The sequence below is a fragment of the Trachypithecus francoisi genome, unplaced genomic scaffold, assembly GCF_009764315.1.
Source record: "Trachypithecus francoisi isolate TF-2019V2 unplaced genomic scaffold, Tfra_2.0 Lachesis_group5, whole genome shotgun sequence".
NCBI lineage: Eukaryota > Metazoa > Chordata > Mammalia > Primates > Cercopithecidae > Trachypithecus > Trachypithecus francoisi.
Genome location: NW_022681470.1, coordinates 90,162,351 through 90,233,912, shown reverse-complemented (window position 1 = coordinate 90,233,912; position 71,562 = coordinate 90,162,351). Strand labels below are relative to the sequence as shown.

Genomic DNA, 71,562 nt, shown 5'->3' with positions numbered 1-71,562 from the left:
GACAAACAGTTATCCAATTAGAAAACTATAGACTTCCAAGTTAGGATACCCAGGGTTTGAATCTCAGCTGTGTATGATGTTGGACACCTAAAGGAACCTAAATGATCTCAGAGATTCAGATTACTTATCTGATTTTAAAAATCCACAGAAGTGGCCAGGTGTGGTAGTTCACACTTGCAATTCTAGCACTTTGGGAGGCCGAGGGGGGCGGATCACGAGGTTAGGAGTTCGAGACCAGACTGGCCAACACAGTGAAACCCCGTCTCTACTAAAAATACAAAAAATTAGCCAGGCGTGGTGGTGGGCACCTGTAATCCCAGCTGCTCGGGAGGCCGAGGCAGGAGAATCACTTGAACCCGGGAGACAGAGGTTGCAGTGAGCCAAGACCACGCCATTGCGCTCCAGCCCAGGTGAAAGTGCGAGGCTCTGTCTCAAAAAAGAAAAAAAAAAAAATCACAGAAGTAATAAAATCTATCTTGTAAAGTCATTATAAGAAATAAGTGTGATAAAGAAAGAGAAAATCTTTAGTAGACTAGTGCCTGACAGTCTTTATTTTTAGAAAGAATAGTTAATGCTTGGGTTTTTTCCCCTTTACCCCATTCATTCCTCAACTGACTCCACTCTAGCAACTGCTAAATGTCCTCACTAAAGTCACTAATGGCTTGCTGCTAATTGTCAAATCGAATAGTTTCACTTCACCTTTCTGCAGTCACCACATCTTCACCCTTAGAAATGCTGACTCCTCTTGCTTCTGGGGCATGCCACTGTCTTCTCATTTACCTCCTATCCCTCGGCCCCTCCTTCTCAATGTTTTTCACCAGCTCCTCCTCTTCCTTCTTAAATATCAGTGTTCCAAAGAGTGACACTTACCAGACTGCAAGCCACAAGGTTAGCAGTACTTTTATATTATTAAACAGCAGAGAAAAGACATGATAGAATAGGATATGACAGAAGAGAAAAGAAAATAGCTGAGGGTATCACCCTCTAAGAAGACCATGTATTGTTTCATGAAATTTTTGTATCAGCTGCATATGAATGTATAATTATAGGCATATGAGTTGTGGTCAAAAACACTGCCATAAAGTGTACCTTGGTGCTCTTCTTTATATTTTCTCCATGGGTAATTGTAAATGGCATATGTACTACATGTATTACCAGCTATGAGCTGAAAACTCTTAAATCTGTACCTTAAAATCAGACATACCATGTGAAATCCAGATTGGGATACTCAGTTGCCTTTAGATTGCCATTCCTATGTGACTCACAATGATCTCAACTGCAAAATGTACAAATAAGAACTTATATTTCCCCATAAATCTGTTCTTCATAATCCACCAGTTTATTCATTTATTTTTTTTTGAGATGGAATCTCGCTCTGTTACCCAGGCTGGAGTGCAGTGGTGCAATCTCAGCTCACTGCAACCTCTGCCTCCTGGGCTAAGCAATTCTTCTGCCTCAGCCTCCCTAGTAGCTGGGATTTCAGGCACCTGCCACGATGCCCAGCTAATTTTTGTATTTTAGTAGAGACAGGGTTTCACTACTAGGCAAGTCTTGAACTCCTGACCTCAGGTGATCTGCCCACCTCAGCCTCCCAAAGTGCTGGGATTACAGGGGTGAGTCACAATACTCGGCCTAATCCACTAGTTTAATTAATGGTTACCATCACCCACCTACTCATTTATTACTTTATTTATTTGCTCCATAAATCCATAAATACCTACTGTACAATAAGAAATGTGCTGAGTATTGGAGATAAAAAGATAATGATGATATCATGTCTATTCTTAATAAAAATCACAGTCAAAAATAGAAAAATAAAGTCATGAAACAAAGTTGCCCAACTCTAGAAATCATATGTCTGGCAGGCTACAAAAACAAAAATGGGCAAATGAATCCAGTCTGCAGAGTCTAGGAATGTTTTCTAGAGCTGCAGACCTAAGCTGAGGTTCAAAGTAAGAACAGCTGTAAACAGAGCAAAAGAAGAGGTTAGGGATGGGGAGAGAGATTGTGTGTGTGTGTGTGTGTGTGTGTGTGTGTGTGTATGTGTGCGCACGCATGCGTGTGTGTGTGTGTGTTGGGGGAGCCGAGGAGATAAGAGAGGAAAGCATGAGTAAAAATACAGCAAAAACCATCCTGTCTGCATAAGAAACTACAGGAAATGAGAGACATTGCTGAAGTCCAAAATCCCAGGCAGGAAGTGACAAGGCATGTGGAAACAAAAATCAGAACATGCAGATCAACATATGTCATGTTAAAGGCCAATTGTAATCCTGTAGGAGATGCAGAGGCAGTGAAGGGTTTCAAGTAAGGGAGAACGATGATTTGATTTGCATTTTAGAAAGATCACTCTGGCTGCAGCAGATAATTTCAAGAGTGCACAGTGAAGAGGCTTTTGCAGTAGTCAAGTTAAGATATAATGGAGATCGGAACCACAGTAATAGAATTGGCTACATAACAGTAAATTGAAAGAAGGTTGATTTGATACAAGCAGTTTTGGGGAGACAAAACTGGCCATCCAGTCTCTTAAGCCAGAAATGCGGAATGAGTCAAGGCTCCTCCCCTTAAAACTTTATCTTCCAAGTTTAATCAGCTACTAAGGTCTATCCACTCTGTCTCTTTAATAGCTCTCAAACATATGCCTCGATTTCTATTCTCACTGCTCTTGGCTTAGTTCAGATAGTTCATCCTCTGTAGCCAGGACTATTTGTTTGTTTATTTATTTACTTATTTTTTTTTATTATACTTTAAGTTCTAGGGTACATGTGCGCAACGTGCAGGTTTGTTAAATATGTATTCATGTGCCATGGTGGTTTGCTGCACCCATCAACTTGTCATTTATATTAGGTATTTCTCCTAATGCTATTCCTTCCCCAGCTCCCCACCCCCGACAGGCCCCACTGTGTGATGTTCCTCGCCCTGTGTTCAAGTGTTCTTATTGCTCAGTTCCCACCTATGAATGAGAACATGTGGTGTTTGGTTTTCTGTCCTTGTGATAGTTTGCTGAGAATTATGGTTTCCAGCTTCATCCATGTCCCTGCAAAGGACATGAACTCATTCTTTTTTTTTTTTTTTTTTTTTTGAGACGGAGTCTGGCTCTATAGCCCGGGCTGGAGTGCAGTGGCCGGATCTCAGCTCACTGCAAGCTCCGCCTCCCGGGTTTACGCCATTCTCCTGCCGCAGCCTCCCGAGTAACTGGGACTACAGGCGCCTGCCACATCGCCCGGCTAGTTTTTTTGTATTTTTTTAGTAGAGACGGGGTTTCACCGTGTTAGCCAGGATGGTCTCGATCTCCTGACCTCGTGATCCACCCGTCTCGGCCTCCCAAAGTGCTGGGATTACAGGCTTGAGCCACCGCGCCCGGCCATGAACTCCTTCTTTTTATGGCTGCATAGTATTCTATGCTGTATATGTGCCACATTTTCTCAATTCAGTCTATCATTGATGGACATTTGGGTTGGTTCCAAGTCTTTGCTATTGTGAATAGTGCCATAACAAACATACATGCGCATATGCCTTTATAGCAGCATGATATATAATCCTTTGGGTATATATCCAGTAATGGCATCGCTGGGTCAAAAGGTATTACTAGTTCTAGATCCTCGAGGAATCACCACATAGTCTTCCACAATGGTTGAACTAATTTACATTCCCACCAACAGTGTAAAAGCGTTCCTATCTCTCCACATCCTCTCCAGCATCTGTTGTTTCCTGACTTTTTAATGATCGCCATTCTAACTGGCGTAAGATGGTATCTCATTGTGGTTTTGATTTGCATTTCTCTGATGACCAGTGAGGATGAGCATTTTTTCATGTGTCTGTTGGCTGTATAAATGTCTTCTTTTGAGAAGTGTCTGTTCATATCCTTTGCCCACTTTTTGATGGGGTTGTTTTTTTCTTGTAAATTTGAGTTCTTTGTAGATTCTGGATATTAGCCCTTTGTCAGATGGGTAGATTGCAAAAATTTTCTCCCATTCTGTAGGCTGTCTGTTCACTCTGATGGTAGTTTCTTTTGCCATGCAGAAGCTCTTTAGCTCAATTAGATCCCATCTGTGTATTTTGGCTTTTGTTGTCATTGCTTTTGGTGTTTTAGTCATGAAGTCCTTGCCCATGCCTATGTCCTGAATGGTATTACCTAGGTTTTCTTTCTAGGGTTTTTATGATTTTAGGTCTAACATTTGAGTCTTTTAATCCATCTTCAATTAATTTTTGTAAAAGGTGTAAGGAAAGGATCCAGTTTCAGCTTTCTACATATGGTTAGCCAGTTTTCCCAACACCATTTATTAAACAGGGAATTTTTTCCCCACTTCTTGTTTTTGTCTAGTTTGTCAAAGATCAGATGGTTGTAGATGTATGGTGTTATTTCTGAGGCCTCCATTCTGTTCCATTGGTCTATATATCGGATTTGGTACCAGTACCATGCTGTTTTGGTTACTGTAGCCTTGTAATATAGTCTGAAGTCAGGTAGCCTGATGCCTCCAGTTTTGTTCTTTTTGCTTAGGATTGTCTTGGCAATACGGGCTCTGTTTTGGTTCCATATGAACTTTAAAGTAGTTTTCTCCGAATCTGTGAAGAAAGTCATTAGTAGCTTGATGGGTAGCTTCCTATCCATGAGCATGGAAAGTTTTTCCATTTGTTTGTGTGCTCTTTTATTCCCTTGAGCAGTGCTTTGTAGTTCTCCTTGAAGAGGTCCTTCACATCTCTTGAAAGGTGGATTCCTAGGTATTTTATTCTCTTTGTAGCAATTGTGAATGGGAGTTCACTCATGTTTTGGCTCTCTGTTTGTTACTGGTGTAGAGGAATGCCTGTGATTTTTGCACATCGATTTTGTATCCTGAGACTTTGCTGAAGTTGCTTATCAGCTTCAGGAGTTTTTGGGCTGAGACAATGGGATTTTCTAAATATATAATCCTGTCATCTGCAAACAGGGGCAATCTGACTTCCTCTTTTCCTAATCGAATACCCTTTATTTCTTTCTCTTGCCTGACTGCCCTGGCCAGAACTTCCAACACAATGTTGAATAGGAGTGGTGAGAGAGGGCATCCTTGTCTTGTGCCGGTTTTCAAAGGGAATGCTTCCAGTTTTTGTCCATTCAGTATGATACTGGCTGTGTGTCTGTCATAAATAGCTCTTATTATTTTGAGATACCTTCCATCAACACCTAGTTTATTGAGAGTTTTTAGCTTGAAGGGTGTTGAATTTTGTCGAAGGCCTTCTCTGTATCTATTGAGATAATCATCTGGTTTTTGTCATTAGATCTGTTCATGTGATGGATTACGTTTATTGATTTGCATATGTTGAACCAGCCTTGCATCCCAGGATGAAGCTGACTTGGTCATGGTGGATAAGCTTTTAGATGTGCTGCTGGATTCTGTTTGCCAGTATTTTATTGAGGATTTTCGCATCAATGTTCATCAGGAATATTGGTCTAAAATTCTCTTTTTTGTTGTGTTTCTGCCAGGCCTTTGGTATCAGGATGATGCAGCCAGGACCATTTGATGTTTTAATAATCCCTCACTTGTCTACCTGTAACCATCCCTGCTCCCTTTCTGCCAATCAGCCACACCACCAACAGTGCAATTATTTTTCCTGAAGGCAAAACCCCTTAAAATTCTCTCTTGTCTAGAGAAGAGCCTAGAAGTCATTTGTGATCTGATTCCTGTCCATCTTTTCAACATCAGTTACTATTATCCGCCAGCCTCCCCTCTCAGCTTATGTTTTACAGTAAGTACTTAGAGTTCCCAAAATGAAAAATAAAAAGGTTCCTTTTCCATACTAATATGACTAGGTATGCTGCAACGGATTCTCTTTTTGGAATGCCTTTCTCATGTCCCCACCCTCACATCTGTCTGGAAGACTGTTCCTCCTCCTAGAAGACTCAGTATCAATCACCTCATTTTCTATAATATCTTCCCTGACATCCACCACAACCCCAAGCAGACTGGATCACACCCACCTTCATACCATTACTGCACCCTATGCATATGGCTATCGGAGGACTGAGCACTCTGTAATGTACCCAATTTTGTGCATCTCTCTTCCTACCAGGGAGAGAGCAACTTGAGTTCTTTTTACCCTTGATAGTCTGGGCAGTGCCTGGCACATGGTAGTTGTTCAATGTATGTTTACCGAAGAAAAACCACTAGAACAGGTCTTTGTCTTCCTAGCCACATATCATCCTATAATACCACAGTTCTTGATTTTTGTAGTGGAAATGTTAGATGGGAACTCTTAAAATGAGACTGAGAACTTTAGGCTTCTTCTGCTGCTCTACTTCAAAGCGGTAGAACATTCAGCTTTCTCCAGAGCTCCAGTTTTCATATCCAGTCTATTGAATATTTCCTACTGGATGGGTTGCCCTCAGCTTAAACTCAATGTAATTTAACAAAATTGTTATGAATTGATTATGTCTCCCTCTAATTTATATGCTAACACTCTAATCCCTCATGTATTTAGATGTGAGAAGTGATTTGGTCATGAAGGTGGAACCATAATAGATGGAATTAGTGTCATTATAAGAAGAGACACAGGGAAACAATCTCTTTTTCCACCATGTGAAGACACGTTGAGAAGGTGGCTGTCTGCAAAACAGGAGGAGGACACTCAACAGGAATCAAATCCACCAGTACCTTTATCTTGGACTTCCCAGTCTCCAGAATTGTGAGAAACCAAAGTTTGTTGTTTAAGCCACATAATTTATGGTATTCTGTTTTAGCAGCCTGATGTAAGACACTCATCCTCCTTCATTCCAAAATACTACACCCCACAAAAAAGTTTCTCCTAATTCCACTATTTCTTTTCATGGTTCAGCATTTTCCAAGTCACTCAAAAGCCAAAACTGAGAGCTGCCTCAGCCTTCTCCCTCTGTCTTGCTTCCCATAACCAACACCAAATGTAGCACCTCTTTTCCATTCCCAATTCTACTGCCCTTGCTCAGGACTCTTACTTTGGTCCTGGATTTCTATAATCATCTTTTAACCCATATTCTTAGAATAAGCTTTTAATTTAAAAAAATTAATCATTCAATACATAAGCACACCATTATTATAAAAATATGAAGTATATAATATGGATAATTATAGTCCCCCTTGTAACTTAAGTCTCAGTCCTAGCCCAGAAAATAATTTTCCAATTTTAATATGCATCTGAACAATAGAAACACTCAAGTGCCTACTATGTGCCAGGCACTATTTAAAGCACTTTAAATAGATTAATTTATTTAATTCTCACATCATATAACCCTAGGGGTCATGTAAAATTATGATTAATTTATTTAATTCTCACATCATACAACCCTAGGGGTCAAATAAAATTATCTCTATTTTCCATACAATGAAAAAAAAATACTGAGGGGATTAAGTATCTTGCCTGAAGTCACACAGCCAGTAAGTAACTATTCATTTACTTAAACACATATTTATATGCATATAAGATTTAACATATATATGTATATGTTTTAGACTTTTTTTCCCATTTTACACAAAAGGGATAACTGTATGTGTATTTTCTTTGTATTTTCACTTAACAACATACCTTCTGTATCTTTCCATGTTGGTAGGTATAAATTTACCTCATTCTTTTTAACTGCAACATGTTATTGCAAAGTATGATATAGCGTAATTTATTTATCCAATTTACTATTGATGAATATTTATGTTGTCTTCAATTTTTCACTACTGGAAAAAAATGATGGGATGCACATCTCTGCACATAAATCAGAGCACTCATGTGTGAACAGATCTATAACATAATTTGTAGAAATAGCACTGCTGGTATTTCCATTTTTAATTCCGATACATTCTGCCAAAATATCTCCAAAAAGGCTGTGCCAATTTACATCCTCACTAACAATATATAAAGGTGCCTATTTCCCTAAGCACTTGCCAACACTGAGTATTATCCATCATTTTAATTTTTAACAATCTGATGGGTTCTTTGATGCCTTTTAACAGTCTAGGATCTCTTTGGTGCTGTAACTTGTATTTCTCAAAATCCAAATGCCGTTGATCATCTTTCAGATGTTTATTAGACAACTGTATTTTTTTCTGAGAATTCCTACTCATATCCTTTGCCCAATTTTCTCTTGGACTGTTTGTCTTTTTCATGTTTATTTGCTGACTATTTTGCATGTTAGCAATTTTGATACTTTGGTATGTATGCTGCAAATAAATTTTTCACAGTCTGTGACTTACTTTTACATTTTGTCTATGGGTCTGCAATTATATCAGTTTTTAAAATCATGCAGTAAATCTTATCAATCCTTTCCTTTATCGATTCTAGGTGTTGTGTCTTGCTTAGGAAGGTCTTCCCTACTCTAAGATTAAGTATATTTTTCGACAGTTTTTACAAAAATTTTTAGTGTTGCTTGGTTTATAAAATTTAGCACGAGTCCACCTGAAATATATTGTTGTATATGGCATAAGGAAAGGCTAAACCTATCCCATACCAACTGACAAATAAACAACCAATTATTCTAATGTCTTTAAACAGTACAACCCTCTAGTCACTGATTAGAAGTGTAGTATATAATGGAGGTAGCACTCTTCATACACTAAATTTCCAAGTTGGTTTGTAACTACACTCTCTCTTCTGCTCCATGGTTCTATTTATGTATTCCTATGCCAAGATTTCATGTTTTAATTGCTATAATTTTAAAGTCGCTTAGGATAGCTAGAAAATCATCCTCCCCCTTAGCCCTATGTGTTTAAAAAATTATGGCTATTTACTCTTGACTTTATCTTCCAAGGGAATGTTAGAATAGGCTAGTCAAGTTCCATAAAATATCTTATTGGAATTTAGCATAGTATGGCATCAAATTTATAAATTAAAAATTACCATCTTTACCACACTGAATCTTAGAATTAATCTTTAAATACCAATTCAATAACATAACATCCTGCTACAATTTTTTTCCAACTGACATTGGGATAAAGATAAAGCTCTTCAGTGTCTAGTTTTCAAATCCCACCTCCCAAATTTGGTTTAAACTAGCCATTTCATCAAATTGATTTCCCTTATTTTTCATCCACAAAGTTTTTCAAACTAGTATACTGACTATATCCTAAATAATTCTTCATTCCCTGTGCTAGAGATGCTATGCAATTAGGAAAGGGATAAAGCAGTTACATTCTTTGTCTACACATCCTCACTTTGAAGTGCTAACATTCTGGGTCTATCCAAGATCCATCATTACCCTTTAACAAGGCAAGAATAGGTATACTTTTCCTTATTAACTTAAACAGATTTGAGTTTGCAGGGGGAAAAAAATAGAGCTTTTCTATGATTAAATAATCTATGACAAAACAGTCATCCCTCAGTATCTGCTGGGGATTGGCTGTAGGATGCCCACACCCCTGCCATAGGATACCAAAATCTGCACATACTCAAGATCTACAATTGACCCTGTGAAAACAGCGGAACTAGCAGAACCAGAAAACTGGCATATAGAAAAAGTTTACCCTCCATATCTGCAGATTGCCCATCCGGAGACTATTGTTTGGTTGCAGATATGGAGCCTGCAGATACAGAGGGCAAACTGTATTTATTGAAAAAAAAAATCAGCGTGTAAGTGGATCTCCACACAGTTCCAATCCGTGTTGTTCAAGAGTCAACTGTACATCGTTTTTTTGTCATTCATGTGAAAGAGAACTTGGTGTTGAGCAAGGAAACAGATAATGGGATCTGAAACTTGAGGAGGCCTCACTGGGTCCAAACTCTCAACATGCAGGAAAGAATTCATGCAGTCTTTGACAGATGGGTAAATATTAGAACGAAGTGAGAAAAGGTTAGAAGAACTGAGATAACACTACCTGAGAAGAGAAGACTAAAATTAAACTGAAAAATGTTTCAGGTATGTGTTAAAACTTGGAGGTGAAAGAAGTCTGGGAGAGGCTGCATTACAGCAAAGCCACCACACTGAGGGAGCAGAGGATCAGGAATGACAAAGGGTCAGGGTGGCCACACGAGGGTAGTAGAGAGCAGGTTAACAGAGAGACCTTGGCAAAAGTGAAAAAAAGTTATTGGAACTGAAAATCTAGATCCAAGCAGTGCTTTATACTCGGACAGTGAACACAGGGCAAGATTCTATGGTACACTCAGAGAAACAGAGGAACATCTCCCTGCTCTAAGGTGAAGAGGTCACAGGGAAAGGTAGCTAACAAACATGTATTGAGTTCTATGTTAGGAGTTTTACATAAATGTCCTCATTTGATAATCTTTACAAGCCTACAAGATAGACAATAACAATGTCTGATGTTTAACAAATGAAAAGACTGATCTCAAATGACATAAGTGGCACAGCTGGTATTTAAGCCCAGATGAGTCCACTTTCTAAATCCATGCTTTCTCACTCTTCTGCACTCTTCTGCCTTTCCAATGAGTCAGAAATGTCTCCTTGGAGCTGGGCCCAGAACCTGGTTAACTTTCTCAGAGCAGCACACACAGTCATTCCTAGGCTTTCATAGTCCACATGAAAACAAGCTACGGCCTTTTGTGAACATAGCGAGAAAACTAAATGTATCCGCATCCATTCTTGGCTTAGCCACAGGAATAGCAGCAGCAGTCACCAGCCTCACAGGTACGGGCACACAGGCACAGCCATCCACAAGGGAGCCCTGGGACTGGAAACTGGTGGCAAACCTCAACAGATGTCACCTTGCTAGGGAGTACTACTTCCAGTGATAGCAAGCTCTGGGATTTTAAGGTTTAAAAAGATATTAAGACCAAAATTCACCACAAGAAACAGATTAAAATAATCTGAAAAGAAACAGACTAAAAACAAAAAATAGTAAAAAACATACAAGAGGGCATGGAATAGCATATCATAGCATATCATGTTCAACTCATGACCATCAGCCATAGCCTCACTCACCTACTGGACCTGTTCTGAACACAACTATCTAAGTGAAAAGGATCAGAGAAAAAGTACTAAAATGACAAAAGAACTGGCAGAAGGTTAAGAATTAGGACATTTCACCTTATGTAGAGGAGGTTAAGGGGCAATTTAATAACAGTCTTAAATCCTCTAGAGGGACATTATATAGAGGCTCATAAAAAGAAAGAGATGTCTTCTTTTATAAACCAGAGGAAAAAGTCTTAAATGCCAGTGGGAGGTTTACTTTGCACTGAAAACAAAAGTTCTTACTTGTAAAAATCAAAGTGTAAAATCAACGAATGTGATCGCTCTTCTCCAAATCAACCAGCATTTAATAAGCACCTATTATGTGCTAGGTACTGATATGTGCAATAGCCCCTAAGTACTGGCAACTTGACTTTGATCAAAGTTGACAGTGGAATTTACATTTACTGGGAGAAGGAATAAAGACAATAATAAACAAAAGATAAATTATTAGGAAAATAGCAGAAAATGACAAGTGATTGCAAGGGAATGAGACGGCCTCTCTGAGGAAGTTAATTTAGGCTGAGATGTGAAAGCAGAAGTGGCTTAGCATGAAGCAGGCAGGAGTGTTCCGGTTCAGAAGGAAGAGCCAGTGCAAAGGCATAGAATGGGAATGGGCTTGGTATGGTGGAGATAATAAAAAAAAAAAAAATTAAAAAAAAGAAAGAGAGAAAAAAAAAAAACAAACGGATACTGTGGCTATGGGGTTACATGGGGTTAGACAGATAGGCAAAGGCCAGATTACACGGGATCTTACAAACAAAGTCAGCAATTGCCGGAGAGGAAGACTCAAGAAAATTATTTGTTGAAAGATTCAGTGATACTTTTTGGTTTTACACCTTAACACAACTGTGTTCTGATGAGCTACTTACACATATGGTTCCCTCAGGAGTTAATAAGCTCTGGTCAGTAGACCCCCAGGCTATGGTGGGTTACTTCTCAGGATTGTCAGGGCATAGGAATCACCTGGGAGCACCTGTTAGCACTATGGTCAGGAATCTTTACTATTAAACTAGAACCAGAATATCCTAAGTATCTGTATGATTTGTAACAGGTGGCTCCAGGTAACTGTTTGGATCAGGCACAGATGGGTATGCTGGTTTGCTGGCATGACCAAGAATTTTAGAGACATACCTAAATTAAGATCTCAGCTCCACCAGTTAAGGTGTGACTTGTAGGAAGTTACAAAATTCCTGAGCCTCCTTTTCCTCATCTGTAAAATGAGAATAATACTACCTACTAGTCATAGGGTTGTGCATAAGACTAAATGATAGAGCATAAGCAAGGTGCTAAGTGCACAGTAGGCACTCCATTAATGCTGAATAAATAAATACATGCATGAACATATGAAACCTATGAGTAAATAAAAAACTAAATACATTCACATTCACTCTTTGTAATGCTTGTTGTTTTGAGCCTGCAATGTTCCTTACCGCCAGAGAGAGCCCAAGATCTCACAGAATGAAGGTAGGATCCTGGATAAGAGAAAAAAACCTCCACATTCTGTCTTCTACTTAGCCTTTCTTCTTCTCTTTCCTCCCATTCAATTGGCCTAGCTATTCTGACTCACCACCCCCTACCCCTTTCCCACCTCTACCCTCCCCTGAAACAGAAAAACAAAACAAAACAAAAAAAACTCACTTGGCTTTCCTCCCCCTCCAATCTGCCCTGGAGATGACCCCCAGCTGGTTGCCAGGGAGATGGTCTGGGTAACAGGTGCTACTGAGGGAAGGCTGTTTCTGTCAGGAACTGCTTAGGGTGACCAACCATCCCAGTTTGCTCAGGACTTTCCCGATGTTAGCACTGAAAGTCCTGAAAAACGACTCAGTCCCTGACAAACTGGGACAGGGCTCATAATCCTCTGCGCTTTACTCTACAAAACCTTATGTCGCTGCACAGAGTTGTCAGCATCTGTGTGCCTTACAGCATTGTCCACACTGCGTATTGGTGTCTGGGTCCTGTAACTGCGTTCTGTGTGCTATCTCTACCTTACCCATAGGAGCTAAGACAGGACCACACTCACTGGATCTTATTTAATGTCATGGTACTGGATTTGGGTCTCCAGAAGGGTCAGGCTTCTGTATCAAATGATGTGTATCCCACCAATCCATCCATCCACTACTGCCAGAGTTATCGCTCTAAAATGTAAATCTGGCACTGACATTTCCCTGCTTAAAATCCTTCCATGACTCCTTGTCTGCAGAATAAAGAGCAATCTCTAGCATAAACTCCTTTCAAAATTTAGCTGCAACTAACCATGCTGCTTCCTGTTTTACTGTTTTTGCATATGCCATACCCTCTTTTGTAATGTCTTTCATTCCTTAAACCTGCCCCACATCTAGTCTTAAGGAGTCTTTGCCTCCTCTCTTCTCTCACTGTGTCTTATACAAAATTTTACTGTAGCACTTATCACATGATGTAGCGATTATGTGTTTGCAAGCCTATCTTCTCTACTGGACTATGAGTTCCTTGAAGGTAGATTTCATGACTTACTCATCTTTGTATTCTCAAGTGACTAGCACCAGACGCTGACATTTTGTTGTAGCATTTTTTAACATCCACTTCTATTTTATGATTCTGAAAAGAAAACCATGACTGTCAGATTGGTCTTAATTACCAAGTATTTTGCATCCCCAAATACTATCCTAGCCCCAACCCTTGCATTATCCTTCACACCTAAAACGAGTCTCAAAAATGGGGTGGTAATTGGGAATAAGGGTAAGACCACCCACTGAATGTTTTATTTTATATATTTTTAAAAGCTAGGAGCTTATAAGTCAAAAGAACAAAGCTGGAGGCATCACGCTACCTGACTTCAAACTATACTACAAGGCTACAGTAACCAAAACAGCATGGTACTGGTACCAAAACAGAGATATAGACCAATGGAATAGAACAGAGTCCTCAGAAATAATACCACACATCTACAGCCATCTGATCTTTGACAAACCTGAGAAAAACAAGAAATGGGGAAAGGATTCCCTATTTAATAAATGGTGCTGGGAAAACTGGCTAGCCATAAGTAGAAAGCTGAAACTGGATCCTCTCTTTACTCCTCATATGAAAATTAATTCAAGATGGATTAGAGACTTAAATGTTAGACCTAATGCCATAAAAACCCTAGAAGAAAACCTAGGTAATACCATTCAGGACATAGGCATAGGCAAGGACTTCATGTCTAAAACACCAAAAGCAACGGCAACAAGAGCCAAAATTGACAAATGGGATCTAATTAAACTAAAGAGCTTCTGCACAGCAAAAGAAACTACCATCAGAGTGAATAGGCAACCTACAGAATGGGAGAAAATTTTTGCAATCTACTCATCTGACAAAGGGCTAATATCCAGAACCTACAAAGAACTCAAACAATTTTACAAGAAAAAAACAAACAACCCCATCAAAAAGTGGGCAAAGGATATGAACAGACATTTCTCAAAAGAAGACATTCATACAGTCAACAGACACATGAAAAAATGCTCATCATCACTGGCCATCAGAGAAATGCAAATCAAAACCACAATGAGATACCATCTCACACCAGTTAGAATGGCAATCATTAAAAAGTCAGGAAACAACAGATGCTGGAGAGGATGTGGAGAAATAGGGACACTTTTACACTGTTGGTGGGATTGTAAACTAGTTCAACCATTATGGAAAACAGTATGGCAATTCCTCAAGGATCTAGAACTAGAAGTACCATATGACCCAGCCATCCCATTACTGGGTATATACCCAAAGGATTATAAATCATGCTGCTATAAAGACACATGCACACGTATGTTTATTGCAGCACTATTCACAATAGCAAAGTCTTGGAATCAACCCAAATGTCCATCTGTGACAGACTGGATTAAGAAAACGTGGCACATATACACCATGGAACACTATGCAGCCATAAAAAAGGATGAGTTTGTGTCCTTTGTAGGGACAGGGATGCAGCTGGAAACCATCATTCTTAGCAAACTATCACAAGAACAGAAAACCAAACACTGCATGTTCTCACTCACAGGTGGGAACTGAACAATGAGATCACTTGGACTCGGGAAGGGGAACATCACACACTGGGGCCTATCATGGGGAGGGGGTAGGGGGAGGGATTGCATTGGGAGTTATACCTGATGTAAATGATGAGTTGATGGGTGCTGATGAGTTGATGGGTACAGCACACCAACATGGCACAAGTATACATATGTAACAAACCTGCACGTTATGCACATGTACCCTAGAACTTAAAGTATAATAATAATAAAAAAAAAAAAAAGCTAGGAGCTTATAATTTTTTTTAATAGGCTGCAACAAAACATCCAGGTCAAAACAATTTCAACTAGCACTATGCAGGCACACAGACACACAAAAAATAAAATGAAATAAATCACCAGGTGTGTTGGCTCATGCCTGTAATCCCAGCACTTTGGGAGGCCGAGGCAGGTGGATCACCTGATGTCAGGAGTTCGAGACCAGCCTGACCAACATGGTGAAACCCCCTCTCTACTAAAAATACAAAAATTCGCCCTGCATGGTGGCCTCCATGTGTAATCTCAGCTACTTGGGAGGCTGAGGCAGGAGAATCTCTTGAACCTATGGGGGCAGAGGTTGCAGTGAGTCGAGATTGCACCATTGCACTCCAGCCTGGGCAACAGAGTGAGACTCCATCTCAAAAATGATAATAATAATAAATAGATTTTTAATAAATAAATAGTAAATAATAAAATAAAACAATAAATGAATGAATAAATTGATGATCAAGAAGTTCTGTTCTGGACATAATAACTTTTTGTGTTCTTATACACAAACACATCTGTTTCCCAGGCATGATACAAAATTATAAGACTCTTGCTTGATTTTGTTCATACTAACAAATACATCAGAATGACACTGCTCAGAAACTTCCTAGAACTCCTATTTGGTAACTGCCTTAAGAAGCAACAAATAAGAGGCCGGGCGCGGTGGCTCAAGCCTGTAATCCCAGCACTTTGGGAGGCCGAGACAGGCGGATCACGAGGTCAGGAGATCGAGACCATCCTGGCTAACACGGTGAAACCCCGTCTCTACCAAAAAAATACAAAAACTAGCCGGGCGAGGTGGCGGCGCCTGTAGTCCCAGCTACTCGGAAGGCTGAGGCAGGAGAATGGCGGGAACCCGGGAGCCGGAGCTTGCAGTGAGCTGAGATACAGCCACTGCACTCCAGCCGGGGCATCAGAGCGAGACTCCGTCTCAAAAAAAAAAAAAAAGAAGAAGCAACAAATAAGTCAGCTTATAAGTCATTTACTATTACTTTATAGCTAAGTCTTGTTTCTTATATTACACAACATGAACCACCAACTTATCCATAAGGCTTGAATCTTAAAGATGTCTGGCTATTTTTTAAATTAAAAGCCGAACTCAAAGGATAAACATTCTCCACAACTGAAGTTATGCAAAGGGCTGTGGCAGGTTCTAAAGTCAATTCCAAAAGTTACAAAACGTACTTCAAGTAAGTGGATGAAAATATTTGTATATTAGGATCAGTTACTTTATTTTGGGCATATTATATCAGTGTGATCACATGCACACGTAGCTGCAGGGGGTATGCCAATGAAGTCTAGTTATATGCACGTATGTGCTTCTGGGAATAAAATGATTTGTCAAGCCTATGTATTTATAGACATATCATTTGGGATTACCTCAGAATTAACTAAGAATCTATACATTTTCAGTTTCTACACAAAGCACTTGGATAAATGAGATTCACGAAATATCATTCCTGCCCTCAAAGAGCACAGGGAGGAGAAAAACATAGACAAATCATTGCAACACAGTGAAAGAAGTGTAATAGTGGAGATACATATTCAATACAGTGGTAGCAACTAGCAAGGAGTGATTATATGTAGATAGAAAGCTTCAAAGAGAGGCAACACCTAATCAAAGTTTGGATGGATAAACACGAGCACAAGTTTCATCAGGCTTAATGAGATGGGCAATCCAGGTATAGAAAATAGTATGTGCAAAGACACTGAGGCATGAAACAACATAGTGTGTTTGGGAAATTACAAGCCATTTGATATTGCTGGAGCACAGAATCTAAGGGAAAGAATACAGAGATATTTCATTGGAGAAGTGACCGATAGCCATGTAACTGAAAATGTGTATTTTGGTTTGCAGATGATTATATGTGTCTACTGTCTTTCCATAGTACATCAATCAGCCTGTAGCTGGAGCAATAGTGACACATGTATTTATTATATGATTGTATTTTTGCCTGAATTTATCACAAAAAAATGTCCCTGGTCTCTGCTCATATTTGTTTTACTCCCCCATTACTCTCTCACCTTTTACTTGTTTCCCTCTGCAATCTAGTTTCTAGCTCCCTTTCCCCTTGGAGCGTCTCCTCCCATATTGATCTGAGTTCATCTACAGTCTCATAGGCCATTCTCTTTTCTAATATCATGCAACTCTTATCTTTCCTTCAGAACCAAACTTATATGACCTCTTCTTGAGAAGCCTTGGCGAAGTGTAATGACTGAGAATTTAGAGTTTGGAGTAAGACAACCTGTATTTGAAACCCGAGTCTGTCATTTACCATCTTTGTGCTCTAAGGTACCAGTCATTTTGCCTCTTCAAGCCTCACTGTCATCATCTGTAAAATAGGGGTAATGAATACTGACCAGCATGCTTGTGAATATTAAAATGGATAATAAATGTGAAGAATTTAGTATAGAATTTGACCCTTAATAGTTATTGCTAATCATAAATTTAACTTGTCTAGAAATTCTCACGCCTAAGTCATATATATACATAAGGTGATTTAATTTGGTTGATATTTACCTTGACTTTATCTGCTTTTCTGATAAGCCGTGGGAGGCAGTGCTGCTGCTTTGCACAACTCCAATTTGAACAATGCCCCCTGGAGTTGTGCAATATGGCAACTCTGGGAAAGAGGAGGCTTTTCAGTTTGTTTCTATTTATAGTTTGAATACTTTAACTTTATAAATAAATTAATGTCTTAAAGTGTCCGTGGGGTCTCTGGACCAGAAGATTTTGGGGCTTCTTTGTTCGGTTGGTTTATATTTTGTATCACTATTTAAAAAGAAAAAAAACCTAAACCAATAATAACATGCTTTGAAGAAACTCAGTCTTCTAGATGTCATTCCAATCAGTATTAGTTAAGATTTTAGTAGAAGTTCAATTAAAAAGTATTTGTTGACAGAAAGAAGAATGAGCACAAGCCTTCAGGTCAAGTAGAGCTGGATTTGGATTCACTATTTACAAATTACATAATCTTGTTAAACCTTTGTTTCCTTGATTTGGTAAGGGAGCTAATCATTCCAGACACACTCAGGTACTTTCTGGTACTTAACTGAGCTACTGTGTACATAAAGTACCCAGCAGAAAATCTGGCATTTGGTGGGTTCTCAATAGCGGTACCTATGATCACTTTTATTATGTGCATGTTGCTGCTCTGGTTGCTGGCTTAAAACTGGTTAGAATCAAGATGCTCGTTAAAACTGGCGATTAAATTCAGGTTGGTATTAGGATTAATAGTCAGAGCCTATAATAGATTAGGGTTAGGACTGAAATTACAATTCAATTAAGGTTACAATTGTAATGCATACAGGGGTTATTATTAAGGTTGGTGTTAATTAAAACTGGATAATAGAAGTAAGAAGCAGTATGGAGTACTGGTTTAGCTGGGTGGAAAATTGAAGAGGAAAGCAATGTGGAAACCTATGTAGAATTTAGTGATACAGAAAACTCATACAGAGGAGAAAAAAGGGTTAGAGTACAAAGCGGAATCTGAATGGATATTAAGCCTTCTTAAATTTTTCCCTACAGGTGCTGTCATCTTCTCCCTGATGAATATATAAAATTCACCCACTCAGGCTGAGTTCTTTCCCTTTTCCCTCCTGGGCAGGAGCAGCGTGGGGAAAGGAATGCCCAGGGCCCACACAGCTGCGTCTAGCCCAGGACCAGTGCCAGCATCACATTCCACACCCCCAGCTACCCAGGCTGTTGCTGAGTGGACAGGGGCATCTAGGAGGCAAAGCCTGCCTTCTCTCCACTCCCCTTCCCTGCTTCCTCAGATTTTCAGTGTAGCTACCAGCTCTGTAATCCCACAGATAACCTACTCCAGACTTTGTGCACGTCTCTGGGAAATGCATATTGTATGTCACAGCGTTCAGAGTGGAAAGTAACCACAGAGATCACAATCCAACATGGATACTTTTATTTTATCTATTTTCATGATGGGGTTAATCCTTGTAGGTCAATCTTTCTTTGTAAAACTATATTCCTAGTGAGGAGGGTGGGCGCCTGTAGGATGCTAGGTGCACATGTAAAAAGGGCATTAGAATGACTATAGGCAAGACGTTATTCCAAATGCGAACATCCACATCAGTAGGAGAAACTACTTTTCACTCTGAAATATGCAAGAGTGAGGAATTCCTCAAATTGGACACTACTCTAGAGTTTTGGGAATGATTCTTCTTATCCTTCCTGCTTCCAAGGGTACTATCTCCCATTCCCCATCCAGTGCTGGTAACCCTTCTGCCAGCCAGCTGTATGAACATAGAAAGTCATTTAGCTTCTCTGAGTTCCATTTTCCTTATCTGTTCAACAAGCAGTATTAATTAGAAAATCTTGAAGGTCCCGTACAACTCTAACATTCTTTTATTCTATAATTCTAAAAGCCAGTGACTGTTTCCTATTCCCAGGACTTAAACTGCTGCCAAACTGATGCTGATGATGCAGAAAGGAGAAGAGGAGCCAGTAGGAAAAGAGCATTCCAGAGTCTCATTTGCTAACTCTTAATACTCTCTCCAAAACAGCTTTCCTCCTTACCTCTCACCCTTGGTTCTTGTCCCATGCAGTTACAGTAGAGAGTAGGGCCAGACCAGCAAGTATTACAGAATTAAGGGGGTCAGGCAGAAGGGGATCACTGCAGAGCAGCAGATGGAAAAGACAGATTAATTAGAAGACTATGAGACCTAATTCTACATCCTGCCTTCCCTATCCCACCCATCCCCACTCTCACTCCCCTCCCCCTCCATTAACCTGTTCTCTCTTAAGCCCACTTAGATGATCTCTAAGATGTCTTCTAGCTGCAAAGATAATACTCTTTATCCACTAAGACCCTTTAACTAGGGTAGCCTGATCTTTCCCTTCTGAAGCTGGTTTCTGTTTTGAAAACACCCACATTACTGCCTGATCTCTGCATAACTAACTTCATGCCAACATGGCTCCACCTCTTGGGAAAGTTCAATCTTTCCCATATCTCTCCCCTATCCCCTAGCCCAGCCTCTTCTCTCTCTTATATCCCGGTTTCCACACCCCTCAAATATAGTACCCCCTTTATTTTCATCTCTTGGAGATTCTAAGATATCAGCAAACCCTAGGGAGACAGAATGGTCTGGAGCCACTGAGATGTCAAGTCAGGCAAGTCAGACAGCCAAAGATGGTCAACACTTCCGTGTAAGAAAATCTTAACTATCCAGGCACTCAAGAAATGTCCAAGAGGCAGGCAGAACTCTTCTCCCAGAAACCATCAACTCTAACAGCCATAAAAGAAAAACTATGGGGCAGCATCCTGACAATCCGGAACAATTTCCCTGGGGAATATTCTCTCCTGACCTCCCATAATTGCTTGTAATTTATATAGGGTTTTACTGGTAACCAAGTACTTTTCACATCCTTGCCCTTGAGTTTCTGGGTGACACAAACATTAACTACATCACAGGGGGCTGAAAAACTCTGTTTTCAAGAAGGAAAGATTACCCAAACATTAAAGATTAGCCCAGTGAGACAGTCATCAGCCCAGAAAGAGAGCTCATCTAAGAGTTAGAAGACATGCACCCACATCCCTCATCTAGGGATAAAATATTAGCCTCACAGGATTGGAAGACACTTTAAAATCATATTGTTGCACATCCCAGCCAACACTTGTGTCTTCTACTGTTAACTGTCAGTGTAACCTTGGTTCAGTTAGCCTCCTTTGAGCCTCAGTTGTAGCTATATAATTTAGGGGTTGGAAGAGCCATTTTCTAAGAATTCTTACATATCTAAAATTATTTTATTCTAGAATTCTAACATTTAGAAACGTATTTCCAAAAGCTAAGTTTCAGCAAGACTGATTTAGAAAGATCCCTTTCTGAGATATATCAAGACTCTCTCGGAGATACTCAGTCACAAAGAACGGCAAACACCAGGGATTTGGGACACTTAAGCCAAGACCAAGTGCAAACACCCTGCATCTCTCATTGTGTCCGGAATTGGTGGGTTCTTGGTCTCGCTGGCTTCATTCCAAGAGCGAGCGAGGGCTGCTAGCACTTTGTCACCTCTCATCATCTTGTTATATCTGGCCTCAGGAATGAGAGTTGCTTTGGTCACAGATGCAGGGGTCCTTAGAGGGTTTCTAGATCAGACTCTTCATCCATGAACCTTACTAACTCAAACTTGAGATGGGCAAGATCCTGCAAAAGATCAAGAAAGAAGAAAAAATATTGGAGAAAAGGACTGGGGGTTAAAGGGATGGAATAGGGAGGGTTAAGAAAGAAAACGACTGAGTTGCTTTGTTAGGCTGCCAGACTGGGCAAGAGTCTGGGGTGAAATCATATTTTCAGAGGGTGAGTTATTTCCTTGAGTGAGATTGAGGGAGACATTGGTTCCCAAGGCTTGGGAGTTTGCTGGAAGATGCCTTTCAAGGGAGATTGCCTGGGGCCACGAATTCTTGCTGGACAGACAACTATGGGTTCTTGGGTAAGAGGAATTAGGGATGTTAGCGTTTAGGAGAATGAAGAGAGTTAGCAATTATCCACTGGACAGATGTCCCTGCGTACATTGTTGATAGGGGTACCCCAGAGCTTAAGGCCGGGGGCCACAAATTGTTGCTGGACAGATAACTATGGGCTCCTGGGTAAGAGGAATTAGAGATGTTAGTGTTTAGGAGAAAGCTGAGAGTTAGTAGTTATCCACTGGAGAGATGTCCCTGGGTACATGGTTGGTGGGGGACCCCAGGGCTTAAGGGGATCCCCAGTTGTCAAAGGATGGAGGGTGGAGCTGGAGGATCTCAGGCTAGTGGGCACGCCCTTGCCCAGGCCTGCAGTGGCCGCGCTCGCCAGCTGGCCCATGGCCCTGTCCGACTCCCCTCCCTCCACCCCAAGCCTAAGAGGGGTGAGCGCGGGGTCCCACTGCTGAGCCAGCTCCCTCCCTCTGATCCACACCCGAGCCCGGCTGGCAGAGCTCCCGGGGGAGAGGGTGGAAGGCACCACGAAGGCAAGGAGGGGGTGTTGGAGGCGGGGGGAGTGGGGAATGCGGCAGCCTGCCCCCCCCGCGACCAGCCCAACCCCCCGCCAACCCCCCTCCACCTCCAACCAAATGGTTTGCTCCGAGCGCCCTATTTAATCCCCGCGACTGCAGCAGCGCCGGCTCCCTCCCGGTCCCCACCTCGGCCCCGGGCTCCGAAGCAGCTCGGGGGCGCCCTTTAGGTCAACGTCGTAGTCCACCCCCTCCCCATCCCCAGCCCCCGGGGATTCAGGCTCGCCAGCGCCCAGCCAGGGAGCCGGCCGGGAAGCGCGATGGGGGCCCCAGTCGCCTTGCTCCTGCTCCTGCTGTTCGCCTGCTGCTGGGCGCCCAGTGGGGCCAACCTCTCCCAGGACGGTGAGTGAGGGAGGGGGCGGCGCCTGGGGAGGAGGGGAGTGACCCGAGGCGGGGGCTGGGATCGGGAGTCTGGCGGAGGGAGCCTGTTGGCTTTGTTTGGAACCGGGGTTAAAGTCACCAGCCGCTGCTAATACCCTTGTGTCTGTCTCTGAGCATCCGTGTCTCTGTGGACTGTGGGTGTGCCGGCGTGTGCACCCTTCTGTGTACACCACCGAGCGTGTGTCTGCGTGTGCACCGGGATTTGGCTCTGGGGCTGATGTCCGTTAGGAGCAGCCCCAGGTCTGGATGTGTTGCTGTCCGTGTGCGCGCGCGTCTGTGTTGGTGTCTGGCTCTGCGTTTCTGTGTCAGTATCTGTGTGTATGTCTGTGTCAGTGTGTGTTGGGGGCGGAGTGAGATTTGTCGCTGTTTCAGTCAGGGCGTGTGTCGGGTGTTTGTGTATGTATGTCTGTAGGGGTTGGGTAGCCAGTGCAATCCCCCAAACTGCTGTATGCAAACATTTCTGCTCCCCCGCCCGTCCCCGCCGCCACCCGCGGCGCAGCTCCGAGTGGGCAGAGAAGGGGGTCTGGGTGAGGCTGCTGAGGGGGGCGTGGGCAAAAAAGGGGGCCCTTATCCTTGGAGCAAAACAACAACACAGGGCGGAGGGGGCCCAGGATGGCAATATCCTGACAGTGGTAGAAGCCGGGAAAAGAAATCCAGACAGGAGCAGAGGCGGGGTGGGGGTGGGGGTGGGGGGGAGCGCAAAAGAAAGAATCAAGATATTTGGGGAGGAGGATGCATGAGAAACCCAAAGCTTTCCCGGGCTAAGCACTGATTTTCCCAAATTTGGGGTGGGGTAGCATACCTAGCACCTTTGTCCCAGTCTGGAACTCAAACCTTCTTTGGTTCCTAATGGTAGAGAGATGAAGGAAGGGAGTCGGGGGAGAAAGGAGGCGGCGCCAGGGGTGAGGGGACTTGGGGAAGAGCCCCTCCCGCCCTGGGCCGGGCTATGTAGGTCAGCGCTGTGGGGGCACCTCAGCTTTCTTAAAGGCTACTAACGGTTAGTGGGATGGCAGAGGGGCAGCGTGTAGGGAAACCCGGAAGGGGGCCACAGCTCCCAGCCTCAGGTCCCTGAGGAGGGAGGGCAGGCTGTGAAGAGACTAAAGGAATGCATCCTCCTCTCCCCGCGCCCTGTCCCTGTCGGAAGAGGAGGAGGGCTGGGATGGAGGAAGGGGGAGAGGGAACAGGACCTCTGTGGAGCAAAGGGAAGTGGGGAGAGGGAAGGGGGAGGGTGGTGGCTATGACCGGCCAGATGCCAACGAAAAACAGAAAGAACCGCAGGGGAGGAGAAAGGGGAGGTGGCTCCTGGGCGATGGACCCAGTGGCCAGCAGGGATGGGCACAGGGCGGGGCGGGGGTGGAGAGGGGAGGGGTTGAAACTGGGGAGGATGATGTAGAGAATTTCATCTGAGGAAAACAGGCGAAGAGCCAGGGTACTGGAGGAATAATCGCTCTACCTCGCCTGACCTCCCTCAGACCTGTCTCCATCGTGATAAAGGAGCTTCCCCTGGTATGGGGACCCTGGGGATCCCCTCCCTATAGTTGGCTGGCTGACTCCTTCCGCCCTCTACCCATCAAACTCCCCAAAGGGAGTTCCCGCCCTAGTCACCACAGAGACAGCAGCCTCTCCTTCCCCTACTCGGAATCCTCTTCCCCAGAGGACTGCACTAAGGACCCCACTCACTGAGGAGCTGAAGGGAGTCTCTGGGGAGAGCAGGCTAAGTACAAGACAGAGAGGCTGCTGGGTGTTTGAGCCTCACTAATGACCCTCCTACTAGGCCTTGACTTTCAGCTGCAGCCCCTGGCCTTTCTAACCTGCTGAGTTTTATAAGGAGAGGCAAATATGATCCAAATTGCAACCGTTCAGCAATGGGAACTGATGGTGCTAGGCTGGGCCCCAAAAAGAGAGAAAGACGTCATCCAGAAAGCTGTGAGCTTTTCTACTCTAAGATGTAAAAAAACTATAGACTAGAGTAAATCAGTATACTAGCCAAGTCTTTCTTCACCGGCTACACTCTTCTTTCTTGGTCCTCAAATTGGGGGCTCAGCCCCTATTCAGGCTTAAAGTTGAGAGGAAGAGAAATGTTATATCCTCATATTTAGAAATATGTTTCAGAGCAGTGGCCTGAGATAAACAGTGGAAAGCAGTAACTTCTAAATGGGGAATTTCCAGAGGAGAGGTGGGAAGTGGGAGATGAACAGGAGGGGTCTGTTTCCAAAGAAGAGTCAAACCAAGCATCATTTTCCTTGGAGAGCATTATCTTCACAGATAATGGACATCTGTCTGGTGTGCAGTATCTCAGGACACACTGATGCATGAGACATACCCACTATATCTTCTATCTTAAACTAATTCTATCTTTTAGTTTCTGGATCTAAGAAGGCCAGTGCTGATGGTGGGAGGTAAATGCATAGATTTAATGCTCACAGATAGTAATCCTGAAGACTATTTTGCACAGGATCATGGACATGTGTCTAGTACCCCTGAGTTGGCCTGGGGCCCCTGGGAAGAAAACTAGGCAATATGTACTTAACTGGTAATGTTTGACCAAAACTATGAGAGATGTGGTGTGAAGGTTTAAGGACAAGATACTCTTATGCTGATGCTTGAATTGTCAAGGGTGTTGTGGTAGCATATCTTTTCCCATTTAGAATAAGGAAAACAAACTTAATGTGCTGCTGGGGCATATCATCCCCTGGAGCACAGCATAAATTTCTTAAGCTTCATAAGGCTGAACAGGGATTGAGAGGGCAAGCAACTGATATCTAAGACTGGCCATGAGAGTTGTGCCAAAAGCTCAGGAACAGGTAAGACATTTAGAATGTCCCATCTGCCCTTCCTTCTCACATTTCTCCACTAGTTTTCACTGTGGTTGACAATTCTAGCTTTGGAGGACTCAAGTCTATGAACTTAATGTGTCCTCTCTCTGGTGAACAGCTCAGTATTCAACACTGTGACCAGCTTTCTTGGGCTCTTCCTTCTCAAGTTATTTCCAGCACTCTGTGAATTGACCTAGGGTAAAGACAAATAGACAGATAGCCTCTCTTTGTTTCAGATAAGTTTATAGCAATTTAACCTTGTACTGCGCTGCCCCACACATGAACATCTATTTCTTCTCAATGACCTCTGTCCACTATCATTCATTCTACAGCCCCCTGGCCAGATGCCCAGTGAGGACATCATGCTCAATGTGCCAGAGAAGTCCAGCAGGCATTCGCTGTAGTGCTGTCCACAGATCTGTTTGGCAGATCGACTCCATCCAGTTTCTGTTCCTAGTTGCAGCTGTAACTGTTCTGTTTCTGTTCCTGTTCTCCTCTTAGTTGCAGCTGTAACTCTTGGGAAGGATATGCTCTCCTTTTAGACATGTGCATCTTCTGGCACGGAAAAGTTAAGACCATCACAGAGACACTCATATAGTTTAGTTAACTCCATGAAGAATCAGTGTGTTTCATGTAGGTCCTAACCTATGTAATGTCAACTGCCTACCCAGCAGTTATGCCACTCTATTCTAAGCTTCTCCATAGATCTGGATAGCACTGTTGGTTTTAATAGTTTCCTCTAGGGCAGGAGTTTTCCCATTTTGTTTTTAAAACAAAGATGTGAGACATTTTTAACAAATGAGAAAAACATATCAAAGGAGAACTGCTGCTGTTGAAATAGTGAAGTAAGACCTATATCCCTTTCCCCTGTCTTACTGGCTTTTACACATTCCTATGATCCTTAAGGAGCTACCTGGGGTTCTGCCACACAGTTCAAAATCCTCTGTCCTAGACTGATAGAATGAGCCAGCTTGCTACCCTTAGGCTCTTTCTCCTTCCTCTTCCAACTGAAGAAGAAAGGAGGTCCAAATCTAATTGCAAGAGTGCCTTGTTGGAGATATTCACTACTCACTTGGAGAGAGTGACTCATAGTTCTGCAGCCATAAATTTCCACAGACAGCATCTCTTTGGCGTTCTGGTTACTTTGAAATAACTGAGAGGTTGTGCCATTGCTCTGTAAATTCTTAGATTTGATTTTGGTACTTCTTGATGTTACTACTTTCTTGCAGTCCAAATAATATGTAAAATGGGATCAAAAGTTTATTTTCCTTAAATCACATGGTAGGAAAAAAAATCTTCACAAATATCACTAGAGAAAGAAAGCCCCTGGGGCTGTGACTAGTCTTATTCTTTGTTGTTTCCTACTCCAGTGGAACTGCATACTGGCTCAACAATCCCTTTTTTGTCATCTAATTCTCTGTAATGGAATTTTACCTAAGGATAGTGATCTAGGTTCCAGATTCTTGTTGAAAGCAAGCTGTGGACTGGACCAGTTCCTTACTGACTACTGAGTGAAAAATTCAATTATTATAAAGTTTTGGTAATTATATCTTCTTTTATTTTTCATGTTAGAATGTAATGTTTCATGTTTAACGTTGACCATAGGCCCATGTACCAGAATATTTTGTTTCCTGTATGAGGTCATGTTTTAGAGGTCCACCCTTAATCTCTGAGAATAGCAATCCCCGTGGAAATGCTTACAAAAGACAGAGGGAAACAAACCATCAGAAAAGGACCCTGGAGAAGCAAGCCATCAGAAAAAGATTCTGTTTCTAAGAACTTGCTCAGGTTAAGTATAAACACTCCATGTCATCATAAAATGAAGAAGAACAAGTTTCCAGGGCTAGAGACCTGTTTCTGCCTCTAGGATCAGCAGCAGTGATCATTTTTTACAAGGTCAGAACCAGCTGGTGCCCGGGGCTCCAATAACTACCCAAGTAGAAACCCAGTCCAATTCTGTTATATATGACAGGGAGATCCATCCCTTCCAGTACAGAGAAGTCAAGCTCTCAGGAGGCTTGAACACATGAATCTGTTGGGGTTTTTACACAACAGAAGCTAAGATGCTAAGAAGTAAAGGTACATATTCTTCACTGAAGCAGCAAATACTAAAGAATCATTTCTCTCTTTACTAAAATTTTCCTAACCCTTAAGACAGTCATGAAGTTTCTCAACTAACAGAGAAACTTCTAAATCCTGAGAACAAGAGGCATGATTCCATACCTCTCTTCTAGTGTGGTTGCCTGAACTACTTATAGCAATTTTGGATACATTGGGACATTCTGAGTCTGATACATCTCATACCCTACCTGACGAAAATACATATTTTGACTTTCTTGTGCCCTACTGTCTCTGAGGGAGCACAGGCTCTCAGTTCCGTCTTTAGAAGACAGGCCTAATTTTACTCACGGTAAGCTAAAGCACATTAAAAGCCCCTCCATCACCACTAATACCTAGGTATCTAACATAATCACAGAGGCTCATGTTGACAAACTGAGACTGGTGGTGGTCCTCATTTTTCAGCACAGTCTCTTGGCTGTGTATCACCCTGACAGGTTCAAATAAAGCACTTCAGAGAGAGCAGGTGATGAGCATAAAGTGATCCTAATAGAAGCATGATGTCTGTTCTTTTAGTTCCTGTGCTTGAGAGCTGGCTGCCTTACCCCATGATCCCAGTTCCCTGTTCTTTATGGAGCAAACTATTATACCTGTGCTTTGAGCTCTCCATGGTGCTAGCCCCTGACAGTGACACTCTAGGCTTTTCTTGTTGCTCTCCATGGTCCTGTTTTACCTCCAAGTTTCATAATCTCCTTATTCACCACAGTGCAGTCCCCAGAACAGGGCTAGAATCTCCCTCCCTGCCACCACAAACACACACATGTTCTTGGTTATGGTCCCTGACCTGTTCCACCACAAACACATAAAAAAACTCTGAGATATAGATCTAGGAAGTCCTCACAGCCATCTGATCAACTGCAGGAAGGGAACAGAAGGGCAAGCAATTCTTAGGTTAAAAAAGCAGTGCTAGAAGGTTTTTCTAAGATGCTCAGGAAATTGTGGCCTACAGTGACCTCAAATGGCCTCAAAAGAATTGAATGTTTTGTCATATCTGGATTCATAGGTTAAAAATACAACTATATATAGTTCTGTTTTAGATTGAGATAGTATTGCTCTTATATGATAACCATATACAGTTGTACTTTGGTATCCATGAAGGATTGGTTCCAGGACCTCCCACAGACACTAAAATCTGCAGATACACAAGTCCTGGATATCAAATGGAGTGGTATTTGCATATAACCTATGCACATTATCCTGTATACTTTGTTATCTCTAGATTACTTATAATACCATACCCAATCTAAATGCTATGTACATGGTTGTTTTACTGTATTGTTTAGGCAATAATGACAGGAGAAAATGTCTATACAAGTTTAGTACTGGCACAGTTTTTAAAAATATTTTCAATCTGCAGTTGATTGAATCTATGGAGGTGGAACCCATAGATATGCAGGATTGACTGTATACACTATAAGTGTGGAATGTAAAATGAATCCTACTCAGTTTATAAACATGTACCTCTTAACAGCACTCTGAGCACGACAACCAACTCTAACTTTCCCGTCATAGTGCTTTTTTACCCTTTTCCTTCAACCTTAGCAAAGACAATACATAACAATGGGTTATCAAAATAGATAATGGAGGAATCTGGTAAATGAGAGGCATAGAAAACAAGTGTCAAGTATACATCCATACCACCCTGAATGCACCGGATATTGTCTGATCTTGGAAGCTAAGCAGGGTTAAGCCTAGTTAGTATATGTACGGGAGAAAACAAATATCAAAATCTTGACTTAACTTCCCCACCTTCATAACCACCTTGTGCAAAACTAAATGGCTTTAAATATGGCCATCTTCTCCCAGAGCACAGGTCCTTGGCCATATCTCAGTAGATGCATCTTTAAACTGTACTCTGCTATGCTGAGGGTATCTTCCAATAAGCTGATGATATCAAACGGGGTAGGGAGCTGACAGTGCTCAGCTCCTGTCAGTCTTAGATTAGCCAGCCTGTTCTTCACATCACATCAGAACTACACAAGCTTCTCGTCCCTTAAATGCTGATTTTCCCATGTCAATTTATGGATAAAAGTTAATATAATAGTTAATACTTATGAGTGACCTACAGCAGAGTCTAGTGGAAGAGGCAGGCTTCCAGGATGAATTTCCAGGACTCCTCTTTCATTTCTTCATTTGAAACAAGGAGAAACTTCATTCCTCAAGGACAGGTAATGAGAGTGATTTATCTCTATGAGCGAGCTTTCAGCAAGACAGAATTAGGGTTATAGTAACAGCTGGAGTGTCTCCCATCTACTCATCTTCCTAAGCCCCCTATTCTCATGAAGAGCAGGCAGGTTTCAAAAAAGACTCAAATACAGAAATTTCAACATATTTTTCAGCACATATATCATTCTTTAATGTGAACTCTTACCCCTGGGATTCTTTAACCTTCTCTTCTCTCTCTTTCTCTTGGAAGTCTCCAAGAGAACAATAAGAAAGCTAAATAACTTAAAGAATAAACTAAAATGTTGTCTTCTCTAAGGATTTATTTTCCCTTTCCCCAGCTACACTTACACTAATTGTGTATTGATTGCTAATTATAAGCACCTTTAGCTCATTTACTTCTAGTTCAGGGTCAAGAAGGTCAGGTGCATCACTTTGCCCTAGGGGAAAAAAAAAAGAAAAAGAAATGAAGGCTGATGTCTCAGGCACTCATCTGTAGGCTAGCCATTATTCATTTCTCCCCTTTCTTCAGATACTCCCAAATATTGGCAAGGTAGGATGAAGAACTAGTACTTCTGATACCAGATTTTATTGGAAATATGCATATTTTTGTTTCATATGTTTACTTTTACCCTTCTATGACCTGGCTCTTTGCTTCCAATTCTGATTTCATTAAGTACATCAATGACAGGTAACTTGGAACTTAGCATAGCGGTCAGTCAGTCTTTGAAGAGCCTGGAGCTGAGTTCTTGAGTTATTATAAAATGAGAAGCCAGTTTTACCATCTGCTCCTAATCTTTTTTTTTTTTTTTTTTTTTTTTGTCCAGCAAATGCAAAAATTACAGTGGAACAATTGCACTCACTAGTTCTTACTGTAGTTCTTAAGGATGAGATCTTTCCAAATACATATTATATGTTTCTTCCCATAATTTCTATCTGCTAATCTCACACAAATATAAAAATTACCACCAGTAAGCCCCTGAGCCTCCCATATTTTCATTTATCCTCAATTGCCACTTAATGCCAACTCTTTTCTGGTTTCCAAGTCCTGGAGTCCAATGTCAGTGACAGATGGACTGAGCCTCAGCCCTGGAGAGGAGAGGATTCTGGCCCTCTCCTGGGGAGTTTGAGCAGCAGAGAGAGCCTAAATTCTGCTTTGGGGAGAATCTCTTGAGTTTAAGCCATATGGTTTTCTGGAAGTAAGGGGTTCTGATTAATATGGGCATGTGAAAAGGACTCTGTATCTGGGTCATAATAAAATCTGTGTGTTATGTCAGAAAAAAAAAAAAAAAAACCCAGAAATATGATTAGTGAGAATCAGAGTGTTTTGTGTGTGTGTGTTGAGGGGCACATGTCAAAATATGCATCCATCTTAGGGAACAAACATGTTTTTGCCCACATCAAATAAGAGAGACTCAATGGAAATTTAAGAAGAGAGATAAGAGTTCTTTTTGTCAGAACAATATTATTTTCCATTTCAGGGACTGTGAGATCTGTGGACTTAGGAGAATGTATCTGTTTCACGGAAGAGTTAAATTCTCAGGAAGGTACAAAGTGAGGCTAATGCAAACAATGCACAGCAATTTTAAAAATACAGACTTTTTTTTTTTTTTTAAGTGAGGAGAGTGTAGGGAGACTAAATAGCAGTTAGGATTGGGGGAATCAGTGAAACTAGAGTAGTGTGGGTGTGGAGAGCAGAACACATTTTTCTTCATGTAATGCTCCTAACCATTGCCCTGAACCTGTCATCCACACCTTGACTCCGATCATCCAGTGAAGGGTAACAGTAAAAACAAGTCAGGAAAATCAGAACCAGCAGAGATGAGTGCTTTCTTGCTTGACTTCTAACAAATTAAACTTTTCCACAGCATTGTTATCCCACCACACCAAGCCATCAGCCTGAAATATCTAAAGTGCAACGTAAGGAGCATAGGAGAACAAGACAGAGCCCACTGAGAAAGGGAATTCATCCATGCGCTCAGACAGGTATTGGGGCACTGGGATAGGTACTGCAGAGTATGAGCAAGCTGTTGGAACCTGGGCTGAGATTTTTCATCTCTAGAGAATCTGTTTATTTCTCCTGATTTTCTGGGCTTTCTGGCCCATTACCAGTCTCTCTTTTCCCATACCCTTCCAATGAGCTAAACTGAATTCTGCATTTGAATCTGTTATGTTTCCTTTCTCAAGTACTTTCCTAAGATGAGGAACTTTTTCCCCCCAGTTCTATTACATATGTGTAAAAGCAGCAAGATAAATTGAGGGAAAGGTTATAAAATCCCTCTACTTAGTTTAAGAGGACAACTAAGAGTTCAAAGTCTGGCCTCCTGACTGTATTGCATTAGAATGCAGATTTCAAGTCATACCTGTCCGTATGTCTAAAGTGTTTGATCATAGTGAGACGTGAATGAGGAGATGGGATAAACAGACACTCCTAAAATGGCTCAGGGTTGTTATCATCCTGTCTTCAGGGGCCTACTCCAGAACAGCTGAAGAGAGTCAGTACCTGCACAGAATCTGTGCTCTAGAGGTCCTCACTGAGCCCTCCCCTGTGCTCAGTTTCACCTCACCCTCCCGTGCTCTTCGGGCAGAACACCAGATGCTTGTCTAGAGCACAAAGCCCAGTCCCAGAGGGAAGCAGCTAAGGCAAGGAAGAGACTGTTTTGGGATCGAATCCCCTTCCTTTTTCTCTCAACTGCAGTTCTTGCTACAACTCAGTATTGGCTACAGAGGGGCTTGTTTTGGTTGGGGGCCAGCCCAGGGCTCCCTCCTGGTGCTAATGCACCAAGAACACTGACTCAATAGCAAATCAAAGCAACAGCTGTCCCCACCTCCTTCCCTGCCACCCACTTCCCAGTCTCTGCTCCTCGGAATCTTAACTAAGTCTCTGAGGGCCCCCCTCAGCCTACCACAAGCCCACTTCTGCCTCCAGATTTTTTCTCTCTCCAGCTCAAGAATAGGACATGTTCCTCTGCTTTTTTTTTTTTTTTTCTCTTCTGTTCTGGCCCCTGTCTCCTGCTTCACAATCAGGTTAGCATTCCCTCAGCTCTTCACCGTGCAGATGCCAGCAAGCACGCACACACACACACACATGCACACACACGTGCGACCTGTACTCACAGTCACCCTTTTGAGCTCCAAAGGGCATGGCAGTGACTTCTGCCTGATGGCCTCTTCTGTGTGAACTGGAACCTGCCAGTAAAGCCCTGAAGTATAAGAAGATGCCAGCTGCCCCATCTTCAGGGACTCCCTCTTCATCATAATCCAACTTCCCCAACTTACTGGGCATTTAGTAGACTTACTTCTCTTACGGTCCATGGTCCTGGAGTTCCTCAGTATCGTGTACAGGAGATGGGGCATAGGAAGGGTAGGTGTCAGTGGAAATGTAATCACACTTAGTGTCAAATTAATCACTGAATTAGCCAGTCCACAAGGACTGCTATAAACTGTCAATGAGTACAGGTCTCACTCACTGCCTGTGTGACCATGCTCAAGTTCCTAAACCTCTCTGAGCCTTGGTTCCTCATCTTTAGAATAAGAGGACTGGACCAGTTAATACTTAATATCTTGTCAACTATAAAAATCTACACTTTTGGGCCTGGCGCGGTGGCTCAAGCCTGTAATCCCAGCACTTTGGGAGGCCGAGACGGGCGGATCATGAGGTCAGGAGATCGAGACCATCCTAGCTAACACGTTGAAACCCCGTCTCCACTAAAAAATACAAAAAAACTAGCCGAGCGTGGTGGCGGGCGCCTGTAGTCCCAGCTACTCAGGAGGCTGAGGCAGGAGAATGGCGTGAACCCGGGAGTCGGAGCTTGCAGTGAGCTGAGATCCGGCCACTGTACTCCAGCCTGGGCGACAGAGCAAGATTTCGTCTCAAAAAATAAATAAATAAATAAATAAATAAAAATCTACACTTTTAAGAATCATAGAGGGGAGAATATTTTGGGCATAATTAGGTGCAACAGAAAGAAAAAAAGGCATTACTGAACTTGGGCAACAGAGAGTCAAAAAGGGCATTACTTCCATCCTTCCGTAAAATCAAAAGCATCTTAGAAATAACCACCTCTGACCCTTAGGATTCAGTAGGCAATGACCGGATATGCAAGTTGGCTTAAAGGTTTTAGGAAATATGTAAAACATATGTATTCATAATACCTTAAAGTTTGGATAGGGAAAAACATTTGAATTTTCTCTTAAACTTTGGATATTAAAAAATGTTAAGAATAATTGTTTTTCAGTGAGAATCAAGGGTTAACTCTAAGATAAGCTTTTCATTTTAACCCCATCTTAATACCCACCACAGGCAAGCTAGCTAACTATCTCAAAAGATTCCCTCCTCATTCAGCCTGGAAAAGCCTAGCCACACACCATTCCCAAAGCAGAAAACAAAAGCCTTTCATTTTTAACCGCTTAGGATGGAACCAAAAGATGTCTGCCAAGGTGTAATAATAAACATGTTTGAGCCCAGATTGGGTACAGGTTCCTTCCAAATCTAAATCTCTTAGATAATCTAATAGAGTAGGACCCCTCAGTCCATAAATCCTGGATCTCTGGCCCAGGCTTTACCAAGCTAAGCAGCTAATCCACATGTTAGGACTTCTTACAGTGAAGATTCTGTTCTCCATTCCTATTGACCATCTATATTCACTCATATCCTGTATGCCTCCTAGGAGAGTAAAGCAAAGCTGGGACAGAGTAGTTTATCAAGAGGCTGCTTGATAAACAAGACTCTAGGAGGAAAAACCGGACAGCAACAGAAATAATAGAGGGAGGAAACAAGGAGGAGCAAGGTCTCAGTAGCCCAGCCAGAAAGAGGGTGGATGGGGCAGTGAGGTGGAGAGAAGGCCTAGATCAGGGAGGTAGGCAGCTGAAGCGTGACTGAGCTCTGAAGTTCCAAAGTGGATGTGAGCTGGAGCACGTCGGAGCTAAGGAAAGCAGATCCTTTAGGAGATCCTGCTGCCTGTGAGGGGACAAGAGGCCTTTCCCGGAGGAGCAATGAAAAAGGAAAAAACAGTAGCTGAAAAGAAAGAGGGTACCAGATGACAGAATAACTCCCACCCCGTATGGCCAGCTTCTATTTGACTGCACTGTTATATCGTGGCCATTAGGGAATTAGGAATGTAACAGGGGACAGACAGAGTCAGAAAGGAACGGAGGGCAGGATGTAAGAGAATATTTTGACATTCAGGCAATCAAAGTCTTAGATTAGGAAATTACATAGTGACTTCAGTAAATGTGGCATCGCTACTGGCTGCCCAAGAACCACCGAAGGAAGTTAACTGTCCAGAGTTCCTTCTGACCAGCGTTTTGTGCTCTAAAGTCAAAGCAACTCCCCCAAATTTTGAAGTTTTCAGCTAAACCAGAATTCAGATGGAACTGGTCTGATTTCTTCCAAATGCACAATCAAACATTCACTGTCAAAGAAAACTGTCACTCTGAGCATAAAGAAAAGCTCCAGGGGCTGAGTTCTAATTCTAAGTTTGCTATGGCCAGTCTCTTATGTGTGTGATCCAACTTAGTTGTACATAGAATTCACTAAGAAGCTGGGGTTAGGGAAAAATGAGAATGACATAATCTGGACAAGGAGCCCAGCAATGGATGTAGATAAACCATTCTAAAAGTGGGTCCCTTCAGTATTCTGGGCCGCAGCCCCCAATATGTTTTTCCCTTGGAGATAACACTCCTCCACCCACCTGTCATGGTAGTCGTGAGGAATAACAAGTAGGCTGGGATGAACAGTATTTTTAACTCTGGAGTTAGAGAAATGCTGAGTCATCATCATCATCATCACCATCATCATCAACTCCTACTCAGGGAGCTGTTTTTTTCTACAGTCAGGGAAGTGGGACTCTGGACCCAAGCACTGGCAAGGCCAGCAGCAGTTATGCAGGAGAGCTCTGTCCTCTTGTTCCACCATCTGACATGTGCACCTGTGACCCTGTTTATGGCTGTAAGGCCAATATGTTGTAGGTCCCCAAAACAGACACGGCAGGGACAATATATAAACCAAGCAATTAGGGCTTACACTGGCAGACTTTCATAGACTTTTCACTAAAATTACTTAAATTCAAGACAATACATTTTTATTTATTTGAGTTACTCATTTATTCAATAAATATTTATTGAGCACTTACTATGTGTAAGATTCTGTGCTATGAGTGAAAACCTGAATAACAGGTGCCAATGCTGCTTTAAAAGAAGCACATTAGTAATTCTTCAATTCCCACCTCTGCCACTCTTAATATGAACAATCAATAAGAAGAAAATCAGTGGGTGAAAGGGCTACTTTGTCCTTTAAAATGCTGGAAATCCTAAAGATACTAGAACTCATGAGCAAATAAATCAAGAATTAAGAAACCTCCAAAGCAATTCAGAACAAATAAGAAGATAATTTTTTTAGTTTTCAGCCTAGGTGCTAGAGTGCTATGAAAACACAAAGAGACTTTTTTTTTTAAACTAGACATGCCATTTGCTTGGTTATCTAAAGAGTCCCACATGGTAAGGCACTTACGGGTCCATGAAATAGTCCCAGAGGTATAGGTGCAGGCATACTAAGGCATCCAAGTAAAAATGTAATTCAACAGGTACAAACCACAGGAATATCAACACCACAGGCACCCATTTCCAATTTGCTATACCGTCATTTTCATCATACTGCAGGTGAATGTTGTAAATATTATTTAGGTGAATCACCCCTGGCCAGCAATGCAACGAGGAATCTTTCCCACTTTACGCTCTACCCTACCACCACACACACAAAATACATGATTCTGCAGAGGGGGACAGTGTAGTAAAGATGTGCAGAAAGCCTGGGCTTTGTGGTCAGAGAGGTCTAAGTTTAAAGTTCATCCTATCCCAGTAACTAATAATAGATACATCATAAGGACAAGTTTCTTAACATGGCTTTAACATGTGTGTAATCATGTTTATCTATTAAAATATTGTTCTGGAATAATGAATATACAGCAACTAATTTGGATCCTGACATATAGAAACCGTTGATAAATACCAATTTCTTCTGTCTTACAGTTTTCTGGGTAGTCTACCATCTCCCTTGGCCTATTTCTTCATATCCTGTTTGGTTTGCTATTTCCTCTTTACTGGCAGATTTTGAACTTAACTCTCACAACAGAAGATGTTTAGTATCTGATTCATTTAATAAAGAAATATTTATTAAGCAACTTCTATATGCAATATGCTATATTAGAGCCAATACTGGATACAAAATGCATCAGACCCTACGTATGGAATCTTTATAATTTAGGAGGAAAGTCAAACTTGCAGTACAAACTAGAAAGAAATGCATAACTTAAGAAAAAGCAGATCAAGTGTGTAACTCAGAGAAATGGGGAATTATTTCAATCTGGGACAACCAGGGAAGACTTCTGGAAGGAAATGCCCCAAAATGTAGGCTTTATGCATGGATAAGGTTTCGACGTGTGAAGATGGGCAAAGGGCATGATCAGCAAAGTTACTGCAGGCAAAGGAATGGATGCAGGAAAACAAAGCATTCATAGAGAGAGTTCCAAACGGCTTCACATGCCTGGAATTCACCTGAGGTGAGTGGAGTAGAGAAAAGACAAAACTGAAAGGAAACTCAGCATCAGACTGTACAGGACCTTGAAGGCTAGGCTGACAACTTTGGGTATTATCTACAGAGAGTGAAGAGTCAGTGATGGTTTCTAAGCAGGGAAAGAATGTGACCGATATGACTGATCTGCCTGGGCCTTCTCTCACTAATGGTTGTATGGTCTCAATGATAGAAGCTCCTTCTGAGCTCCTATTTCCACTTCAAATTCCATACCACCCATTCAGAGTACTCCTAAGTTTTCCTTTCCAGTCTGAATTCATTGAGAGAATTCATGCTGATGTCATAAATGACTGACACAATCTGAATCCAAAGAAGGTACAAGTCTTTCACAACCCAGGTTATAATTCCTGCTACTTATCCATGTTTCTGTTGATAGCATTATAATCACTCATCCACTCCCTGGGGAGTGGCCATTCGTAACTTATTATACAGGCTTACAATTTTATAAAAACGACAGGGTAACTTTCAAGCGTATTAAGAGTCAGTTCTCAAGAGAAGACATGAGATTATAAGCGCATTTCAAAATTAGAGGGAGAAATGTCACCCCCGAGGGAAGAAAAAAAAACCAGCCACCTCTTACAGTTTCTTAAGACATCACAAATCAGAGTGAGTTCTCTGTAAACCCATAGAGGCAATACATCATGCATATCCCAAATATGCCATTTATTGGAGATCATTTGGTTATCAGTCCTCTCATCTGAACAATTCAGTTTGGTTTGAATGATCTACATCACTATTTTACTTATTCATCCTATGCAGAAAAAAGATGCCTATGAAATGCAGGAGGAGGGGAGGGATGAAAGAAATATGAGCAAGGAGAAAAGCAACTGAGGAGGATGCAGAAAAAAGCACAGATGAAAGAAGAAGCAGGAGAGTGAAGACTAAGCCCATGCTGTTGGACAGAATACATGCTCTGCCTGATTCACAATATACATAGCACAGTGCCAAGTGTGGCTGAATGAATTACCAGAGCCAATTAAATGTACCGAGAGCCCACTATGGGCTAAGTGCTAAAGATACAACGATGAATAACTTAAGGCTCCTGCTCTTAACCAGCTCAAAGTTTAGATGAGGAGACTGATAACTAAGCAAGTAAATCACACTGGAATGCTGTAAGAAACATAAAATGTTGAAAAAGCCCCCAAAGCACCATTAGAGACAGAAAGGATTCTGGAGAGGTATGCTATTTGTGTGCCTTTAGGTAAGTAATGGAACCTCATTGTAAAAAGCAGTTGTTTCTGGCTGCCTATCTCTTGAGTTTGTTCTGAGATTAAGTGAATTCGTGGTTGAAAATCCACTCTGCAAACTGAAAGTCCTATACCATGGTATGAGACGGCTATTTCCTGCACTGATTTGAGCAAAGGCCTATTTAGTACTCACTGTGCACTGGACACCAATACTGAGGGGCTGAGTGTGACTCCTCTCTGTCTTCTCCCTGTCCCTCTGCCGTCCCACACCTTGGCACAACCAATTTGGTTCCCTACTGTGTGCTGACGTTCGCACAGGGCACCCACGAACACATAACCGGAGAAACAATATGAGCACTCACCACCTTCAGGTTGCCTCCGTCCTGTGCACAGAAGGTAGCAGGGTGAGTGGGAGGCACTCAAGGAGAGCCTCTGCTGGAAGTGACAGCCCTGACCCTCTCCCCAGCTCCCTTTCCTTCTCTCATTCTCATCCTTCTTGCCTCTCTTTTATCGACAATTCCCCTTCCCGCCTTTCCTGCCTACTTCTCTCTACTTGTGACTGTTTTTCTCTGTTTTCTCCGCTTTACTCCTCAGCATTTGGGCATTAGCGCTTCTCCCATTTAAGAACAGAGTAATTTCTAAAATCTCTTGGAAGCTGTCTGTGGGGAGCAGAGAAGAGGGGCGGTGCCTCTATGGAAGCCAGGGAACCTCCGCAGCTGTCTCAGAGCCCCATTCCCATGCTAGGACGCTGCCCGCTTCCTGCCTGACTCCCTCCCCACTCCGGCCTCCCATTCTCTCCCTTCCCTCTCCACCCCCCTTTCTCCTGTACCCCTCGTCTTCTCCCTCCCCTCTCCTCTGGCCCCTCGCCTCTCTTTCCCTTTGCTTCTGATTAGGCAATTCTCTCCCTAATCCAGTCCTTTTCTTCCTCAGGGACCCTAAGCCCACGTCCCACTTTTCTTTGTAATCTCGACCTCCCGGCCCCCGCGTGCCTTCTCTTGGTCCTAGCGCCCCTTTCTCCCCCCTCTTCTCCCACCTGCCTCTCCCCAGCTGGCTCTGGGTCGCGCTGGGACGACTGGCGAAGTTCTCCCGTGACTCCAGGGCGCGGACACGTAGCAGCTCAGGGCTCTGCTCAGCAGCGGATGAGCTCACTGAATTTTGCGCACTTGATTGGCTACTTCGGGGCCCTGCGGCGGGAGACCCTAAAAAGATTCGCAAGGCCGGTTTCTTTGTCCCTCCGCCTCTTCAGGTTGGGCTAGGGACTTAGGCCATTGGGTATTTCTTGGAAATGGAATTCCGGTAATCAAGAAAGGAATGAGCAGACAGGTAGGGGTAAGGTAGGTGCCAAAGGGAGCATGGAATTGTTTTAAAATTCTCTACGGGGGAATGTAGGAAGAAAGTTTCTCAGTTTTCTTAGTTTTCCTTACAGTACTTCAAGAAAGGGTTTAGGAGCCACCTTGTAGGAAGAGAGGTGAGGCGGTGACGCAGGCCCTGGAAAAAGGGTTTGTTGTACCAAAGGAAGGAGCAGACTCAATCATTTAGAGGGGCTAAGGGTAGAGTAGGAAAAAAAGATAATTTGAGTATCCCATAGAAGGTAACAATCTGGGAAGACATGGTACGACTTTCAGCCCTTACCATGATCTGTTTCTTCAATGGCGGGAATCTCACGTTGAAACAAATAGAGCTTTGCATTTAAAATCAGGCATTGAATTTCTAGTCTTCGTCTCCTATTTGTATGACCTTGGGCGAGTCATTTCATTCTATTTTAACTCTGCAAAATAGGAATGATAATGTCCTTGTACTTATTTTGCAGGTTTATTAAGAGGATTACATGTGAAAGTATTTACTAATTATTAAATGTGTAGTAATTTTAGTGAATCGTATGGTGGAGCAGAAAATTCTGGATAAGGAATGAGAAATCTTTGGTGGTCTTTCATTTTTCTGTAGTGACTTTCACCAAGTCAATTTTAACCTTTAAGGGTTTCATTGTCCTCACCTGCAAAGTCGGAGAACTAGACTGGATGAACTCTTAAGATCTCTTTGGCACTAATATTCTGTGACTGACTGATAAAAAGTTAGCATCCTCCTTTAATTCACCCCTTCAGAGAAAAAGTCACTTCCTTTTTCAGAACTCTAGTTAATTTCTCCCGTTGGTGAGAAAACTACCTTCTCTTAGGTATCCCGGTGAACCTATTTTTCATAGGGACCTAGACTTTCCCACATGCCCAGCAATGAAAGTAGAGCCCCACACTGTAGCAGGATACATGTAGGGCTCATGCTTGATGGAGATTCTCTCCCCAGGCTACTGGCAGGAGCAGGATTTGGAGCTGGGAACTCTGGCTCCACTCGACGAGGCCATCAGCTCCACAGTCTGGAGCAGCCCTGACATGCTGGCCAGTCAAGGTGAGAATCCAGGCCCCTCATCTCAATGTCCCTCAGTTCCCTCACTCATCCTCACATCCTCTCCCACTCATGTTGCCTTCACCACATGTTCTCACTCCTCTCATTACCACACAGCACTTTCTCCTTTCCATCTGACATTTTAGTTCTTAGTCTGCACCACCGAATTCTGTTGCACCTACTCCTTCTTCCCTTACTCCAGTACAGAGACCTCTGTACACCCTACACTTCTTTCCAAAAATAAAATGATTCCAGGGAAATATATTACTAAGAATAAAGAGGTTCTGGAAAGACACAATCTAAGGTAGAATTCTTCAAAGGGAACCAGGGACAAAGGGATGACTGGTCAAAAATTGGCACGTGGCTATGGTAAATGAAAGGTTTCTCAAACCATTTGAGAGGTTTTAGGAATATATCACTTTCAACTTTACTCAGCCAGCTCAGTCCCTGGTACACTCATCTCAAAATCATGGTTTTAAGGCTCTATTTAGATGATGACTTGAGAAGCATTTCATTGAAAAGGGCACCGTATTGAAAGACGCAGGAACAGAGTTCTAGTTCTAACTCAAATTAGTACAATGAGCTTCGGCAGTCATTGCATCTCCATTGCCTCATTGCCTACATTTGTAAAATGAGGGATTCCATGATCCCAAAGATCTCACTCAGTTCTACTAATTTTTACAATTCTTAATGCTGAAACTAACCACCAGGCTTGTGCTCCAATTTGGGAACAGTCACCCTGAACAGTCAATGCTGTCAGTCAATAGCATCAACTCCAGCAGACACATCCTTACTCCTCAGGGCCTCTGCTCTGCTGGGAGCACCCATTGGGTATTTCTTGGAAATGGAATTCCAGTAACCAAGAAAAGAATAAGCAGACAGGCAGGGGTAAGGTAGGTTCCAAAAGGAGCATAGAATTGTTTTAAAATTCTCTACGGGGGAATGTAGGAAGTAAGTTTCTTAGTTTCCTATTCAGACATAAGCAATGTTGATTAAATAATTTAGTGTCAAAGAACAGATTTTTGTGGATGCATTAGAATCAGAGCTGGAAGGTGTTGTCTATTTTAGATTTGTTCGGTGGGGGTCAGTGCTACTGAGTCACAGAGTCAGTTCTGAAGATGAGGGAATCAGTACAAGAAATCAGCATCCATACTGTGGGGAACATGGAACAACAGGAAGCAAGTGTCATGGAGCCTGAGGGGCTCCCACGTAGGCCTGACCAGAAGGCACAGTTGAGATTCAAATGCCTCATCCGTAAGATACCTTCCTAGTCCTTTTTGTTTTGTTTTGTTTAACTTGACTAAGGAGAGAAGGATTAGAAAGCATGTTTTCATCACATTGAAGAGAAAACCTTAATCCTTCCCTCTTTAAAATTACATCAGGATGGTGATTTGGGTTGTGTGTTGGGAGGCGGGTAACACTAATACCATGGGGAATATGCTAAGGGCCTTGATTGAAGGGAAGTTATTGTTAGAAGAATTGAAAAGTATGTAAAAATGTTTCACTTTTAAAAATATTTTGTTTGTTTGTTTTGCAGTTTTCTACCAGCTACCTTTGTGTAAATGAATGTGCAACCCAAGAGCTGGTTTAGCCTTTTCCCCATTTTAGTTTAAGGATTATTAGTCACAACCACTTCTCCTGTTCTTGTTCTTATATGTAGGTGGTGGCAGGAAGGCAAAACATAGAACGACAGATATGTATGTGTGTTTTCAAAGGTAAATGGTAGAACCATATCAGAAAAGACACATGTGGAGTGGTATGTGCAGATTTGGGGTGCCTTTACTCCTCTAAATATTCGTGGCCCTGTCAGTTCATTCAGGAAACATTTGACAAGTGATTATTTGTTTTTCTGTGTATTCAAAGTAAGTGAAACTACGATCTGTCTTTCCGTCCACCGCCACCCACCACCTCTTTTCCTTCCCCCATGAAACCTTAAGGGTACACAGAGATCTTGTGTACACCAGGTCCTTGGATGGTCTGGATTAGATGAGGTGTACTTTGGCTCAGAAATGGGAGGAGGGGCTAGGGGTCCTCAGGAAACTAACCCTCTTCTACTCCTGCAGACAGCCAGCCCTGGACATCTGATGAAACAGTGGTGGCTGGTGGCACCGTGGTGCTCAAGTGCCAAGTGAAAGATCACGAGGACTCATCCCTGCAATGGTCTAACCCTGCTCAGCAGACTCTCTACTTTGGGGAGAAGAGAGGTAGTATCTCATGAGTTATCTTTCTGCGTGAAAACCATGGGCTAGAGAAGGGGACTGCAGACACCAAGGGGAACTGTTCCTGTCATCCAGAGGCTGAGAAACATGGCAGTATGCTGTTTTAAGATATAACAAGCCATGAGTTCCCCAACTAGTTCCAGTATTGCAGCTGTGGTTTAGAGCATGCACAGTCTTATAGGGTTCTGGAGTGACTTCACCCCAGCAACTCTAACAGGAAGCTGAAGTCAATGTTGCCCTAGGAATCTGACAGGGAAGCTCACGAAATCCAACATACTTTCTGAGTATCTCTTAGGCTACTATGTCCAATGACCCAGAAAGGTGACTGAATGACTTAAAGACTGCTTAAACTCAGGAGCAGTTATTTTTTCCCCACCCACCATACTAGACCCCTTCCCCCAAAGAAGCTGGCCTGGGATTGGAAGGTAAGTATGAAAGGTGCTGGTAAAATCCTAGCTTTCCATTCTCTTGATTTCCCCAGCCCTTCGAGATAATCGAATTCAGCTGGTTACCTCTACTCCCCATGAGCTCAGCATCAGCATCAGCAATGTGGCCCTGGCAGACGAGGGCGAGTACACCTGCTCAATCTTCACTATGCCTGTGCGAACTGCCAAGTCCCTCGTCACTGTGCTAGGTGAGACTCCCAAACCCCAGTGTCTCTACAGCATGCTTCCTTGCAAACAAACCTCCCTAGATGGGTGCCCGAAGCAGCTGGGAGCCAGGCAAGTCTCCAAGCACTTTAGGAAAGTTCAGCCTGTGTTCCCCTGGCAATGGGATAAAATGTAAAAAGAAATGTGTTTTAATCCTTTGTGCTCTAGTTACTGTTTGATCTAGGACAAACTTCTTCTTTTTTTTTTTTTTTTTTGAGATGGAGTCTCGCTCTGTCGCCCAGGCTGGAGTGCTTTGGCACGGTCTCGGCTCACTGCCACCTCCACCTCCACCTCCCAGGTTCACGCCATTCTCCTGCCTCAGCCTCCCGAGTAGCTGGGACTACAGGTGCCCGCTATGATGCCCGGCTAATTTTTTGTATTTTTAATAGAGACGGGGTTTCACCATGTTAGCCAGGATGGCCTCCATCTCCTGACCTTGTGATCTGTCCACCTCGGCCTTTCAAAGTGCTGGGATTACAGGCATGAGCTACCGCTCCTGACTAGGACAAACTTCTTACTCTCTTTGAGTCTGAATTTTCTCTTATAACAGAGAGATGATCATACCCCTTCTACTTACCTCCCAAGATGGTGTGAGAAAAACACAAGACATGAATGTGTTATAATTTCCAAAATAAGTACCCCAGTTGCTTACATGCTCTCATCTTCATCCTATATTTCATCTTATATTTCAACTTCCTTCTTTGCCTCTCTGAGACTCGCACTATTTCTGTGGCCACCCAGTTGTGCTGTAAGTGGAGGATCACGTATCACATCTGTGCTATGGCGTAGCTCCTCACTACCATGCTGTCTCCTGCAGGCCTTCCCTTCTGGTCCTCAGGGAGGAGATCAAAAAGAAAGATGATTTATCTAGTCTTCTACCCATCAGAAATTATAGTAGAACCTAGGTATGCAGAGAAACCATCTCCACAGGGAGAGCAGAAGTGTGACCCCATGGTGCCTCTCCTTCCTATCCTGGCCATCCCCTATCCATGGCAGGAATTCCACAGAAGCCCATCATCACCGGTTATAAATCTTCATTACGGGAAAAGGACACAGCCACCCTAAACTGTCAGTCTTCTGGGAGCAAGCCTGCAGCCCGGCTCACCTGGAGAAAGGGTGACCAAGAACTCCACGGTGAGTACCTCCTGCCTTGGGGTTACAAGAGAAAGTGGTGCTGGAAAGAGAGAAGCGCCTGTCTATGAATGTACATAGGATGCATGGTATGGAAGAGAACACGTATTTTGTGTGCACTCTAGTGCCTATGTGTGTGTTGGGGCCTACATTCTCCCTGCCACAGCTTTCTAAGTTTATCTAGGTTGAGACTCACCATCTGTACGTCCACAATGAGGCCCACATGATATCTGTATGTTGGGTTTACTCTGTGTCTCTCTCTGTGTGTTTGTGTGTGTGCCACTGTTTCTGCACTCTAGGAGAACCAACCCGCATACAGGAAGATCCCAATGGTAAAACCTTCACTGTCAGCAGCTCGGTGACATTCCAGGTTACCCGGGAGGATGATGGGGCGAACATCGTGTGCTCTGTGAACCATGAATCTCTAAAGGGAGCTGACAGATCCACCTCTCAACGCATTGAAGTTTTATGTATGTCATGGGCTTGGGGATGAAGAAGGATGAGATATGAGATGAGGACCAGGGTAAAAGAATACAGGTGATTGTGTGTGAAACAACATGCACAGTTAAGTGGATAGGTAGAAAATGAAACAAGGACTGCCAGGACTAGGCCAGGGTTGACAAACTCTTTACAGAGGGCCCAGTAATGAATATTTTAGGCTTTGAGACTCATACTGTCTCTGTGTCAACTACTTAATTCTGCTGTTGTTGTAGGGACGCAGTCATAGACAATATGTAAACAAATGAGCTGGGCTGTGTTCCAGTAAAACTTTATTTACAAAAGCATGCAGGTGGCAGGATTTGGTCCAAGGGGATACCAACCCCTGGGCTAGGCCAGTGTAATATAGCCAGACTGCAAACTGTGGTGGTAACTGTAGTAACTCAGGATTCCCAGGAAGTAGTTTCTAGTCTGCACTCCACCACTAACTAGCTGTGTGATATTCAGAAAATTACTTTACCCCACTGAGCCTGATTCTTTATTTGCTAAGTGAAAGCGATGAGCATGGGGATCACTACAACTTTATCTCGGTTTAACGTTCTATGATTTCAAGAAAATATGGGTGGTAGGAAAGCACAGTTTCCCTGGCATCGTTATTCCCAGATCTTTTCCTTACTGACTGCTCTTCTACTTGCCCCAGCTCCATGTATTTTCGTGGGATTCTGACCTGAAATGGCTGCTGTCACTTTCACTACTCCTAGCCCTTGCAAGGACATTCTCACCCTCTATGGAATTTGCCTTTAGTATGGTTAGGACACTTCTGAGGAAATTTGGAAATGGAAATTTCTCATCTGAGGAAATTCGGAAATTTGCAAAGAACAGCCTTTCTGGGTGGAGGAACCAAAGGGAAAAGAATCAGCTAAACTCCAACGGGAGAAGTTAGAGTTAGGAAATGGTGCATTCCCTGTCCTAACTTACCTAAAAATTGGGCAGTTTTCGAAATAACCAAAGTCCTTCATCCTCTTCTTGTGGAATCAACTTAGGCCCAATTATTTTCCTAACTTCAGTGCTATTTAATAATATCTTAGACTCATTACTCAAACTTTAACCTGAGGTAGGTTCAGAGTGGCATTGCTATTCATTTAGCAGACTCAGTCTGCAGGCAGACAATCCAGATTCCAGCCGCAGTGCTGCCGCTTACTAGCTGTGCTCCTTTGGCCAAAGCATTTCATTTTTCTGTGTCTCCTGCTTACTTCACTGAGTTACTGTGAGGATAAATAAAACAATGCACGTGAAAGAACTTTGTAAATGTAAAAGTTCTATATTCCTGTAAGGTACTTCTCTAATTATTAGCTCCTAGTGTGAGGCCCTGGCCTGGAGCTTTTCCCCCGCCCCTTGGTTCCTGGCCAGAGCTAAAGCCTTGGTCCCCTGCCTGAGCCCCAAAGACTCCTCTGTTAGATACCAGACCATCTGGCAGTTACTTGCCAGGGACCCTTTTGGCCCAACTGTGATCAGTAGTCAGTCAACAAATGCTATACTTCAGGCACTGTGCTAGAGGTTTCTATGGCTGTGGGGTCCTGGAACACCCATTCTTTCACCTGGCCTGATTCTCTGTGTCCCATTTGATTTGGCTGAAACACAGCCATTAACTGGTTGTTAAGGTTGGCTCTATCCTTAGGGGAAGCTCAGCCTCTTTATCTGTTGTTCTCGACCAGCATCTGGTTGTATTGTTCTGAGCGGCCATCTGGACCTAGCCTCCTAAGCAGCCCTTCGGCGTCAATGGCAGATGCCATTCTTCCTTCACAGAGCCCTTCTGTATTGTGTCAGTGCCTTTTTGCAGCCAAAATATGACCCCGGTCTCTTGCTGTTTCAAAGCTCTCACTTCGTGTTTGGACTGACCATTCAAAATGATGTTTTGTGTTCAAGCATTGCTTCTAGTTCTAAGCTCCCTTGCAGAGTGGAGAGAACTGATAAGTTGTAAGCTCAATACGTGGCAAGTTCAAGTTTATTTGTTCTGTAAAAAATATGTATTAGGTCCTTCCTATGTGCTAGGAAGTTTGCTAGGCACAGGCAAGCCACTCATTTCCCTTCTCAGCTTTCTGTTAAGGCATCTCTTAGAGTCCCAACAAGGACAGACCTTCCAGAATCCTATCACATAAGGTTGCAAGAGAAGTTGCTCACATCTTCAATAGCAATAATGGTCCTCGTTCATAAGAATTAGGAGAAGGAAGGTCTTTGTGGCGCTTCTTGGGCTGCGAAAACATTTAGAGGTAGAAGCTGTAGTGTGCAACTAAGCAAGGGAATCACCTAAGCTGTGTGGGGAGGTTTTCATTGACACCATTTCCTTCTCCACAGACACACCGACTGCGATGATTAGGCCAGACCCTCCCCATCCTCGTGAGGGCCAGAAGCTGTTGCTACACTGTGAGGGTCGTGGCAATCCAGTGTAAGAAGATCCATTTCCTGGTCTCCTCCTTACTCTCCACATTCTCAGATTGTCTTCTTCACATAACAGCTCCTTCCTATCTCCTCTCTATTGTCTGACCTGAGCCTCTCATTTCCCTGACTGTCCAATAATGTCTGCCTGCAATTAGTTCTTCTGCAAAGCAGCACAAGTTGGAAGGGGCCACTCCCTAGCTCAGTCCCTGAGTTTCCTACAAAGGCCAAGTTAAAGTAAGATACAAATCAGGAGGTCTCCAGCTTCCCCAGAACGAACCCCAAGAGGCCACCTGGAGTATAGCAGCTCCAATGTCTCTGGCCCTGATAATTTCTCCAGCCTCATCAAACAGTCCTTGACATCCCTGCTCCCAGTTATTTTTTTTTTTCTTTTAGCTCCCTGGCCTATGCTCTCCTGAGCTCTTCTGATTTGTCTGCCTCGACAGCCCCCAGCAGTACCTATGGGAGAAGGAGGGCAGTGTGCCACCCCTGAAGATGACCCAAGAGAGTGCCCTGATCTTCCCCTTCCTCAACAAGAGTGACAGCGGCACCTACGGCTGCACGGCCACCAGCAACATGGGCAGCTACAAGGCCTACTACACTCTCAACGTTAATGGTGAGCCCTCCTCAGTTCTCTTCCTTCAGAATCTCCTTTCTGTGTCCATCGTATTCCCTTTTAAAATACTTCCTGATAACATCCCCAAACTGTGACGGGTAGTGGAGTAAAGGAAAACCAGCCCACCACTGGGGTCCCTGAGGGCTTAGGTCCCAGGTCCACTCTAGAATGTGAAATGGCCGCTTAGTGAAAAAACATTAAAAAGGTGGGCTCTCGTCTGCCTTTCTTTGGTAGTGGTGGCCTGGGTGACACCATCTTCCATCCCCTGCACTTGTCTGACAACAAGAACAATAATTCTGTGTCCAGAGGCCCCAAAGCCTGTCAAGTGCAGGCGCAGGTGCATTTCCTTCTCTAACTGGCTCTTCTCAGAGCTGCTTCTCCTAAGATTAGGTATTGGGTGCATGCAACTGCTGTCATTTTTTTTTCTGCCCACCTTAAGCACACTGTACTGGGTCTGGACAGAAAATAGAGAGAAGCTTGTACTATGCCAAGAGACAGAATCTTTTCTCAGATGCTGTTATCTTCTAGAAGGACCAGGTGATGCTCCTTCTCTGAAGTTCTTCTCAAAGCTGTGACCACAAAACCCAGCTTCAGGAGTTGTGGTAGGGTGGCACAGAGGCCCCTTTATGGAGAGTTGACGGGGGATTTTTTTGAAGATCCCAATGGCTGTGGGTCCCACCAGAAAGTCTTGTGAATCTTTTCTCAGAATAGGGGAAATGCATTGTCAGGGAACTGTCAGAGGCTCCCTTACTTGAAACACTCATTAAAACAGTTGCGGGGGATAAAAGCCAGGCCTTCCAGCGATAAGAGGTTTGAGTTCTTGAGATCAGAATGTCTAGATGGGTGATTCCCACTCCAGGGGCAGACCTCAGCATGTGGGAGCTGCCTCAGCACAACAAGGCTATTGTAGGATGCCAAGAGCAAGGACAATGCACTGAGCTCCGGTCTCTGCCCCCAGATCTCTCCAGACCAATCTAATGATGATTGGCAGTGAGAGAAAGTTCTTGTGCCCTTGTGGTTGGTATTTGCTGATCTCCCCTCTGCCCTGTGCTCAACAGCCAGGCAGAGGGAGTCCTGTTGAACTGTGTCTGTTTCCAGTGCTGACACCTGGTGGTAGAGGGAGCTACTGCATCTTCTTCCAGGAGTATCCTTAAGTGGGCCTGACTGGAATGAAATTAAATGCTGTTCTACCTAGACACGGGGGCCTGTAATTGAGGACCCCAGAGGTCGTTTGGCCATGGAAACCTGTGCTTTTCTAAGGAACTGCCATTTCCATAGCCTGTGGAATAAGTACCCAGGATTGATTTTCCATGTGGACTGTGTCTCACATACTCCTTGAGAGAGAGACAGCAGGTAAACTCACTGCTTCCTCCAAGTTACAGCATCACCTGCACCCCAATCATATCATAGATTCCATGGACTCATCCTCTCCCTTCCTCCCAAGCAGGACATAAAAAACCAGAACACAAATGTTTTCTTTTTAAATAAGGCGTAGACAGGCAAGGAACTGAAACGCAGGCCCAGCCAAGCCTGAGGAGACATAAGGTAGGAAAGACAAAATATGTAAGGAGTCAATGAGGCATTAAGACTCAGGCTGAGTGCATGGAAAACAGCAGCTCTCCCGTGGGTGGGAGAGTTATGTCTATGGCTACCTCAGAACCGTGTGCTGGGCCCATGTGAGTCCTCAGATATTTGGGACTCTGGCTGTGCTGCTGCTGTCTTTGCCACACCCGGCCTAGTCTGTGCTGTTGATCCTCTATACAGGTTGTCAATCCTCTGCATAGGTTGCCATGGAGGACAGATGCTGTATATTCAGTGGCAGAGACATCCACTATCATGAGAGAAAGCACCTTTTCCTTTGCACAAACCTTTGGAGGGTGGCAAAGTGAAGACGGAGTCCCACGCGTCCTTCTCAGGAAAGACTAGAGGCCTGGGGTTTCACTAGAACACTAAACTCCCCTGCTACAAAGGAACAGTGTTCTTTACATAGGGGCCACAATCTATCATCTTTCGTAAGGTGCTGTCAAAGTGTTTGATTCTTGGCTCTATCAGCTTTTACTGCTCCTTCCCTATCTGATCTTAGGGCAGTGGGTGAATAGGCTGAGAAGGCCCTTAGAGCTAGGGGAGCTGGCTCAGAATATCAAGCAGATAGGAGGGTAAGAGGCCATGGGAACAGAGAAGGAACACTCTCATAACCCATAAATTAAAAAGAAAAAGAGGGAGAAAAGAAAGAAGGAAATAAGGGCAGAGGGATGGAGGAAAGAAGGAAGAGAGGAAGGAAGGAAAAGAAGAGGGGGAGCGAGGGAGTCAAGGAGGGAGGGAGGGAAGGAGGGAGGAAGGAAGAAAGGAAGAAATGGAGGGAGAGAGGGAAGGAAGGAGAGGCATTAAAGCAATGATCTTTGACCGAGGTCAAGCTTCAGTGCCAACAACTCAATTTATATGACTAGGTATGGGGAGATTTATTTATTTATTCATTAATCCATCAATTTGTTTTAGCAAATACTGTAATCCAGGCATGGCATATAAGCACAAAATAAGGCATGACGAATGATGGTGCTCCATTTTCCTGATGTTAGTACCTGTTCCCTGCAGTGTAAGACTATTCATGTCCAAGTTGGAATGCTATAAGATAAGGGCTCTCCCCAGGTCTGACTGTGTGTGTTGCCCTTTCCTCCAGACCCCAGTCCGGTGCCCTCCTCCTCCAGCACCTACCACGCCATCATCGGCGGGATCGTGGCTTTCATTGTCTTCCTGCTGCTCATCATGCTCATCTTCCTTGGACATTACTTGATCCGGCACAAAGGTCAGAAGCACAAGGAGAACATCAGCAAAACTTTGGAGGGGCAGGGAGACCAATCAGAGGCAGGCGTGAGGAGGAGCAGACAATGGAAAGGGCCTTCAGAGACTTGTCAGCCCTTTGGAGTGTTTAGGGAATGAAAAATGGAGCCAACCCTATCATTGCCAACCCTGTGATAACTGAGCACCACCAACCCCGCAGTGTAAAGCCTGATCACTTGGGGATCGTCCAAGTGAAATCAAACCTTCCCACTCAGTCAGCGGTTGCTCCCATGCTGCTCTACCTCCAGGTCTCCTGCTGCAAGACAGAGAGATCCTGAAACCACATCTCCATCTCATTGCTTCCTGCACTTTCTTACTTTCTGTCTATTTAACCTCATTTTCTTTCTCTTTGATCTCATTGCCTTTCTTTCCTCTCCCACTTTTCTACCTTCTCTCTTATATCCATGCCTTCTCTCTAACCCTCTTTTCACATTCCTTCCTCTCAGACTTCTTACTCTGCTATTAATTCTAGCCAGCAGCCTGACTCCATAGACTGGTCATACATAAGCCAGATCTCAATTGCTTTGCTCATGAAGCTGACATAGCAGTTCCCCCGTCACCAAGTTGCATGCACACGCATGCGTACACACACACACTTCTCTTTCTTGCTTTGTATTATAGATGAGATTCTACTTAGGGGCAGGATTCATTATTCATGAAGGGTGTGGTCAGGTGAGGGATGTTGGAAGCAAAATGCGAATTAGGTAAGGTGGAGTAGAAGAGAGCTATTGGCAAGCCAAAAATGACTTGAGCAGTGTGTGAGTGGGTGGGTGAGAGAGTGGGCAGGGTGGACTCAGAGGTTGGGAAGCTGGTCCTGAGAGGAGAAGCCTCTGTCTCTACACAGGAACCTACCTGACACATGAGGCGAAAGGCTCCGACGATGCCCCAGATGCGGACACGGCCATCATCAATGCAGAAGGCGGGCAGTCGGGAGGGGACGACAAGAAGGAATATTTCATCTAGGGGCGCTTGCCCATTTCCTGCGCCCCCCCCAGGGGCCCCGTGGGGACTGCTGGGGCTATCACCAACCTGGACTTGTATAGAGCGACCCCAGGGCCGCCCTTCCCGCTTGCTCCCCAGCCCACCCACCCCCCTGTACAGAATGTCTGCTTTGGGTGCGGTTTTGTACTCGGTTTGGAATGGGGAGGGACGAGGGCGGGGGGGAGGGGAGGGTTGCCCTCAGCCCTTTCCGTGGCTTCTCTGCATTTGGGTTATTATTATTTTTGTAACAATCCCAAATCAAATCTGTCTCCAGGCTGGAGAGGCAGGAGCCCTGGGGTGAGAAAGGCAAAAAACAAACAAAAAAACAAAACCCTGGAGTGTTAGGAGGAGAGTGAAGGTAGAGGGGTGAGGAAGGGTAAGGGGCAGGGCTGGTTTGGAGCTGGGAGCTCTCACCAACCCTCCTTTCAGCCTCTACAACAGAGCAGCTTCCCAGACTTTTCCAGAAACCCAGAAACGGGATGATTGTCGTCAAAGGTTGGGAGTGGCTTTTCCTCTGGTAGCCATGCACCTGAACATACAAACAAGGAGGCAGGTGCCACCCTGACACCCCTCTTCCATAGCAATGGGAAAGTGATGAGTAGGGGAGTCCTGAGGAGATGTGGCCTGCAGAAGACACACAGCCATGCAAGGACCCAAGAGTTTAACCTGGGGAGGACGCAGGTCCCTGCAAGGAAGAGTAGATTTGGAGAGGAAGGCAATGAACAAAGCCAGTCCCTTTCCATAGGAACTGCCCTTGGAGATTGCAGAGGGTGGCTGCCCCTCCTTGCTCCAGCAGCTGTGGGAGAGGCACTGCTCTGGGGCCTGCATTGCCTCTGCTTCCCCTGCTGAGGGGCCCCTCACTCTTACCCAAGACTGGATTGTTGCATGGCAACCACTCCTCCCATGGCATTGCTCAGCAACTACTCCTCCCATCCTGGCCACCCTGTGCCCCCTTCCTGGTCCCAACGCCAGCCCTTAGTCCTTCCTCCCTCAGCAGCCAGGCAGACATAACAACAAAACTACTAAAAGGAACTTCACTGCACTGAGCTGTTTCCTGCCCAGACTAAGGGAATAATGTGAACTGTGTGCACGTGTGTGTAGTGTGTATACTTGTGTGCATGTGTGCGTGTGTGTGCATGTGCGTGTGAGTGAGAGCCAGAGCGAGGGACTGAGGAGGAGGGCTAAGAGCCAGGGGTCCTGGGCAGGTGGACAGGGCTGTGGGACATGTCGGGGAGGCTTTGGGAATGGGGTATTCCTAGTCAGGGTTCACACCTCACCTGGGATGTTGTTCCATGCTGGTATTTCCTCTGCCACCCCCAATGCCCATCCGTCTTGGAGAAAGGAGTCCCTGGGTGTGTGTTTGCCCAGCTGTCCATTCTATCTCTCCCTGAAACCTGAAACACAGAGCATTCAGCCCTTCCCTGGATTTCCCTCCTCTGAGCCATGGAGTCAGTGCCACAGCCTTTGCTATGCACCTCTCAGGCCTCTCCTTGGCGTTGACCCTGGAACGACCTACCACCACCTATTTTTCCTATAGTCTGTACCCAGTGAGTTGAAGGCTGGATCCCCACCCTTCCTTTTGGTTTCCTGTCTTCCTTCTCATGGCCCCAGCTGGTTGCCGTGGAGATGAGGTTCCTGGTCCTCTCTGTCCTGGCCGGACTGCCCCGCCTCAGATCCAGGATGCCCTTGGCATCGCTCCCACCCTCTGCCAGCTTTTCCTCCCTGCTCTGACAAGGGGCATGCAAAAAGGGGCAGCTGCAATCTAGCAGGTCTGCCCACCCACTTCAGTTCAGGTAATACCGTTTTGAATCTTCCAGCCGCTGGTTAGGGCCCTGGGCACCACAGGCAGCCCCTCACCTAAGCCAGGGCCTACTCCTCTTACAACAGCAAGGGGGCCCTGGGGCCCCAGGCCTGTCGAGCTTCTTGTCTCCCAGCACCCGCTTTTGGGAAAATGACTTTTCCTCTTCAAGCTGAACCACTCTGTCCATATTACACAGAAGCCATATTTGTACGGGGGGTGGGAGGGAGAGGGGCTCTTGTGCTGTGTGTGTCTGTCCAAGGTGGGGGGTGGGGAAGGGAGCAGGGAGGGGACCGTGTATCTTTATAATCTTTCTAACTCTCCTGTGCTAATCTCAGAGGGGCCACCCTCAATATATCTGGATTATCCGTGTCGTTCAGCTGCCTCCTTTCTGCTCCTCTTGCTGCTGCTGGGATGTGTGTATGTGAGAGTCTTCTTCCCATACCCCTTGCACGTGGTGCCTGGTGCCTCAAAAGGTGGTGTGTCCCTTGCCAGGCCACTTTCAAGGATATCTATGTACAGCAACAATATAACTCTCCAAGGGAGAGAAGTGTGTTCACCTCCTTTTGCTAAGCCCTTCCTTTCCGGAGAGTGTCTTGGGGGGCGTCTGACTGCTTCCCCCCACCCTCTGCCAGGCATTGCTGGAGAGTGTTGAGACGGCGATGGAGACACCATCAACCCCACCCTGGAGAGCATCACCAGACACCACCAGACCAAACTCACTTTCCAGCCCCTTCATGTTGAACCTGAAACTTGAGCTAGTGTCTGGGGAGAAAAGGGGGAAATCTCTACGAGGTACCCATCCTTCTGCACCTTGGGTCTGAGGTGCTTGGCCCCTTAGGAAGCCCTACATGAATGGGACAGAAGGTCCTTAAAAACACTGGGGATGAAGCAGCCGATGCTGTTTTGGACAAATGGAACACTGTCCCCTAACCAGCCCTTTCTATCTCATTGTGGTGACTTGGACATGCCATGGCTCACCATTCCCAAAGTCCCCACTGTGTCTCCCCAACTGAGGAAATAAAAGCAGAGAGAGGTGATGAAACAGTGAAGATCCCGGGGAAACAGCTGAGGAGGGGAGGCAGGGGGAAGAGGCCACTAAAAAGAAGTGAAATGGGCCTGCAGGGTAGATGCTCTTTCTCTCTGCTGGCCACCTCTGCCCCTCAGTGAGAAACGTTACATATTGCTAAGATGCCTGACCAATGAAGCAGTTTCAGAGACTTTATGTCCCTCAGTAGAAATATGAATAAGATCACCCTGTGGGCAATGGTCCCATTTTAAAATATGCTCTCCCATTGTCCCCTAGAGCCTACTTTAACTTGTCAGACCATGTATTCCACTTCGTATGCAAAAGGCATGCACCGAGCCTATAGGTGGCTAGGCATACACTCAATAGCTCCCTGAAATGGCTTCATTAGGCAGCCTCGACAGCCACCCCAGCCCTCCCACTCTCATACTGAAACACTCAGACCTAGAGATAGCCAGACACACCCAGACACCCGCCAAGCCCCTCACATACAGATATGTGCACACTGATACACAGCAAACGTACACAGAGATCAGCACACACACAGAGCCCACGCCCACATGCACACACCCCTCAGGTGGGACGGATTCGACCACCACCACCTTTCCCCCAAACACATGGCTCTTGAACTGCCTTTCCTTGGATCAAGTTCAAAGGGATGGAGAAGCAGTGAGAGTCAGCCGCCCTTCCATTCCAATTTCCCAGCACCTCCCTTATCTCTGCTTCACAAGTCGCCCAGCCCCCCTCTTTTCCTTCCTTGTGCTTGAAGAGTCTCTACTTGGTGGAAAACCCCCTGGTTTCTCAATCTCCCTTTCCACTTCGGTAAAATGCCCACTTTCTGGTCCCCACCTTTTTCCTGAGTGCAGTCCCGACCAGTCAAATCCAATCTCAAAACAGGAAGCCCTGAGGCCAGTGCCCCCCATAGACTTGAGGCTTGTGCAGGCAGTGGGCGTGGGGTAAGGCTTCCTGATGCCCCCTGTCCCTGCCCGGAACCTGATGGCCCTCATTAGTCCTTGACTCTTATCTTGGAAGCACAGGCGCTGACAGCCGTCCCAGCCCTTCTGTCTGTGAACCAAACGGTGCCATGGGGAACTGTCTACACCCGGTGAGTATGGGGCCAGGCCCCACAGTCCCTTACCCCTATGCCCCTCATTTCCCCTGCTGTTTGCTCCTCAGTCTTTATATCTCCTCCTTTTCCTCCTCATCTTTTCTCCCTTCCCTCTTTTTCTTCTTCCTTTAAGGTATTTTTCCTTCTCTCCTTCCTATGCTAGTCTTCTAGCTCCCTCTTGTGTCCCTCCCTTTGCCTTTGAGTCAGTTCCATCTTGGTCCCTTGGTGTCTTCCCTTGTGACCTTGCACTGCTCCTCCAGCCCCAGCTGCCCTGGCTTCCCCAGGACTGTTCCTGCTCCGGATCTTCAGGCTCCCCGCTTTATCCTTTTCCACTGTCCATACTGGATCTGACTCCTGCAGAGACCTTATTCTCCCACTTGACCTTCCTCTCTGTCCTCCCCTCCCACCTGCCCCTCAGTTCCTAGGGGACTCTTCCGGGGTTACTCTGATGGCCTCCTCTGGGTATGTCCTCCAGGCGGAGCTCTCCCCCTCAACTCAGAACTCAAGTCAGCTGAACAGTGAAGATTTATGGAATTCTTCCTATTATGGGAATGATTCCTTCCCAGATGTAGACTACGATGCCAACCTGGAAGCAGCTGCCCCCTGCCACTCCTGTAACCTGCTGGATGACTCTGCACTGCCCTTCTTCATCCTCGTCAGTGTCCTGGGCATCCTAGCTAGCAGCACTGTCCTCTTCATGTTTTTCAGACCTCTCTTCCACTGGCAGCTCTGCCCTGGCTGGCCTGTCCTGGCACAGCTGGCTGTGGGCAGTGCTCTCTTCAGCATTGTCGTGCCCATCTTGGCACCAGGGCTAGGTAGCACCCGCAGCTCCGCCCTATGTAGCCTGGGCTACTGTGTCTGGTATGGTTCAGCCTTTGCCCAGGCTTTGCTGCTAGGGTGCCATGCCTCCCTGGGCCCCAAACTGGGTGCAGGCCAGGTCCCAGGCCTCACCCTGGGGCTCACTGTGGGCCTTTGGGGAGTGGCTGCCCTACTGACACTGCCTATCACCTTGGCCAGTGGTGCTTCTGGTGGACTCTGCACCCCGATATACAGTATGGAGCTGAAGGCTTTGCAGGCTACACACACTGTAGCCTGTCTTGCCATCTTTGTCTTGTTGCCATTGGGTTTGTTTGGAGCCAAGGGGCTGAAGAAGGCATTGGGTATGGGGCCAGGCCCCTGGATGAATATCTTGTGGGCCTGGTTTATTTTCTGGTGGCCTCACGGGGTGGTTCTGGGACTGGATTTCCTGGTGAGGTCCAAGCTGTTGCTGTTGTCAACATGTCTGGCCCAACAGGCTCTGGATCTGCTGCTGAACCTGGCAGAAGCCTTAGCAATTTTGCACTGTGTGGCTATGCCCCTGCTCCTCGCCCTATTCTGCCACCAGGCCACCCGCACCCTCTTGGCCTCTCTGCCCCTCCCTGAAGGATGGTCTTCTCATCTGGACACCCTTAGAAGCAAATCCTAGTTCTCTTCCCACCTGTCAACCTGAATTAAAGTCTACACTGCCTTTGTGAAGCGGATGGTTTCTTATTTTGTCTGGGGAGAAGGAGAATGAAGAGAGAGACATTTTTATGTCAGACTTTCTTGCCAGTGTCTGTTTCTGTAGCTGGCCTGGGGAGAAGGTGAATGATGAATAAACATCATCAGGGTACACAGATGTTCTCTTGAGGTGTGGGGTCACTGTCATCTCAAGGGAGAAGAGAAGAGGAACCAGAGCATGAGGGGAGTTGTTAAACCAAGAAAACCCAGAAGGGATGGCTTAACTGGAAGAAAAGCTGTTCCAGGTAGCAAATGGAATAGGAACCAAAACTGAGAGATAAACAGGGAAGAGTGATGACAAAGCCCAGAGCAATACCACCTCCCCCTGTCCGACCTGCCCAGCCTCTCTCTGTCTTCTGTCTCCTCTCTGGCTTTGTTTAGTGATTAGGACGGTGGTGGGGAAGTTGAAAGAAGCATCCCAGGGAGTGTTATTCAGTTCAGGGAACATATTAAGATAATTTAAAAAGTCACTCCTGGGAGTCATCTCTCCCAGGTTACTCAGCATGACCTGAATGCGTGCACACGTGTGTGTGTGTGTGTGTGTGTGTACATCTGTTTCTCGATCTGTTAGAACCTACCTTTATGTTAGATGTATGCATGTAAAAACATATGTCCACCCACGAGCTTGCATCTCTGTCAGCACCTGAACTGCGCACACCTGTGTGTGTGCACTGACTTTTCTCAGGACCCAAACCCCCACTCAATTCTGCACCCATCCCTGCTCACAGGATATAGAATCGGGATTTATGACTCACTCCTTACCCAAATGAGTTTTCTTTACCCTGGTTTTTAAGCCTAGTCTTTTCTGTGTAGGATGTGTGGAGGGAAGAAAAGATCAAGAAGTTGTGAAGGGTGGAGAAACTTGAAGGGGGAGGCCCTGATCTGATTCATCTTCTGCTTGGCATTCCCCGAATTTCCCTTTCAAATTCTCAGCTTTTGAAATAAATCTTTATTTCCCACATACATCTTTCCTTCCACCTTCCATACAATACCCCAATCCCCTGGGCACCTCTTTCCCAAATATACCCCTGATTCTCTGGCTGCTTAATCATGACCTTTGAGATTTTTCTCAATCTCTACTTAGCCAAGTTTAGATGGCTGGAAGGACAGAAGACCCTCCTCATTAGGGGCGCAGCTTTTACCACCAAGAGCAAATTCACCCTCTACCTAAGAGGCGACAAAACAGTTAGTTGCTACCTCTAACCCAACTAAAGCCTGGGGAAACTTGAGCAGATACGTTATATCCGTTTGAATCCAATTACCATCTTTCCATTTTCCGAAGATATGCTATACCTGGCTTCTTCACTAAAATGTTTCTGCTTGACTCTCTGGGCTTGGGAAAAGTAGGCGAGTGCGGGAGAGGTGCAGAGATGAGTTAGAATAGCTTAGGCAGGAGGGTGCAAAAGGCTTAGGGAATTTTCCTGGGTGGGTGCCACGACAAAGCCTCTAAGTCTCCCACCTCCTGTCTCTTAGCAACCACCAGGTTAGCTCCTGATTGGTTCATCATAAATTGAAAGGCGGGATTTAGGGACCGATTGAGACGCGGGAGACATTCTGAAACAGAAAGGAAGGGAAAGAAAATGAAGAGAAAGGAAATAATTTACAAACCTAAATTATGCTCACCAGAGTTCGTGAACCACAGTTCATGAATGTGTTCTAGTATTTCTTCCCCCTAATTTCTTTTCCAGGCTTCTCTCAATATCCCCCTCCCGTCCTTGACCACTCTTCCAGTTCTACCAGATGTTGCTCTCCTCCCTTACAAGGTACTGATTTGGAAGCTGACCTAGTTGAGGGGGAGGAGAGGGTGTTTTTGACTCCCTGAATATTCCAGTGTCAACCTGATGCAAGGGAGGCTTAATTTAAGACCACTGGGCTTGTCTTATCTGCCCCCAACCCTATGCCTCCGGATAGAAATCCCTGGTCAGTCAGTCCAGTTAGAGAGAACCCTAGACTCCTGGGTAATAGCTTGGCAGCTCTCGTGGCTTTCACAAGGGAAAGGCGGCTGCAGAAGCCTAAAGCTGCTAAGAGGTTAGGGTGGGCTGGAGACAGTGTCCCACCCCCGCCCCACCCAAGCTACATCCTCCTCATCCCCTCCCCCACCGGGATTGCCCCAGGCCTTTTGGGCTGCCCTTTCCCTGCTATTACCTATGCAGCACGTGGAGAGCTCCTCCTTAAGTCTTACCCTGACCTCAGTCATTTCTTTAAAGCTTTCTTGGGGACCTGCCACCCCATGCATTTAACCCACCACATGCCATCAACCACTCTAAAATTAGTCTGAATCTGGCATCTTTTCTGCAACCCTTCAGGAATACAAATCCTGTCTCCTTAGAGCCCTTAAGAATTTAATCTTAGGGTTGGCAGGGACTTTAGCCGTATGAGATATTGGGCTTCCTGGCTAAAGAAAAAAAATCCTCTCAGAAAGATGAGAGCCAGGGAAGCAAGCTCTCGGGAAAACACAGGACCCTGAGGAAGGTCAGTTTGCTTTGCTTTCTAAAGGACAGAGATCTATTATTCAAGGGAAGTTTGAACATCACACTGATGCTCATAGTTCATTTATTCCAAGCTGAGACCCCTCCCTTAGGATTTAGAAAACAAATGCTTGGTCCTCACACCTTTTTTCCATTCCTATTTCCTTATCCCCCAACCCCATCACCACCTTCCTCCCTCAGAGGAATTCTGATTGAGAACTTCACTGGGATTTCAAACCCTATTTATTGCCAACTCTGATTGCCAGGGATTTGCATGAAAACCATCGTATGCTATCTAATTATTCTGACAACAGCAGCCCGCCGTCTGGGCACAAGGAGAATCGCAGTTTTAATTAACAATAATGCACCTTGCCGACGAATGCCACTGTTTAGGTTAATTAACAAGTCCAAGTCCTTCCAAATCATCTCTAGACATCTTCTAGGTGATTTCGGCAGGAGGGGTGTGGGGAACTCAGGGAGGGGTTCGGAATGTTAAAACATCAGTTCAGCAAAAATGCATGTTAGCTTTCTTCTTTCCTGTAGCTATGTGGTGAAGGGAAGAGAAGATCTCTGAGAGACTGGCTTGGGAAAATTGGTTGGGGAATTTTGGGAACACCCTTTTTTTTTTTTTTTTTTTTGAGACAGAGTCTCACTCTGTTGCCCAGGCTGGAGTGCAGTGGCACAGTCTCAGCTCACTGCAACCTCTGCCTCCTGGGCACAAGTGATTCTCCTGCCTCAGCCTCCCGAGTAGCTGGGATTACAGGGGTGCACCACCACGCCAGGCTAAGTTTTTGTATTTTTAGTAGACACGGGGTCTCACCAGTTTGGCCAACCTGGTCTCAAACTCTGACTTCAGGTGATCCACCTGCCTCAGCCTCCCAAAGTGCTGGGATTACAGGTGTGAGCCACCGTGCCCGGCGGGAACATCATTTTAAGGGGATGTATCAGACATCTTTATGTTGCAGTCAGATTTAGGAAATTTTTTGGACACATTTTTATAAATGAGAAGATTAAGTTCTTACAGCTCTCTAGTATCTCGAAATCATTGCCTGGTTGTTTGCAAACTTGGTTTCTAGCATGAGAGCCTCAACTTCCCCATCAATGCTATTTGTCCTCAGCTTTCTTTGTATGTTCCTACCACATCTGTGGTGATTTAAAGTTGCCTACTGCCTTTGGTTTCCCAGGTAACATCTCAAGTTTCACCCTTGCCCTCCTCAAAGATAACTGTATTTTTTGCTGGGTAGTCCTCTGTATCACGCAAAAATACATTGTATGTTGCTCCAAATTCCACCTTTTATCTTTCCAAGAGCATGGACCTAGTCTTCTTTCTCTAAATCAGGTATTACTAATGTTTAGGGCATAGGAGGAGGGTTATAGGCCTCTTAGAAAATCCAATGAAAATAATAAAGTTACTCTTTGGAAAAATCTAATATTATACCCTAAATTTGGCATCTAGTTCTTCGCTACTGCATTTGAGTTAATCCTGAGTGCTCCTCTACTATCTGACAGGACTTCCACGATTAGCTGGTGGCCTTGTCTCCCCACTACTCAAGAAGCTTTATGCCCAGGGGTGAATTTTCTTCTTTGAAGGGGCAAACCTGTTTTCCACTCTAAGAGTCTTTGCACTTGATATCTCTTCTGCCCAAAATGCTCTTTTCTGTGCTCTTTATGTGACTGGCACCTTCTCATCCTTGGGGTCTCTGTGCAAATAACACCTCCCCCAAGAGTGACCTTCCCTGACATCCAGTGGAATGTAGCCTGGCCATGCCGCACCCAATTATTATCTACCAATTCACCTTGAATGTTTCCATTGTAGCATTTATCACAAGTTAAAATTTTATTTACTCGTTTATTTGCTTACCAGTTTACTGCCTGTCTACCTCCTCCCTCCAACACTAGAAAAGAAACTTCAACCATGCAAGAGTCCTTTCCCTGACTGGTGCATGATTGGAGCTCAGGAAACATCTACTAAATTCCCAAGTTGTAAAGATTCATCATCCACACTGGAGCATTCACAGTCCAGAGAGGGAAGAGGAACAAGTAAGCAAATAATTGATGCAGAAAACGGACCTCTTCTCCCTAAGTCCTCCAGAGCCTCTCCCATGTCATTCCAGTGTCTGGGGACTGAAGAGGCTGGAGAATCTTCTGTAGATTTCTGGCCTGTGAACCTGTTTTTCTGTGTCAATTCATGGCTGACTGTGAAAGGTTGTCTTTTTTCATTTTTGCTTGAGGAAAAGTGAGTCACTGAGACTCCCCCAGAGTTCTGGGAGACAAAAGTCCTTCACTGGCTCAGAATCAAATTCATAGTCCAGCCACCTCCTCAGATTGCATCACTCTCAGGGAGAGCCCACTACCCCCCTTGGACCAAAAAGTCACCATGTTGATTTTTTTTTCCTTCAGTTTTCTCTCCTTCCTTTTAGTTTCCACTTAGCTCCCCTGCCAACTCTACCCCTTCCCCGCCTGTGAACACTGGTGCCTACTCTCACCTTCTGGCCTCTGTCGCCCCCCTGTGGCAATTGATGTCTCTGCAGTTTTGGGAACAGGATCACCCTTCAAGGCACTTAGGGGTTGTATAATTAATCTCATTTGAAGAATTTGTCGAGTACCTACTACATTCAAGATGCTAGTGAAAGTATGGAATACTTGGAAATGAATCATACACAATTATTGACATCAGAATCTCCCTGGACCCACCTGGTCCCCCATCCCTTTCCTTCCTCCCTTCCTCCCTTCGTCCCTTCGTCCCTTCCTCCCTTCTTCATTTCTCAACATTTCCTAGTCCTCTCCCAAACAACCTTGAACAAATTGGGATCCCAGGACACATAGAAGATCCACAAATCCCTCAGTCACCTAGACTTCTCAGAGCGAACTTCTATTTCACAGGCCTAAGCAAATCGCAAAAGGCCCTAAGCAAATCACAAAGCCTCTAGTCAGTGGGTGTTCCTGTCTCAGCGTCATGTTCAGAAGTGTTCCTTACATGCAGACGCAGAGAAGATACAAGAGCAAGAAGCTCTTGCCCTTTCACACTCCTCCAGTGTGGTTGTGGTGGATTCTGGAAGTCAACACACTGAAAGACAAATTACCCAGAGTAGAGGGAATGGGTATGGAGCCTTGGAGAAGAAGGTTCCTTACAAATTAGTTGGCCCTTTCCTGTCTGTGACCAGATGAAGAGGGGAGGAAGAAGCGGACTGTCTGTGCTGTCTGCCTGGATGCTTCCAAAAACACGACCATGCTTTTTCTCTTCCCATCATCTCCCTCAAGCCCCAGAACAGGGTTGTTCCCTTCACATACTGGATTGATTGACAGGGGGGACTTCCATGGAATGCTTTGGGGAGTGTGATAAGAGCAAGGGAAGGGAAGGTCACTGGGCTAGCAAACATCCGCAGAAATTAAATAAGATGTAATAAGGATTATGCAAAACCTGCGTTTAAAAAATTAATTGCACAAAAACAGGATGGAAGATACCTGGCTCAACAGAAGTTCTTGTAAAAAAAAAAAATTTAAAGACTTGGAGGTTTCACTTGGCCACAAGCTAAAGATGATTCAATAGTGTATGTGGTAGCCAAAACGCTAATGCGGACTCAAACTGCATTCAGAGACGCAGTGTACAGGATGAGGGAGCGCACAGCACCACCCCTGCCCTGGACAGCCCATATTTAGAATAGAGGGCTTGGCTCTGGGTGCTACATGTTTAAAGGCCACTAACAAACGAGAGTTCTTAAAAATGGGGTGGCCAGGCTGGGTGCAGCCGCTCACGCTTGTAATATTAACATTTTGGGAAGCTGAGGTGGGCAAATTGCTTAAGCCCAGGAGCTCCAGACCAGTCTGGGCAACATGATTAAACCCCATCTCTACGCGCGCACACACACACACAACAGAAATTAGCTGGGCATGGTGGTATGTGTCTGCAGTCCCAACTACACAGGGGGCTGAGGTGGGAGGATCCCTTGAGTCTGGGTGGTCGAGGCTGCAGTGAGTGGTGATCGTGTCACTGAACTCCAGCCTGGGTGACAAAATGACACCTTGTCTGAAAAAAAAAAAAAAAAAAAACGGGGAAGAGAAGGGAGAGGGAGCTAGTGGTCAAAATGTTGACAGTCTAGAGACCATGCTACTTCTACACAGAGAGACTAAAGGTGCAAGGGGTTCAGGGGTGGGGGAGATTTACACTGGAAATGTGTAGAAAAGACAGTTGTTTTTAACTCAATAGTTGTGCTGTTCAAAAAGCATTAGGCATGTATGTAGCTTCAGAACTAGAAACACTGAGTGAGAAGAAGTAACAGGGAGGCTGATTTTGGCTGAATGTTAGGAAGAGCCTTTGACAATTCAATCTGAGCCGCAGAGATGGCTATCACATTCTGGAGGGAAGGAAGGAAGGAAGGAAGGAAGGAAGGAGAGAGGGAAGGAGGGAGGGAGGGAGGGAAGAAGTGGAGGGAGGAAGGAAATGTTAATGAGCAGACCATATGTTATGTAGTGCTCTGTGTTCTTGTTTTACAGTGGTGAGCATATCAGATGTGGGCCTCGCCTTTGTGGTGTTTGGAGACTAAAGCAAAAGGCAGTAATTATACACATAAACACACAAATAAATTACAAATGCTGTTATGAGATAAAAGAACTGGTGCAAATAAGAGAAAGAAAATAAGAAGGTAAAAGTAATTCAAGTTATGAGTTCACAGTTACAGAAAGGATTCGAGCTGTGACTTGACAGTAATAAATTATCAAAATGTGGCAGAGAGCATCCCCTGAATTGGTTAAAGCTGGGACCAGTCCAACTGCTTTCTTTCAAATTGACAATACATTGGAATCACCTAGATGAAGATTTTCAATAGTCCTTGACCTAATCCAAGATACTCTTAATCATAATTTTTGGAACTAGAAGACTCTGAAACTCTATGATAATATGTTAATTGAAAAAACTAGACTAAAACACATAATCTTTGATTCTGATGTCTGAGTTTCACTTGTGATGACTTTAATCTCTTTGCTTGGGTTATGGAACTAAGTTCCTCTGTTTCAGAGCTAGGATACCTTTGTCTCTTCAGGACATCAAACAACGAAGGGATTCCTAGCCAGGTATGCACCTGACCTGAATTTTTCCAAGAGGTGGATACCATTCCAGGCACTAGCTGCAGCAGAGAAATTGTAGCTGGTGCCTGGGGTCCCTCTAGTGGTCTGAAGCTCTCACTTCAATACACTTGTCTGGCCCAGGTTTGGCCAGAGAATTTGCTGATATGGGCTCTAAGAGGGATGACGGAGTCTCGCAAAAAGCAAGCAGAGAAACCTAAATACATGTATATTTCAGAAGGTTCTTCTCTAGAATTAACATTAAAAGTAGAGGTGACATAACTCAGGAATTTCTTTCCAAATTTTTCTTGACCCTTTTTACCTTGTCTCGGCTAATTTAAATTTAGAGAAAGAAAGGGAGTTGAGGGATATACAACTTTTAGAATCCAGAGTAGACAGCTCTGGGTTCTAAAGTAGACAGAGTAGACGGGATACCAGGCCATCAGTTAGGGATTCATTTTCATTCCCTGGCAAAATGCAAAACATATCAGAGTTGGGTGGTCAGATAGAGCACTGGGTTGAGTAGGGAGACATGACTTGTGCATTCTGAGCTGTAACACTTCTCAGCTTTCTAAGTTTCTAAGAGAAAAAGCAGGTAATGACACCTTCCTTGCCTGGCTCACAGGTCTGATGTAAAGATTAAATGGATCAACAGATGTGGAAGCTCTGAAATCAGTTACAGCTGGGAAGAAATACACTGCAATTAGTATTAAAGAAGAGTTTGCCCTGCAGGCAATTCGAAAAATGTCCATTGCCTTTTGGGGCCATTTCACCTAATCACAAGTTCTTACAAAGGCAGCAGCACGTGGGAGCTGGACTGCTAGGAGTTACCCTTCCAGCTCTGTCCTTGAGTGCATACTCAGCCCTGTGACCAAAGGACTCACAGAATCTGCCTAAAATGGTGTTTCAAAAGGACCTTTAAGGAAGAATTCCCTTACAACAGAGGTCAACAGGGGGCGAGGGAAGGGAGCGGGTGATAGTAGTGATGGTAATGGGAGCTGTTGGTGGGTATTTTAATGACATTTGGGCTGGCTTTTGCTGCATCATAGTATTGTTTAGAGAAGGACTTAAAATGTTCTTGAACTGCCACAAAATCTTTTACCATACTTAACCTTATACAGGGACCCTCAGATGACCACATTGCAACTTTTCTCTCAACCCTCTCCTGTGGTTTCTGTTCCTTGGTGTCCTTTGGAAGCTCCTTGTTGTGGGAGGGTGGAGTGGTTGGGAGAACTCATCTGCTTATCAGCCACGGAGCTCCCCCCAACTCATTGGAAATACATTAATGCCACGTCATCTACTAATGCCACTCAAGCTGTAGGTTATGGATCAATATCGGCATTACCGGGGAACTTGTAGGATATGCGGACTCTCAGGTTCCATCCCAGATCTGCTGCTGAATCAGAAGCCACATTTCCACAAGATCCTAAGTGATTGGTTTGCACATTGAAGTTTAAGAAGCACCCACCTTTTGTTGGATATTCAACAAAATGAGAACCTGTCTTTAGGGTCTCCTCTCTCCCACCCTATCACTACCTCCAGCAGTCTCCTTGTCTTCCAGATTCCACCTTAAAATTCAGGAATCACCATGCACTGGGGACAGCCCTGCATAAACATCTAGTTCCCATGCTTTAGGAAAAGTGACAAAAACCCACACCCCCTTTCTGTCCCAGGCTCCCTTTGCCCCAGAAAAATAGACCCTCCTCAAATCTTCCCCCAAGGCTGGACATGGTGGATCACACCTGTAATCCCAGCACTTTGGGAGGCCAAGGAGGGAGAATCACCTGAGGTCAGGAGTTCAAAACCAGCCTGGCCAACATGGTGAAAACCCATCTCTACAAAAATATGAAAATTAGCAGGGCGTGGTGGTGGTGCCTGTAGTCCCAGCTACTCGGGAGGCTGAGGGAGGAGAATCGCTTGAACCTGGGAGGCAGAGGTTGCAGTGAGCTAAAATTGCACCACTGCACTCCAGCCTGGGTGTTAGATAGAGACTCCATCTCAAAAACAAAAACAAAAACAAAACAAAAAAAAACTTCCCCTAAATGGCACAGGTCTCTGTGGCAATGGAGGACACAACCTTTCTACCTGTCTTTCTTTCTTCTGCTCTGGGTGGGAGGAGCCTCTGGAAAGAAACATGACTGTGGGGAACCATCACTATGTCAGGTGTGATGCAAAAGTAAGACCAGAAGTGAGTGCTGAGGGGTGCCAAGGAGCTGGGCATAGGATGGAAGAATGTGCTCCCGGAAGGTAGCAGAGAGACCACACACAGTCACGAGGGATGTGGGGTCTCAGGCTGTGCACCCCCAGACACCGGGACAAGTGGGCACACTCACACGCACATGTGTACACAGTCACATACGGTCTACTGCTTCTGGACTCTGTGACCAGGTACACATCGCAGAAGGCAGGCGGACGCCATGCCACCCCATTCCCAGTGGCCAGACCTTGTCCGTGCTCAGTGGCACAGACACCTCATAGCCTAATCCCACACGCTGTACATACTCTGCTGATGCCTGAAATGACTGCGACGAGAGATCTCTCTCCTTGGCAAACATTGTCCCTTCTCTGTGCTCCTCTTTTAACACAGACATTTCTCCAAGAGGGGCAATGGATTAAATAACAGACACTACTTGTAAGTTAATGAATCAGAAATGTTGCCAAAGGGAGGGTCGAGGGCAACAGGAGAAAAACAGGCAGCTGAGGAGGGACAAGGAGCTGAATGAAAGAAGGAGCAGGGGCGGGGCAGCCTGAAGACAGATTTTGCCTGCATCGCAATTACGCCAAGGAGCAGTGCTGGTCCGTAGTGCAAGATGGGGGCCTGGATTACACAGATCTGACTTCCCAGGGACTTATGGGGGAACTAGCATTTCCAGGCTTCTGATGGGCCTCCTAGGCTCCAGCCAGACTCACCTCAAAACAATTCCACCTGCAGTCTTAAAACATGACAATCTATCCCTGTCACTCCTGCGAGTATCCGTGGCTTCTCCATCATCCTAGTGTAAAGCCAAGCTTAGCAGAGCTCCCAAGGTCCTCCTGAACCTTCCCCAAACCTGTCTCTCCAGCCTCACCAATCATGCTAACTTTTAGACATGATGAATGACCAGTAGCTCCCCCAAAGCAAGCCACCTTCCCTCGGGCCTCTGTGCCTTAGTGTGGGGCTGCTTCATTGGCCTGGAAAGCTCTCCACACCTCCCCTTCATCTAGCTAACGCCTACATGTTGGAGACTTAGCTCTGCTGTTCCCTGACCTGGGCCCATCCTCTCTGTCCCTGCAAGCTGAGTTGGTGAGTTAGGTGTGACTGCTCTGTGCTCTGGAAGCACACTGGGCATAATAATGAGTATCGGGTATTATTTAACCTCTGTCCTTATGTGTTGGTCCCGCCAACCAGATTTCTTAAGGACAAAGGCTACGGCTTCCTTTTACTTTCCAGAACATAGCCCAGTGCAGGACAGATAGTATGCATTCTAAATGTCTGTTGTGTGTATTAATGTATGTATTGAGGATAGAGTTTAAGTACAAAACTCTTTGTGAGCTAATGGACTCTTCTCACTAAAGAGAAAAATGGGGCTCTCCAATCAGAAGTTATGCAGCTTGTCCAAGTATCAACTGTTAGGAACCAGAATATTCTGAGATTTGAACTCAGGTCTGTGTTGCAGATGAATTTAAGGTCCTTGTTTCCTTATCTCTCATGTGCTCAGCGGGTGGTAAGTCATAACAGCACTGCCCTGTTGCTGCATTTCCCATCATAAATTCAAAACATTCAGATCCAACCTTCTAGGAGAGACCTTAAAGTGAATCAGGTTTTGCCTTTGTGTTTCTATTTTATTCTTTCTTTCTTTCTTTATTTAGTTTTGTTTGTTTTTTTTTTTTTGTTTTTTTTGAGATGGGATCTCACTCTGTTGCCCAGGCTGGAGTGCAGTGTCATGATCTCAGCTCACTGCAACCTCCACCTCCAGGGTTTAAGCGATTCTCCTGCCCTAGGTCTCTGAGTAGCTGGGACTACAGGCATGCGCCACTATGCCTGGCTAATTTTTGTATTTTCAGTAGAGATCGGGTTTCACCATGTTGACCAGTCTGGTCTAGAACTCCCGACTTCAAGTGATCTTCTGGCCTTGGCCTCCCAAAGTGCTGGGATTATAGGCGTAAGCCACCGCTCCTGGCCTGTCCGCTTGTTTTATAGATGGTGGCTGAGGCTCAGGGATGTGGAACGTTCCCACATTACTGTAATACTCACAAAAATATGATAATGTTATCATGTTATTACATCATGGTGGGGCCAAAATGGGATGACAGGGACTGGGCATGAGGCAGGAGATAAGGATGAGACGGGCTGGTTTTTCCACATTTCCGCCCAGAATGAATCAAAGCAATGTATATTTATTGACCGTGAGCTTATCTGGGTACCTGAGCCCCCTCCCAAACCCCAGCAGTAGGAGAAAAGTGACTAGGAGAACAAACGCAGATGTTTCTCCAGCTACCCTCTCAGGTCAGAGGGAGAACTGGATGGAATCCATCACTTGGAGCCCACTTCCTTCTGGCCTCACCACAAGGGGCCCCATCCAGATGGATAAAATGGTTAGGAGGGTCGCATATTTGCATACATTTGCATGTGTTTGCATATTCACGCCGAACATGCAGCTCATTCTCAGGCAATTTTCAAGTAAATGCGATTATTGCCACCTTCAGGTTGTCATGGATAGATTTTGCTATTCTCACTTTCTTTCTCACCCACCCACGGTCTCTGGGCCCTGATACAGGACAAGCCAGCGTGTGCGTGTTGGGGAAGGGGATACGTGAAGGCACAGGAGCAGCAGCACCAGGGAGAGGTGGCACCCAGGGCCAGGCACAAGGGCAGCACAGCAGCCTTGCCTTAGCCTGAATCCTCAAAGCACGCCATGCCGGCTGCTAGGTGACATCTGCTGTGTTCCTGCTAACAACTATGCTGATTGGAATGGACATTCTCAGCAAGTTACATGCATTTTCACTGGTGAGGTGGCAGTACAAGACAAAAATCTCTTTGGCACACAGGACAGTGGGCAGATGATGAGCATTATATGAATATAAGCTGTGAAGTCAAATATCAAGCTCCCAGTCCCTTGAGACTCTTTTCCTTTAGAGTGTATTATCCCCCAATCCACCTTTTATTATAGAACCTGCTTTCCCACTATTTGGCTCACAATAGGTTCTTCCCAACAGCCTTTCAATGGTTCAGGGCCTCAAAAGGCCCAGAGGGGAGCCTGTTTGTTCTTGCAGGCTGCCAGACAGTGGGCAGGCACAGCTCTGTGCATGGAGAATACAGGAAATAAAGAACAAGCCTGATCGTTGCTGTTCTGCCTGGCGCTGAGAGGAGAGTCTCAGAAGCAACAGGATGTCAGGGTGTTCCTTCTTTGAGTTATTAAGTCAGAGAAAAGACTCCCCTGACTGATGATTCCTGTGAGTTTGAATACTCAGATAGCATATGAGTCAAATGAGAGAACTGTTTTACCAATCATAGATTCAAACTTCTCCTATATGAATTTGCTGATCAACTAATCAACAAATACCTTCTGTGTGCCTCAGCCAAGCTAAGTAGCTGAACTCTAGTAGGCATTCAGTGAACACGTGTTAATTTAATTCACTGCAGTGTAGATATTGTACTGTTACTGTGGAATTCAGAAATTAAAAACATATAGAACTTGGCTTCTAGGAACTCAGAGTCTATAAAAATTTTAATACTTGAAATATTTTATTAATATTAATAATATAATAGAAGGAATATAACATGGTTGTCTTAGTCTGTTCAGAATGCTATAACAAAATGCCATAGACCGGGTGGCTTATGAACAACAAACATCCATTTCTCATGCTGGAAAGTCCTAGATCAAAGTGCTGGCAGATTTGGCATCCGGTGAGGGCCAGTTTCCTGGTTCTTAGACAGTTGTCTTCTTTCATGTCCTCACGTGGCAGAAGGGACAAAGGGAGTCTCTGGGGTCTCTTTTATAAAGGCACTTAAGCCTTCATGACCTAATCTTGCTCCAAAGGCCCCACCTCCTAACCATTATATTGGGGGTTAGGATTTCAACATATGAATTTTGATGGAACACGAACATTCACGTAGAGCAGTCATTAAAAGCAAAGGCACTGAAGTTAGACACCAAAGTTCAATTCAGTTGTGCAACCTGAGACAAGTCATAGAATTTCTCTGAGTCTTAGTTTCCACTGAAAGTAGACCAACAGCATCTTTTACATTGGGTTATTTGGAGCATTAAATTGACTGACTACAGAACTTAACACATTGCCTGGCACTGAGTAAGCCTTCAAGATGTTAGCTAAAATTTAAGAAAGGCATAATTAAGTACCAAAATACATGATTTAAAGTTGTACGATTTTTAAAATTAGAAAGGACCTTAAAAACTCTCTAATCCAGTGTTTTCCAA

The 71,562-nt window shown here is 44.5% G+C and overlaps 2 protein-coding genes across 5 annotated transcripts; both read left to right on the top strand.

Annotated features, from left to right (window-relative positions):
* Positions 1-22,241: 22,241 nt before the first annotated feature.
* Positions 22,242-53,177, top strand: CADM3 (cell adhesion molecule 3). Of its 4 annotated transcripts, none has more exons than XM_033198966.1 (10): positions 22,265-22,525; positions 40,738-40,839; positions 42,900-43,040; positions 43,537-43,689; positions 44,702-44,839; positions 45,136-45,306; positions 47,630-47,720; positions 48,157-48,326; positions 51,004-51,129; positions 52,009-53,177. In XM_033198966.1, the coding sequence occupies exons 1-10, from the start codon at positions 22,444-22,446 to the stop codon at positions 52,125-52,127; spliced, it is 1,293 nt and encodes a 430-aa protein (XP_033054857.1). In that variant the 5' UTR covers positions 22,265-22,443; the 3' UTR covers positions 52,128-53,177. The 4 variants fall into 4 exon arrangements, with proteins under 4 accessions (XP_033054859.1, XP_033054857.1, XP_033054861.1 ...); XM_033198970.1 differs by lacking the exon at positions 22,265-22,525 and adding an exon at positions 38,831-39,762; XM_033198969.1 differs by lacking the exon at positions 22,265-22,525 and adding an exon at positions 39,651-39,773.
* A 1,790-nt stretch (positions 53,178-54,967) lies between these two features.
* On the top strand, positions 54,968-57,593 carry ACKR1 (atypical chemokine receptor 1 (Duffy blood group)). The gene is made up of 2 exons (XM_033198971.1): positions 54,968-56,075; positions 56,554-57,593. The coding sequence occupies exons 1-2, from the start codon at positions 56,055-56,057 to the stop codon at positions 57,541-57,543; spliced, it is 1,011 nt and encodes a 336-aa protein (XP_033054862.1). The 5' UTR covers positions 54,968-56,054; the 3' UTR covers positions 57,544-57,593.
* The last annotated feature ends 13,969 nt before the right edge of the window (positions 57,594-71,562 follow it).

Bases quoted from the DNA above. Each gene is read 5' to 3' on its own strand.
- ACKR1 (XM_033198971.1), top strand. From the start codon at position 56,055: ATGGGGAACTGTCTACACCCG. The intron at 56,076-56,553 runs GTGAGTATGGGG...TATGTCCTCCAG, and splicing joins TGGGGAACTGTCTACACCCG to GCGGAGCTCTCCCCCTCAAC.
- CADM3 (XM_033198966.1), top strand. From the start codon at position 22,444: ATGGGGGCCCCAGTCGCCTTGCTCCTGCTCCTGCTGTTCGCCTGCTGC. The intron at 40,840-42,899 runs GTGAGAATCCAG...CTACTCCTGCAG, and splicing joins TGACATGCTGGCCAGTCAAG to ACAGCCAGCCCTGGACATCT. The intron at 45,307-47,629 runs GTATGTCATGGG...CCTTCTCCACAG, and splicing joins TCAACGCATTGAAGTTTTAT to ACACACCGACTGCGATGATT.